Raw genomic sequence first — 60,948 nt, forward strand, 5'->3', positions numbered from 1 at the left:
GGGAAGATAGATGACTTTTCTCTCCCTGCTTTGCTCTGACCAAAAAGGAGCTGCACAAACACAGACTTTCTAACAGGAGCAAATTTACACTTCATGCTTCCTAGAGCCTCTTGTTTCTGCCACCGCACACACTAATGCATGCACACTTGCCACTACCAAAAACCACACAAAGAGAGTAGAAAAAGCTTTCAATTGCAAGATGTTAGAGATGCACGTAGAGACAGAACTTAGGGACTGATTGGCTGCTGACATGACATGCCTGAGAGCATCCCAGTAATCACAGACTTTGGGACAGACCTGAAGGCCCTGCACTAATTCCTGTACCTCATGGCCACATCACTGCTGCTGTGGGACTGCTTTTATTGTCACCCATGGAGGTGTCCTTGAGCTAACTCACTCCAGAAACAACAGCTGTCATGTTTCTACTCTCGTGTGGCTGAGAAAGCAAGAGAGTCTTCTGTGTGGTTGTACCTGGAGGAAGTGCTGGGGACAACTTCAGCAAGCGTCACTAACATATTTTATGATCTCAGATAATGAGGAGTCAACAGGTTTCATCAAGAGGAAAAAGTGCTGTACCCACCCAAGGCATGAGAATGGTGTCTACACAAAATGACTCAGTGTTTTTATACTGATAACCACTGAGTGAGAGATGAAGTCAGTAGTAGTCAGTCACGTAAAGCCATGTCTCTGTGATTATAACTGGAAAAATCACTGTACCAGTGAATGTCAGACATGTCTAAGTGAAAACATAAGCTTCTGGAAACCCTGAATCTGAGCTCAGAGATGATTCCAAGGGAAATCAGATCACCAGGGATCACTAAGGACAACTCTATGACTTTCTGAGATGTAAAGAAGGGAGATCTCAATGCTGTCAGCAGTAAAACTCTATCAAAGAAGAAAATTCTATCCACATGCTTACACACACTCTCTTAGAAATACTGTAGTGAGATGTCAGAGCATTCCCTTTATCAAATGGTAAAGATTTACAGTGTTGACAAAGAACAAGAAATATTTCTAAAAAATGATTAAGGTGATTAACATGATCTAGCAGCAGCAGAGGGCACCAGCCACAACATTTGACTTCTTCAGAGCCCAGAGTAACCCTGAGCAGGGCAGTCCCTTCCATCCTGCAAGGCTCTTGGAGGCTCCAGCAGTTCTCTAGGACTCCCATTCGCATCTCTGCCAGGCTGCTTCCTTTCTCTGGCCGCTCAGCTTTGGGTCCTGCTTCAGTTCCACTCTTCTCTCAGGATACTTACATCAGCTCCTCCCTGTGTGATCCTTGCCCATGCCATGCCATGCCATTACCACCCTCACAGCTTGTGCTCTGAGACCCCTCGGCACCCTCCTCTCCTTGCTACAGGTGCCCCTGCCCCAGGTGGAAGGAACCCTGTCACAGGTACATCTCCCTGCCTGCCCCACACCCTGTGGGACCTCCCCAGGGACATGCCTGCCCCACAGTTCCCACTCCAGGGCTTCCACCACTCCTTCCCATCCTCCGCAATAACCCAGACCTGGAATTTGAGAGGTCATGGCTACTATGACTCTCATTTCATAAATCTCTTGTAAGACACTCTAGAAAATTCTGATCTCATCATTTTACTACGAAGAAAGAGTTTCTTTTTCTTAGCCCTCCTGATGTCCCAGAGCTCAGTGGACCATCTAAACATAATCACAAGGGTACTTCCAAACGCAACCACCTTCCACCTGACACAAGCTGGGTTTCAGGAATGCAAGAGAAAAGCGGTGACAATCCATGGAAGACCCACAGTATTAAAGGCATAAGGTTCATATCAGAATTCACATCATGCTTGTGTCAGATATTTCTCTCTGGTTTTCTTCATTGACTCACATCCAAACCCTCAAAAGCCAAAACCCTCCTACAGCTGCATCACATCTGCTCTCTCTTATCTCCCCTCCAGGTCTGAATGCATCGCCATCCCCTGCCAGCACTCTATGCATGGGAAGTCAGGCCACAGACATTGCTCACTTGGTGACAGAGAGCCCTGGCAAAGGTCTCACAAATCATTTCTGCTGCACTCACCAGTGTGGTGGTCATGGGGAAGTAGTGCATGATTTCTTTTACCGGCAGTATGTTCTCATGCTGTAGTGCATGAAGGGCTGTCTTGGTCATATGGTTCATTTTGAATGACACCAACTCACACAAGCAGTCATCCTGTAAGAGAGCCTGAAAATCAACTGCCAGTAGCAGCAAGATGCCACCATCTTTATGAAGAAAAGGACAGAATTTGAATCTTACCTGTTATGGCAATATGGCAACCTGTTATGGCCAAGGTCTTCCTTCAAAAACCTTAGTAAAACCCAACTGACTTTAAAGGAATGACTGAAGAATTACAGTGTTTGTAATGGAACAAAGTTGCATTTACTGGTCCTATCAATTTAATTAGTTTTGTGAATGACTGAAGAATAAAAGAACAGCTTGATGATTTAACTTTGCATTAGGAAGAAACAAGTGAAATTTTCCACGTTTAAGTACCCCAAAATTTGGGAAACCACAAATACACACCCAAAATATATTCCAAAATGTTGTTGGCCTAACAAGATCTGCTGTGAAAATACCATTTGTTACTTATACAAAACAAGTTACTTATAGGAAACCCAGTTTTACATGCACTTTTTTGTCAGTGAATTTACTCATAGTGAAAATGCTCATCTTGAAAGTCACAGAGACAGATGAACTTCAGCAGGTCAAACTATACCAAAAGAAATAAACAAAACCACAAAGAAGTATCACAGAAAAGCTGCAGATATGTAACTTTTTTCATCATATTTCTTTTCCAGCTGTCCAAGGATTTTGCCTTATTCCCCTGATGCCTCTTAAACTTTCTCCCATTAAAATGTGCATTTATAAATGATGAAGCCATAAACAACTAATGCAGCTTGACTTGACCATCTCTACAGCACAGACAAAGAATTTTTGCTTATTAGACTGCCAGAATAATCTTTAAAGATTCTGTCTGGCTGAGTTCAAAAATTGCCAGTGATGATAAATCTACCACCAGTCCTACTTCTTACCTGAATTTTTCTGTCTCTAGTTACTGGCTCTTGACACAATTTTGGCTGCAAGGTTTAAGTATTTCTATTGACAAAGCAGATAAAGTTTTAGAAGACATAAAGTGATAACAATGAAACCAAAGTGATACCTTTTTCTCAACAGTGTCTTCACACTTCTCTGGAAATACATTGAGTGGATCACTCTTCTTGAAGTTGCCTGAAGAAACAGCAAGACAAAGATACGAGGAAGCCTATTTCTCCTCATATGTATATCAGCTGTATGTTGACATACTGGCATAGATATCTGAAAAGTTGCTCCTAATTTATCCCTACCAAAGAAAGATCTGTATCAGTCCTCAGATTTTTAAATAAAGTGTGTTTAACTCTCCACTGTGGCCGAGTTATACAATCACTTCACCAGAACACGCTCTTGCAAAAAAAAGACTTCCCAGGAAAAAAACTTGTTCAAACCAATCTCCCACCAAAAGGACAAGCTCCCTTCTCCCCTTCACGGTGCTCCCATTTCCAGCACAGCATGTTCTGTCAGCTGAAGATGAAGAAAATGGGAACGCAGACACTTAGCCCATGCTGTGAGGTTACACTGTGTGCCTCTGAAAGCAGCCGAAGCCTTCAAACAATGACCTACTTGCAACACCCTTTATTCTCATCATGTCTGAGGTCTTTCAGGAATTGATCTCTCAAGATTTCAGTGTTTATAAAGTCTTGAATTCTTAGTGTTGTCCCATCACCTGTGCTCAGTCCCACTGAGTCTCCTTTGGTGGTTTCCTACACACTGAAGCACAGATTCCCTTTTCATGATTGGTAACACCTGTTCTGGGAGATTTTTCACATAAACTGTTAGAGCCAAGCAGAACCTTTATCCAGGACTCATCCAGAGTGTGGGTTAGCTGCTAACTTATCTCCAAACTTGCATTTCTGGATCCCCATCTATATAACTCTGAAAAACCTTATGTAAAGACTTTTTGTCATTAGATGCTTGGATCAATTTGTACATCTGAATATGATCCCAGTCTGATCCGTTACTTCAGCAAAGGCCCTGACCTTTGCGTGGGTTACCCAAATGCAGTCCAACCTGCTCTGCCACTGTTCTCTTCAAACCCTCTGGCTTCTAGTACATGCATTTTGCAAAGCCCCCTGCATCCTCCTATTATTACATGTGTTGATTTCCTCTTGAGACACGAGTGCTGTTAAGAAAGATTTCTTGCCAGAAACATTTGCCATGCATGCTTTGAGAAAACTGGTTCATACCTTTGCTGTCAAGGCAGCCCTGTAAAAAAAAAGGGAGAAGAAATATAACTAAATCTTGACCATTCTTAGTTATTCTTTTTGCTTACTTCCATCTATGCAGACAGAAATACCAGTACTTCCACTTTTAAATCACGTAGCCACTCATTAGCCTTTGAGATCTAATGGTGCCAGAAAAATCAGGTTTCAGCAGTGCAGGTCCTGGGAAGGAGAAGGCTTCCAGATAGCCTTTCATTCCCCAAACAAGAAAAGCCTGGTGTGAAATGCTGCTGCTAGAACAGCTTGAACATACTGAAACAACCCAGGCTTAAGTAGGATCCCAATGGTGGAAATCCATTGTTTTTAGGTTAAAATAAAAAAAAAAAAATTTTCTTCATGTCTGAAACCAACGTGATTTTCTGGAGTCCAGTATCAAGTCTGTTAAATGGGCACTTTTACTTCGGGCCAAATGCAGTGTCCAAATGAAAAAAAAGGCAACACTTACATACTTCCCATAAACACATGGGACCAGCAAGTCTGCTTACAACCTTTTGTTTCCACAGGGCCAGAGGAACCAGATCTGTTTGTTTTCAACCTGACCAAACACAGCTTTCCTACCATTTGAAGTTCAGCAGTGACCAGGCAAGCTGGACAAAGCTAGACAGTTCAAAGCTTTACACAAACACTTTGTGAAACCCGATCATCAGCGTATCAGGCTGGCTTTCTCAACATACATATCTAGTTTTCAACAAACATGCCCTCCAGATAGATTACCCTGCAGTTATTAGGATAACGAATAATGCTGATTACTGATTAGTGATTAACACCGATTGCTACTAACCATTAGTAGATACAATGTGAGTGGCAGCAGCTGGTGCCATAGACACCATGCTCTAGAACATGCAAAAAAGATATTTACAAAGTTGGCAGATCTGGAAATGTTACTAGGCAGCTTTGACAATTACCCTTCTAATATCTTCCTCACAGATGGGAGAGAACTGGCTCATTATCTCATGTAGCTTGTCCAGATCTGACCCTAGACAAAGAAAAGAAAATAAAGGCTGGAGTTTGTATTTGATACTACCCATGCCCTGAGGGCAGGAATAGAGCTCCCTTTGCTGTCATGGCTGCAGTACCTTTGAGGCAAATGGTTTGGCTCAGTTTATCGCTGAACTAAGACAAAAAATCTGGCTAAGAGCTGCAGGTTGCAACCAAAGAACACTGTATAATAGATAAAGTATCTGACAGTCATTTAAGTGAGATGAGAGTCATCCATATGCTTCAGCCCCTCCAGAGAGGATGACTCTTATATTGCTGTGCTTCCAGCACAGATGAAAGGACTCAAGAGACTCCGCTGCAAGTCTTCAGGAAGACCAATGTCTCCTAGGGGGATTTCTCCTGAAATGGATCCTGAAGAGGCAGAAAGTGGAGAGGGAGGAACTACACATGACAGCTGTTAGTCTGCACATCATGTTAGTCACTTTATGTATGTGAGGAAGGTGCTCAGACAAGGTACTGAAAAGTGAATAAAAAGCTCTACAGACAAGCACTAAGTTGGGAAAAAAATGACTCTTCAGTGACCGATATAAAAGGATGTTCTCAGTCTAGTTCCCACCGCTGACACAAACTGCAATAATTATGTTGAGTGTAAGGCCTCCTGCCATATACTGGTATATGCAGGCAGCCAGAAGCCTGAATTAACATTAGAGTGAACCCTGATTAAGTTAAATACAGGTTAAATATTTCTAGCATCGGAGGCTAACCTCTATTAATTAAAATGTCTTACAACTCCTAATTCAAGGGGCTACAGTGGTGACCACCAGGCAGCAGAAACCACCATGGGCACGTTCCCATACTCTGAGCAAGCACTGTGAATAATTACAGGAAATGTCTAGGCCCCTCCAAAGACCAACAAGTTCCTTTATGAAAAGGATACTCAAAACGACTCCCAGATGTGGGAACAGATGGGTCCATCAGTGTGCTCTGTAACCAGGGAATTGGCCCAGAGCCTGGGAAAGGACCTCATGCCTCTATCTCTGTAGGGCTGTTCCAGGCTATTTTAAGTGTCAGGTTGGTAACATCATGCTCTCACAATTCATTGTCATAATATGAGGAGTCTCTTATTTAATAGCTTCTGTAACGAAAGAGAATTCAACTCAGGAGCTAAAAGTGTTGTTAGTTCAACTGGAAAACATTAAGACCTAGGTGAGTGATGTTGCTGAGACAGACTTCTATCTCTCTGACTATGCAATGCACTAGGTAAAGAGGATGAATGAAATCAGATTCCATTACCTAAAAGCCAACGTCCCACTGCAGAAGACATTGTAAACCTGAACCTTCCCTTGAAGGAGAGATACCCAGAACACAGTGAGGTACAATCATGGGGCAGGATTGGTGGAGACGTTTATCCAGATCCTGACTGCATCAATGAATAGAGAATTTATCAGTCAGGTATATTATGTTATGGGGAAAATTAACTCCATCTCATCCAGACCCAATACACATATATAGTTTTCAATGCATTAAACTGTGTATTTGGTCACTGTTACTCTAGAAGCTGTAAGTGAGCTGTGAAGGTGTCAGGTACTGGCATACTGCTGTCTGAATTGCTCAGACCTAACTTTTCAGAGAACGAGGAATTTTACACCGCTGACCTGTTGTTTTGCTGGTAAAGGAAGGTTCACAAGCAGGATCCTGGGAATAAAGGAAAGGGTGTCCCTAAGATTAGCTCTCTAGTTGGTGGAGCTCCTCCAGCTGCTCCTCTACAGGAGGGAACGAACACATAATTTTCATGGCTACGTTTGTCTTAAAACTGTAAACTGTGACTCTGCATCCGTACAGCCCCAACACAGTCCCTTGACCGGGTACTACAATACTGCAAATGACCAGTACTACATTAAGTAGCCATTGCTATAGTGATGTTGACAAGAGACTAGCCAGTTATAGTGATTTCCATACCCAGGGTCCTTCTGTAGTTTTCCAGGCCCTCTACCAGTGCCTCCATGGATGTACGCTTTGTCTCGTCATGCTCCAAGTTGGGGGCTATTATGTCCCACAGTTTCAGAGGAATCGAGTCTGGTCTTTGCGCTCTGTGCCCACTACAGATCTAAGAGGGGAAGGCAAAGAAAAGGACTAACCATTGCTGACTGCAGCTGAGCCTGACTGCAAAGCAAAACAGCCCTTGACAATGCTTATCCTACAATCTCAAGGTGACATCATAGGTCATGGAAATGTAACTGAGTCCACTATTGATTTCCAGAATTACACCAACATAATGGATCAGAATTTGACCTATCTAAACACCCCTTTCACTCTTCCAGTTCCCCATCACCACTGTGAAGCACCATGGAGATTTTTGAACTGCTGCTATTCCAGCTTGCATGTAAAATTTTCCTTGATGGCTTCACTCCTGAAAGACCCAACAGTGTCCTTCTGCTTGTAATTAAATCCCTTTATACCATAGCTGGTTCCGCTCTGTTTTTCTTTTCATGAGTTTCCAGTGCAGCAGACACAGATCTTTCAAGCATAAGGGTATCAGACCCTACTCCCGTCCCAAAGTAGTGACAATATTCAGGTACAAGTGGTTTTCATTGAGGTCTGATACAGTAACTCAGTACAGTACGCAGAGCAGAAACTTCAACTTTAGTCTACCCTACACAAGCTGCTATAGCAAGTCCTTATGCTTATTTAACCAGATTTATTTTAATGATATGCAGATTTCCCCCTCTGGTTCCCATAGATGTCTGCAATTTCCTTTCCCTTTCTGGATGATTTGATCACCTCTCTGGAGTCTTCACTCCTCCATTTACCTTGGGGAAAATGGAGCTTCTCCAGACAACACACATGGATGTGTAACCAGTCATATATGGACTGCCTATTTGTGTGTCTGAGGACTGTTCTTCATGCACTTTCCCAGATTCAGATGCTTTATCAAGGACCACAGGTTTGAAAGACCAAATTCAATGTAAACTTCCGTGTCTCAGGGGGAAAAAGGTTATATTTGTCATGGCTCCTGTTCATTTCTCACTGTTAGTGTCATTTCATACCCTTAACACCCTCTGGCATTAAGAACGCATCCCCCAGTGTGTAGAAGAGAGGTTTTTCTGATCCCCTATGAAAGCCACTTACCTCTCCTATGAATCTGGGCACAGACAAGTACCTGAGCTCAAAGTATGTTTGCCCACCATACAGGAGAATGGAGTAAAACGTTGCAGCAACAGCCCATGCATCGGAGAAAGTAGAGAAGATGTGATACTGCAGGGATTCAGGAGCACTGAAGTATATGGACAGTGGCTCCTCACTGTCTCCTATGTTAAGACAGAGATGAATCAAGACAAAAGCTATGACCAGAATTCTCTTACCCTTGCAATGGATATAGATTTATCTTTGTAACCACCAGTAACCATCCATCCTCACAGCACCTGGACATGGCCAATAAGAAAATAGAAGAGGGAAAACTGATCTTAGCAACAACTACTAGACAGCCTACAAGTTTCTCATAAGGAGGGTAAAGAGAGCGGAATATGGAAAATAAGTCATACTGTCTGTGCGAGATTGTTTCTATCACACCTTAATAATTTAGAAAAGTGTTGACCGCTTGCAACTGCATTTGACTGAGCGATGGAGGTCTCAGAGGAGTTCTGACATGTGAAAAAATTTTATAGTGTCTTCACTGCAGGGAAGCTGTGGCACGACTCAGCCTTTACTACACATACAAGAACCCACACAGACACTCACCCTTATAATACATTCCTGGGCTACCAGGCTTGTGTGGCTCCAGTAAGAGGGTGGGAAACTGAATGAGTAAGGGCATTGCCTAGGATTTCAAAGTATGAGCAGCAAGGCTTCAAAGTTCATACACAACTGGGCATTTCTGGGACAGTTTTATTCTTTAACCTTTGACTGGCGTTGTTTACAGGATGAATTTTCCATAATCTCTGATGACTCAGTGATCTTAATCTTAGTCTGCTATGATAACTTCTCAGGCAAAATTGCCACAGGTGTCATATGCAGAAACTGGCTGAATTTTTATGTACTTCCAGAACTGATTTTTTTTTTGTTAAAGCCATTTCCTTATAAGAAGTACATGATTAATCCTGTCTACAACAGGTTTTATATGCATAGCTGCTGTGCACATATAAATCATTCATAAGAGTCAGCCAACCCTAGCCAGGTGCTCAGAATGACACTCAGACTGCAGCAAAAAACTGAGCAGGAGCAGAACAAGCTGAGGTCCTAGAAATGGAATTAGGTTTTTTTTGATAGCAGTCAGGGTAAGAACAGGTGCTCTCTGAGGCTTCTTACATTTCACTCTCGGCCTTTTTACCTATTCATATCATTAATAGTGTTAGCTTGCATTTATCAGGGCTCTCTAGCTTCTTCACAGATATGGGGAAGGACAAACTCCCTGAGGATACTAAACCTCCAAGCAGAGAAGTGACTCACAGAAGAGCTGTTCAGTGAATAGCAGCCCAGTGAAAATTATTGACTTTTCCCAAGCCCATCTTCAACCCACCAGCTCCTCATGTCTGTACCTCTGAGCTGCCCAGATTTGATGGTTTCATAGGAACAATCAGTAGCTGAATAGTATCTCTCATCCTCCGGGGGAGCCAGTCTGGCCTGGAAGAAATCAGATAACTTGACCTGCACTTGAAGTGCTCCAGTTCCTGGTCCACCTGTGACCACAATGAAGCTGGCTGGAGTGATGTTGCAAAGTAAGACCCTTTTCTGGTGACATGACCCAACAGCTCTAGCAATATCTCTTAAAATGTCTATTATAATGGATTGGGTGAGCTTATTTCTTTTTTCCTGCAGGAAAGCCAAGATCGGGTTCCCATCTTCCATCATGTACAGCGGAGGCACTCCACAGGCACTGGACATTTGCAGCTTGGCAATGGAGTCCCTGTCTTGACACAGAGTCACTATTTTGATCAGCTCTTGAAACCTTTCGAAGTCACTGTCAGTGGAATTCGTCTGCAAGATGTCATTCAGGGTCTGTTGTTTGGCTATGTAAATCTTTGCATTGCCTACAGGTGTGATACCTTGCACAACAATGCTACTGGCATTTGTCTTTATCTGTCCCTTGAGGATAAGATCAGGGAAGGTGACCTTCAGATATTTTCGGAGAGCTGCCTCCACGTAGCTGGGATTAGCCGGGATCACTTTGTTTCCCAGGTCAGTAACAGGTGTGTATGTGCCATCGTTGCTAAAGAGTAATGGTGCAATGCAGTGTCTCACCTCACGCAGTGGGTGGTAAAGCAACTTTTGGAAGAAATGATTGAGGATGATTATTGCCAAAGTCATCTTCTTCTTAGTGGCAGTTCTCATGCACCATTCCCACAGGCTTTGGAGGAGATACAGGCACTCTTTTACTTCCCCTGTGACAGAGAAGTGCTCTGTTAATGCCACTACAGAGGAGCCACCATATCATACATTGCAGACTTTTAAAAAGAACATGGCACCGTGGTACAATGATTTGAGCCAGGAAGAGAAGAAAAATACTGTTTATCTGCTGTAGCATTGATTAAACAGAGCCAAGTCACCACAAACTCATTGAAAACGCCACGCTAGGTTGGACATCCGTAGGCAACTGGAGTGCTGGTTTATGTCTCTAGTGAGAGTTTTGTCTCAGCAGCACAGGGCTCAGTTTAATGGGTAGAAAAGCAATCAGCTCAGAAAAATTGGATAGCGAAGATCTCAGCTGCTTTATCTGAGAAACCAAAAGCCCAGTCCTGCCTATTTCTGAAAGGTCATAATTTTGTCATTGTCATTATCACCTTCCTCAATCAAGTCAGTGGTGAATGCTAGACAAAAAGGGATAACAAATGGACATGCAGTCTAAGAAATAAAGCAGCAGAGACCTTTAGGAACAGTGACCAGCAGAGTGGTGGCTGTTTTGCCATTGCCTGAAATCTGATGGCCAAAGCTTTGCCTATGCCTCAGGCCAGTCCTGCGTTTCCTTACCTTGTGTGTGGCTGGCTTGGATATGTTCAGTGATGCGCTCAGTGATTTCCAGTAGAATCTCCCAGTGCTTTTTCCCCAACTTAGTGCACACATGGAAGAAGAACTGCTGGCTGACTGCAAGTAGTTTGTCTTCAAGCACCTGGAAATACAGAGAGTAACTGAGTTGCTCACATTTCTGTGAGCTTCGTTGGTGGTGTTTGCTTGCTTTCATATTAAGAACCTGACTGCACATTGGACTAAAAGGATGCATAAAACAAGTTTCTTGCCTAGGGGTGGCAATTTGCTGCTCACAGAGTAATGTCACACCAGTGAGAGATGGACAAGTCAGGAGCTACAAAAATACTAGGATAGCATGATCAGTTTATTACTCACCTTTTCAGTAAGAACAAGAATAAAGATATGTCTTATCATCCAGGGTATTCTCTGAAGCTGCCTCTGGATGAATTGGAACTGCATGACCCTCTGGTTTACACAAGTCACTGTTTTCTCCAGCATCTTAAGGAAACTTTCCAAGTGCTTCAGGTATGTTTCTATGAAATTTGGCCAGGGTATTTGTTTTTTTACAGCAGTGGAGATGGCCAATCTGATTTTCTGGTAGGCACTAAAGCACAGGTACTCGTAATTTCTCTCCTCTGAAGGGATAGTGCATTTTGCAAAGACCATTCCTCTCAACAGAGCCTTCATCTTTCCATTGTTTGTTGTGGAGACATGAACAAACATTGCTGCCAGAATCCAGCAGTGTAGTTTCTCCTGCTGAATGCAGAGCTCCTGGTTGGAAGCAGAGCTGTTGCATTGGATGAGATTTCTTACTCTCAGCTCTAAGTTGTCCAGGTTTGCCAACCTAGAGAAAGTCAGAAAGTCCCTCTTGATGTTTTTGACCAACACCTGACAGATCTGTTGTCTGATCCACTCATTGCTAACATCCCAGTATCTCTCAAAGTAATCATCCAGCTCTTGAAAAGATATGTAGGACATTTCTTTCAGGATGTCTTCAGTTTCTGGACAGAAAATAAAACAAGCATATGTCAGCTGGAACCCTCCTGGTTTCTGTACTGGATCAGAGCCTACAGAGACCATTAAGCAATTTGTCTGTCCTCAGAGAAGATGTGGTTTGAGATGATGTTAGGAATGTACCAATGAACGTACTTATGACCTAACAGAAATCTGAAAGGAAGAGAGTCACTCCTTACTATTCTGTTAGGCGTCCTGACCAAACTTTTCACATACTGCTCCTCAAAGATCTCCCAGAACACAAAGCCATATACATATTCTGAATATGGTGCAGTGGTCAAAACCTGACTACAGCCTGTGTTTTTAATGAAAGAGCCAGTCTATTGCCCCCCTGAAGAGATAAATAGGAAAAGGTGAAGTCTTGCTATTGACTATGGTAAGAACTGAAGTTGGCTCACAGCATTGCTGAAGCAATGCTGCATAGACATGAGTGGCAATCCATATTTTGGTTGATTCTTGCCCATTAAGACTATATAGCCCTGGGAGACTCAAGCTGAATTGGAACACCTCTCTTATCTTGCTTGTGTTTTATAATTCAGCTAGCTTCACCAGGTAGTCAGATGTACACTTAATTCCATAAACAAGGGACATGGAGTTCATGCTTGCTTTCCCCACCAGCTCTTTCCTTTGCAGAAGCTCCAGTGCACTGCTTATTAATCACCACTACCTGAGAGCATTATACTTATATGAATCATCTTCTAGTAATTACTCTGATGCAGATAAATATGGTCTTCATTCTGCAGCTCAAGAGCACAACTGGAAAGGCAGGACTCTGTTGTGCAGGACATGAAAGTTCCTAAAGGCTATTTCAACGAAGTCCTCCCAGCTGCTGCTGTGTGGGAGTATTACATGAGTGGGAGTGCCCCGGCTGGGAGAGCATTACCAGTGTGGGGGAGCAGTCTGTGTATGGAGTGTATGTGCAGGAGCAGTACCTCTGTGGGGAAGAACTCTGTGCTGCAAGAATGAGTTGCTGAAGGAAGAGGTGCAGAGATGTCTTGAGTACGGTCTGAATGACTCCCTTGATCTATCTGACCTTCTGAAATGTGCTGTAATACAAACATGGAGCACAGAGACATTAGTTGGCTAAATCCACCTCTTTTATCCTGTAGACACTCTGCAGTAAGTGCATGCTCAAAAATTCTGGTATCACTTACAATCTCTGCCTGTGAAGGATGAGAAGGCCAAAGTAGACTCTGGAAAGAGAAGGCAAGAAGTTAAGGAGAGCAATCTCTTCTCCAGGATAAGACAAAATATAAACAACCAAAAGGCACAACCATGTCTAATCTGACATGGAATAATCAAGCAGGTTTGTGACTGATGTTTAGTACCTGGCCCTATGTGTGTATTTACTGCTGGGTGCAGATACACAAGTCAGTGCATATCTGCTTCTCTATCAAAATGCCAACACTTAGGTGTCATTAAAGGTTTAGGATTTTAGAGATGACAACTGTGCCTGTCCATCTATTTTGTGAAGTGTTCGGCAGGGTGAAGGGTGCTGAAGAAAATACTCCTGAGCTCCACTACTGAGTTTATTCTCCAAACCAGGTCAGATACTGAAAATCTATCACAAGAAACGTGTCCTTTATCTGAATACCAAACTAGTGGCCAGAAAGTCATGATTGGTTCTACACAGCAGTGGCTTGAATATCCTACATCCCCCTGGCTATCTGGAGAGTTTCATACTATTGGAAAGAAACGATTTCAGCTTCTTCTCAAGTTATGCAAATCTCACTAGAGCACTAAGATTTCTTGAAATTCTTTAGGCAAAATGTTTTAAACTGACTAAAGATGTTATTTCAGGTTGCATTAGAGGGTGTTTACCTTTAAGCAGTATATATTTTTTTCTCTTCCTCTGGGACCAAAGATCTAGATTTCACAGATAGAAGAGTTTTGAAAAAACTGTCACAGGACTGTTTTGGTAAATTTCTCAGGATATACTACCATCACCAAGTGCAGACAGTGTGACTTTACTCTGCCTACATTTCTAGTGATGCAATATGAGCTATGTCTATCTTAGAACTCATTTACGAGCACAGAACTGTGCCCAAATTAGACAGTTCTGTTTCATCATGGGGTCTGACTGGATAGACATACCCTTAGACATTTTAAAGTAAGGCGATCTGTCAAAATCCTCACTGAAGTGAGGTACCTATATAACAAACTGTTGGCCCAACTTGCATCCTGGACAGACTGATAGAGGAAGCCTGGACTAATGGAGGTAATCTGGCAGAAGCTTGCACCAGTATTGCTGAGCAATCCTTAACATCCCATACTAGCAACTGCCTCTTTCCAAAGCTCTCACTCTCCAGGGCAAAATAAACTTTGAATTAAACTAATTCAACAGCAAAACATGACAAGACCTGTGACCTTACCTGTGTCTATTTCCCTCAACATTATCTGTCTCCTTCTGCTCAATGGAATCAGTTTTCTGTGACGATCTATGGTTTTCTTTATTTTGCGCAAAAGTTGTGGGTCATTGGCTTCTACTGAAAAGCAACATTGCCATAGACTGGGCAAAGTGTAAGTAGCATCAAACAAAAGCAGTACAATTCTCCTCAGCTTATCTGCAGTTAAAAGCATGTCTAAAACTCTTCGGAAGTATTTGTCTTTGTAGACTGGTATAAGTGTAACAGGGATAATTTTCATGGGTGTCTGCATGGCATGTATGATGGTATCTCCACCAATAAAATTCCTGTAACCGTGGTAACAACAGTAATCATCATTCTCCAGGACTTCCACAATCTTCTCATTAATAAAACTGTCAACAGTTCTCTGTTCCTTGTTCCGTGGTGCAGGGGCAGATGGGATGTAGAGGTCATAGCAATACAGTTTATGACAAATGAGGTCACCTGAAACGATACAAGATGAGTATAGCTCACTCCTCTCAGACGGGAATATTGGTTTCACATGGGAACATCCTTCCAGGTAATCCAGTTAACTTCACAGTGCAATGACCGCTCCTTCACTAGGAAGAGCATTAGTTTTGCCTACTGCAGATGCATTTGGGCAATGTATAAACAGGTCTGAGTGAAATTCTATACTTTGAATGAAAGAAAAAGATCATAGAATCATAGAACAGGCCAGACTGGAAGGGTTCTTGAAAGATCATCTGGTCCAACCTTTGTGGGATCAGGAGCCTAGGTGAGATTATCTAGCACCCTGTTCAATTGCATCTTGAAAACCTCCACTGATGGGAACTCTACCATGTCCCTGGGGAGGTTGTTCCAGTGATTGATTATTTTCACTGTAAAAAATTTATTTCTTATATCAAAATAAAACCTCTCCCAGTGCAACTTGTACCCCTTGCTTGCCCCTTGATTTCTCCCTGTGGCTTCTTGTGAAGAGAGCCTCCATTCTCTTTGTAGCTGCCCTTTAAGTATTGGAATAGTCTGATAAGAACCCCTCTAAGCCATCTCTTCTCCAGGGAGAAAAGACATATCTCCTTCAGTCTTTCCTTACAGGCCAGGTTCTCCACCCCTTTGACCATCTTTGTGGCCCTCCTTTGGACCATCTCCAGTCTTTCCATATCTTCTTTTAACTGTGGGGACCAGAGCTGGACACAGTACTCCAGCTGTGGCCTGACTAGCGCCAAGTAGAGTGGGATATGTTCGTTATCCCAGGTGCAAGACTTTGCACTTGTCTTTGTTAAACTTCATACAGTTTTTGCTAGTCTACTCTATGCTCTAGAGACCTATTAGAAGATCACAGTCGCTGAATAAGCTTTTGGGATTCATGTTTTATCTTAGCAAAATGTCGAGTATGGAGCAAGATCTGCTTTTGGTGGAGTAAGTCATTTTCTTTTCTTCCCATTTTATTCTATACACTTATAATAGTTAACCTGAAATTGAGACAATGCTCTGGGAGAGAAAAATGGCTTTCCCTGGTTTATGAAGTGACTAATTCCCTGCTTTATGAAGTGACTAATTCCAAAGTTACATTAACTGAAGTTAAAGTAAAAATATCCACTAACTTCAATAAACATTGATCCAAGAGGCATTGACATAATTACTAGCCAATCTGAGCAGTGATGCTGCCCTACAGAGCAGCCCCAAGCAAAGTTCAGGTTCTGCACACACTCCAATGTTGGAAGAAAATAGATGTGTATTTCAGAGTGAGGTTTTACTCACTTAAGTCACTCTTGCATTTGGTTCTTGTTAAAAATTAGACTTGGTGCATTTGTAAATGTTACCATGAAGGCTTTGATACTTGAATAAGCAATGTTTGCTCTGAAGTTCCCTGCTAATGACTTAGAGAGAATGACAACTTCCAACAGTTTTCCTTTCCCCATCTCCTCTGATCTACCCCTACAGACCTGAGACAACAACAACAGGTCTTAATAAAGGGCTTGAGGGATGTTCATGGTCCAGAGAACAATGTTCTGAGCCTGCAGACCAGCTGCAGGTTGCAGCCTAGACAGACTAGTTTTGGAGGCCCTTACCACATTTCCTTTCTCCACACTGCTGACAGGTTTCTATTTCACTGTTGGTATTCATCCTTCTCAGGTCATTTGTAGAGTCACAGAACAAATGGATGGGGCATTCACATGTGTGTGCTTGATCTCTCCCCTGTACTGTTCTTGGTGCTGTTTTTGATCAGGCACTTCAAGCTGAAGTAGATCACCTTGGGCTGACTTTTCATATTCCATGGACAGACCAGAGCCAGGGATCAGGATCAAACCTGGAGATCAGACAGGTTAAAGAAGAAGGTCAGACAGTAAATATAAGGAGCTGAAGAATTCTTAAAAGCACAGTTTGAAGAATTTCAGACCCTAACAGGCAGGGGTGATCAAGGAAGAGTCCTTTCAGCTTCAGGCTATCAACTTTTCTATGTGTTCTAGCTCCTGCACTGTGGTATCATTGAGGTCTTTCTGGAGGGGACATGAGATTAGCTTTGATGAACATTTATGACAGCTTTCACTTTCACAGAGGAGGTTCAGTTTGCCTTCCCCTAGAAGCACTGGTAGGGTTGTCTCAATTGTTCTCCTGCCTTGCTTTGCAAGTATTTCTTTACAGATATCTGGGTGGTAACTTGCATGTCCTTGAGAACATGGGCATACATCTGTGCAAAACACCCAGGAGATGATGTTCTGTTGTTTTCATTCACATCCACATTTCTTCTAGTAACTGAAAAGCTATAGAACAGGACATAGCAAGGCGGGCCTTTTCCTTTTCATCATCATAGTAGGATGTATCACTGCTACATTTGCAGGTATGCTTGCTACTTTGCATAAGTTTCCTTTTCCAACTCTTAGCCATGCTGCAGCTGGAAGGAGTTTTCCCAGTAACTCTCCTCTTACTAGGGTCAATGGTTATTAATATGAAGCTCAAAATTAAACAGTAAAACTATCCAACTACTTTCTGCTGGCCCCCAGCTTCTGGTGCACAGGACTTTCTCACAGCCTTCTTCTATTCCCTCCCCACCAGGCAGTTCTCTTCAACCTCTCCAGACAGCTCCCTCAAACTGTGGCCAAGGCCACCACAAACTTTGTCTAGAACAGCTGATTTGCCTTGCTTTGTTGTACCACACTTCACCTCTTCAGTATCTACATTTCTCTCTGTGCCAGACCACACCACACACCTTCTGGATAGAGAAGAGGACTAATTACAGGAGTAACTGAACTCATTTAAAAGGCTAGTATTTGTCTAGGATGTTCAGCATCTCAGAAGAACAGACCAATCACTGTAGAGCCTAATTCCTGCTTTGTAGGTGATCAGATGTTGTTAGAGTTTCAGTAGACTTGTGTTAGCATGGGTCCTCTTGGGGTCTACAGGAATTTTCCACAAGTCCTTATATATAGAATTTACCAAATTTCAGCTCCCGCTAGTTCTTAGTGGGTACTGAATGCTTAATGCCCTTTGGCAGATGAAACAACCCTGTTCTGTCAGCAGATGAATAAAAAGTTCTGCTCAGGAGCCAACACTACACAAATCATTTCTATTAGCATTTCCGAGTCCCCGCCACAGAACTTGTGAAAAGCCAGGGGACATAGCCACAGGTAGCTTCCAAGAATGACACATTTCATAGAGAAGTTTTTGAATGTGAGCAATGTATTGAATCTTTGTACTCCAACAAATCACTGAGCAACTACATGCATCCAGATACCACTGAGTTTTGGAAAATATCTTGTCAGACACAAGCTCTCATACTAACCACCACATATACCCCTGGCCTAAGCAGTCAGGCAACTGCTCTGACTTGGCAATGTAACAAGGTCAGGAAAAGATCTTAATCTGCCACTGGCAAATCAAGGACGTCATAGATGACACATTAGTTTCTACAAGTGTGTTTGTTTAAGGATATGTGAAAGACAACCATGATATGTGAGAGCAGATACACACATCACTTCTGAGAATAAAGACTTCAAATATAAACCATGGTGGTTTCCTGTGTGTTATCTCACTGAGCCCAGCCTGGGATGAGATTAGTAAGGGTGAAGACCCTGGGAGCATCAAGAAGACCCCAGGAGTTCCAGTGCATCTCTTACGACATTGAATCCCACTTAACATTTTCTTCTAGACAACTTAATTATTCACCTGGAAACACAAGCAACTTGAGGGAGCACTAATTCCATTTTTTTTCATGGTTTTCTGTTTCTGAATGTTGTTTCCAGTAAAGTAAGCAAAAAGGAAAGAAGAAATCTGCAGACACAGGGTCTGCCATTTATGGAAAGGAAAAGACACTTCAGGAGCAACACCTGCAAAATAGATCTAGCAGAAGATATATCTAAGGAGATGAATACACTGTTAGCAGTAACTAACAACCCATTTGCAGCTAGGAGGTTTAAAAAGAAAGAAAAGCATAGCCTCTACCAACAAGTGCCTATCTAATTACGATGGAATCTCTGGCTGAACCTGCCAACAGAGTCTTGCCTGGTAACATTCTTCTCAAGCACTTTTGTCTTGCAGTTACCAAATTAACATAACAGCAGCTTGGATTTGGAGATCTGAGCCAAACAGTGCAGTTCATCCTGTAGGGAGCATGTCAGGAAGGAGGAGGAAAAAATCAGCAAAGTCAGAGACAATTAATCTTTTCTATAAAATCACTGGGGATTTCAGTGGTTAGGATAGAGATACATGTTTTACTCCCTCCACAGAAATAAAAGTGACATTACTTACCATGTGGCGCTCACAAGTCTGCTCCTTCCCTTTCTTATGTCTTGAATATGGATTTTATAGACAGAACAAAACATTCTTCCTGGTTTCTCCCATTGCCAGTTCCTTTTCTTTCCTTCTTCCCTGTACAAAGCTGTATGCCTGGGAAAGCAGTGGAAAATGCTGGTATCTGCTAGCAAATCCACCAGAGGCTTAGATCCTGGGATGTGTGGTAAAGTACTCAGGGCATACCTCTCTTTTGAGGCATGCCCTTGCTCTTATTTCAAGATTTTTCACCCAGTCTTGGCATCAGTCCAGCTAATTAGTGGAAGAGGTGGAGATGTGAACTTTGCACTCATTACGAAGAAGCTCAGTGCCTTGTTTCTTCCCACAATAGGCAGGCCCACTTGCCATCTGGTGGTGCTCCCTTGGTTTCGGCAGAGGTCTTCCAAGAAGGAAGTCTATGAACAATTGAGTTTACTGCCTTCCCACATAATTTTTTTTTTTTTAATGAGGTCATAACTCAGGTAAGTAAGTAAAGATAGAGCCTAATCACCAAGTTCTGGCTTTTAAACACTGCCAAACTAAAGTTAAAAGGCTGCTGGATGTATAGTTTTAGTTGTGCTCACCAGAGAAGCTGAATTTGAAGCTGGATAGAGACCTACCAAAGTCCAGATGTTAAAACTAGAATATTAGGTTCCAACTCAACTCTTACAAGGAAATATTTGAACAACAGCCCACTTAATATTTCTTGCACTTCACTGAAGGTATTCAAGCATTGTCCACCACTTGCATGTGAACAAAGAGGAAATTTGTTCAGTAACACAGATAATTGCTGTATGGATTGTGAAGCAAAATCAACTTTCTAGCACAGGATGTTCACAGAGGTGAACAGTAGAGGACAGTTCCAAAGGAGGTACTAAAAACCCATGAGCCGAGACTGCTGTCCTACTAATCTGACGTCCTCCTCTTACCTGGGTAGTGACTATCTCATCCTCTGAAGCTTGGAGATAAGTAGATGGCTAGAGATGGACCTGAGCTAGAAAATCTGACTCTCTCTGGATTTAGAGGCAGAATTACCCAAAGCCCATGAGAGTTCAAATCTAGGGTCTTCATCCATGTTTCTGCTTTGTTTGATATTCAGTTAAATTCAGTTAACCTTTTCCAGCATTTTGCTTTGACATTACCTAGCTGCACTACTCTCTGCAAGCCAAAAACCATACCTCCCTTAAATGAAAAAAATGAGGGTTTGGCCCACTGAACCAATGGCTGTTGCTAGTTACAATGGTAGAGACATTGAGTCATCTGTTGAAGCTGAAAGGACTTAATCCAACTTGATTTTTCCTGCTCTCACTGGCTGTGGTGTAAGCACAGGCTTTATGAAGCCTACTGCAATCATCCTCAGACCCATGCAGTGTTTAGGAACTCTAATCCCACACACTTCTCTCTGTCACCTAAAATGCTGAAGTCTCACTGTTTTGGCCTTGCCTGACTCAAATAGCTCTGTTTTGATATGAAATAGAAAACTGAAGCTCTCAAAGGTCTGCTTTCCAGAGAGTAATGTCAGATAACCTGAAAAGCATCTGGTCTCCTCCTGGGAAATCTCAAGAGCAGGAGAAGCGTTGGATAAGATGATATTCCCTCCAGACCAAGAGCTGGCATGTGAACACCCTGTTCAGAACCACCCTCCTGACTCAAGTAGAAGTGAACCTGGCACACAAAACCACAAGTATTGAGTATATCAAGGCAACAGCCCAGTTAGGACATTCCTGCTCAGTATCAGTAAGAGCTGTCCTCTAACAGTGCTGCTAGGAGAGTCCATGTGCCAGGAGGTGGCCATCAGGAACAGTGAGAAAGCCTCAGACAAGCAGATCTCTTGAACAGCAACTTGCACACAGAGGGAGCTTCTTCATACCCTTCCACCTAAGTGTGTATTTAAACCAATGAGTGGTCTAATGCAAAGACAGAGGTACTGAGTACAAGCCAGCACAGCATATCTGAGTGGCAGACTTCGCATGTTCAAAGTCTGCTTTAGTACAGCAAAGGATGAATGAGGACTCATTAAAAAGGAAAATAAATTTAAAAATCAGTGATATGGTGTTGGCCCTAGCAATCAGAATTGTGACTGAACAAGATTACCAGCTCTGTTGGAGAAGTGGACTAGTAGGAGAAATCAGGGCTCATCTTGCCAGTACCGGTATTGTCCAAAGCTGGAAAGAGATTTATTTTAATATAATATTGCTGTCCTTTACTGTTTTGGAAAAGAATCTGGCCACATTTACTAGCTGTAAACAGACATGAGGTAAGGGAAGCATGCCATTTCCAAGAATGAACAGGAGAGGATCAAAATAGGCAAAAATTTAAGACAGCTCTGAGTGGGTATAAATCCATATAGCCATAAATTATTTCAAATTAGATATATCATTTTAGAGCACCTCTAGAATCTTGCCCATTTTTGTTTCCAGTATCAACAGAATACCAACAAATAGATCTTCTATCTTCCCTTTACTGTATCCTGAGGCAAAGGCTTTCATGAAAAGACTGGTAGTTGCTGAAGATAAGGTGGCAATTGCCAATAATCCACAACACCTAAAACTGACAGATAGTACAGGGACACTCTGATATATTATAGATATTAGATTATCTTCTGACCTCAATGGTAACTTCAGGTCAGCAGTCGGAACATCCCTCATGGTCTCCAAAATATGCTCCATGTACCTTTGCCTTTGCTGTGCCTGTTCTGTGGCTAAAGAAAGCTCATTAAAATAAACTATATGCAAAATAATCTCTACTCACATCTGCTTAAAAAAACCCCCAACAAAACCTGATGAACAAACACTGAAACTACTCTGTTGCTTCTGATTTTAAAAGTGATAGCACAGGTCTGTGAAAACCAGAAAAAAATTACTACTTCATCTACCTTTCACCCCTGCCCTTCCAAAGCAATTTATTGTGAATCCATTCAGTTAAAAAGATTGTTGTGTTAGAACCCACCTCACAAAAATGAAAACTGTACATCTCCAGTCTCTGGGGAGATCTGTCAGAAGCAGTAACACCTTCTCCAGCATCTCCATCTCACTGTATAGTGTGATTAACCTTCCCAATGTTTGCCAGATAAAGGTATATTCAGACTGGCATTTAACTCTTCAGCTGGTAAAGCTCTTCTCTCCTGTCACTGCTGAAGACAATCAGCATCTTATCCATTATTTTGTCCATTTATCTGGACAACTGCAACATCAGCTTTTGCCTTGCAAGGAAGCTCTAGCAGTAAGGGAAGGAAATTCAGGCCTTGTGGTCAGATCACAAAACTGACACCCTTGTTTTTCTGAGTTTTGACTCTAACTTTCTGAGTGGTTATGGACAAATCTCTATAGGTTATATTTTTCCTCTATCTTTATAGCTGACATATATCCTGTGATGTCTACTAGCACAATAGACTTTTGAGATGACAGTAATTTCTCACAGTTGTGAAAAGACCTGGCTAAACTTTTATTAAGCCTTTTAGACTGTTCTCCAGCCAAAACCCAAATGCAGGTGACAACTTACCCACCTGAAGTTCCTCCTGTGTCTGTGATGGTTTACCACATTACTCTGCACTTCCTGTCATGTCACCTGCCTGTGTCCTGACGATAAATTTATATCCCTGTATGCATGTACCTGTGTGTATGTGAACTAAGACAAGCCAGTGAGCAGCCAGTCCCTCCCTTCTCCTGTATGCTGGCTGCACAAGTGATGGCAGCACCTGTGTGAGTGCATGTGTCTCCACCCCTGGCAGGATCCTGGAGACAAGACTTCCTTGATGTGTCCATCCTGCTTGTGTCAGCTGCAATGTTCAAACTTGGTTCCTACCACCTATCTGTTTAGCAGAGATCACAGACTTGGGGAGGCAACAGCAGCTGAGTTTGAATGTCAAAGCTGGTGCAATGGAGAGGTTCCTCATAAACCACAGAAACACACCAGTATCCTCCAGTAACTGGAACTAGTAAAGCTGGAACACTGAAATCTGCATACAGTCTGGATCTCTTGAGCTGCTGGTGGCAAACAAACAACTTGTTGCTTTGATTTTACATGTCAGAGACCTAAATCTATGGACAAACTGCAGACATATAGTTGCAAGCAGAAGGAAAAGCAGCCTATGAAATAATGGCTGAAATAGTCATTGAATCATGGTCATTGTCAACTGCCCATATACTGTCCACACAGTGGCAATAGATAAGAGGTTTAAAGTCTTACAGCAAAAGGAAATTAATCTATTCAGTTTACCAAAAGAAAGGGGAAGGATGTAGTAGGGAACTGGTCAGAGAAGGATCTTCAGTCACCCAAAGCTACTGCAAGCAGCTGTCTGTTGCAAGAAGCAAAAACTGAATGCACACAGAACTAGAAACACAGCACATGTCTTTAACAGCAAGATGGATTCACCAGTGAGACAAGTGACTCAAGCACCAGGGTGAACCGTGTATTTCAGTAAATCATGAGTGGGTGTTTTCACAGAAGATATTCCTAGATCATGCACCCCTGTATTGAACTTGAAGAAGCAAATGCTTCAGGGAAATCCAACTGTGTTATGCTGAGATCAGTCTAAGCAGTCATAGCCATGTCTTCTGGCCATAAAAACCCATGACTCAGTTAAACCCATGACTCAGTTAACCTCTAAACTTACCAGCATGTCTGGTTGTGCAATATTTATTCCTGTTTATAGTACAAATAAAGCAAACTAAGCACTTTGTGCTACTATCTCAGTGTGTGCAATTACTTCCTAGATACGAGGTAGCTACTACTGTGGCAGAAAAGGCCAGTTGCTGCTTAAAACTTGCTAGTTAGAAACAGGTCTTCTGAGGTCTATTCTGTGTTCTGCCCTACATGCAACAGAGCAAATAATTCTGAGTGGCCAAGCCTGAACCTGTTGTCTGCTCTCTAGAAGGCTAAAATTAGCATGCTGCAGGTAAACAACTTTGTCACAATCTTTCTATATAGGAGGCACTTCACATCAGAGCTGATCTGCTGGATATCATTGCTCTTGTTCCATTTCTCCACCTGTAAAATAGGGACTGACTGCAAAAAAAGCAGGTAGCTTACTTCATATTGGAGGACTATTAAGTCCAGAGGCAGTGAGAATCATAATATTGCAAGGAATGTCTGTGGTTTGGGAAAGAGAATGTCCCAAAAGGAGTTTACAGGGGTAACCTCACCCTGCAAAAATAGGAAAGCATGGGAGGTTAATCCTCACTGTCATCGATGAACCCAAAGACTCAGACTTCAGCAGGGAAATGCCTGCCCTGTCCCCTCGTCGATGGTCTCTCTCCACCTCAAGGCCTCCTTTTCTCTTTAAGGGGAGATTTTTTTGAATCTGCCTGAGGAGACATCATTAGGCTCTCTCCTCTATTTGTGACAGTCCTTTAGGACAACACTTCCCAGTTAATTTCTCACTAGCACTAATGGTGTTTTACAGCTGGAGTGTCCTCCCCTGTGATCAAACACCAAGACGAAGGGCTAAGATGCCACAGACTCTCGAGTTACTGACAGGACTTTCTCAAGGGGACATTTACCAGTTCAGTCTTCTAGCTGATTGAGAATTACCACAATTGGAAAAGACGGCAAGAAAGCTCGAGTTGAAGAGACAGGCTAAATTCCCTTGGACTGGCCAACAGCAACAGCCATCCAGCCAAGACACATGCTATTGGCTGTCAAACCCTGTTAGACATGGGACGATGCACATCAAACAGTAATATCTATGACAAAGCTGAGTGCATGACCCACTTCAGAGAGAGCTGATCCTTTCATTTCCACTCGGAGTGATCCTGCAAGTTGACACTGTACCTTAGTACCATGACTTAGGAGATACCTCTGTGCAAGTCATGGCTAAAGATGTAAGGGAGGAACCCATGGCCCACGCACAGGAAGATGACTTGCTGGTGGATGGTGACTGGTTGAAAAGGGAGCAGGGAGTAGGACAGCAACATGTGTACCCAGACCCCCTGGAAGAGTAAGCACTTTACTATTTGCATGTATTTGCTTCCTTTCTGGTGCCAGCATTACTTTTAACCTCCTTACCTCTCTCCACATCCTCTCCTGCAGTTGAATCAGACTGCTAATATCGACCTTCAAAGCTGCACAGTCAATTCTCCAAACTTACCATCAACGCTACTTGCATCCCAGGTCCACAGGCTAGAGCAGAGGGAACAGATGCAAGAGAACAGCCATTGGCCTCTCTTCCCATATTTTGTTATCTAGACAGATACTTGAATATGCACATCATTATCATATGAAAGCTGAGGCAAAAGGACATTCGCTGTACACAAGGGGAAGGACAAGAGCTCTTGGATATATTGCGTCAGTTTGTTGCATTTTTTGCCTTTTGCATGTAAGTTGTGCCTTTTTTTCTTTTTTTGGTGGCTCTCATGTTATGGTTTCCGATCCCCTGGTCCTGTTCCAGTGTTGCTACCCAACTGCATGCCTCAGCTCCTACAGTTATCACTTCTCATGGGTTGCAGTAAAAGGAAGATGCACAAGTCTTAAATGTACTTCCTCAATAACAGGAAGTGGTCTTACCTTCTACATTTTTGCTGAAAATCTTTAGCTGGGGGTAGAAAAAGGGAATAAGTCTGCTGTAAAGAGTCTAAAATCAGCTTCCATGCCTGTGTTTCATTTGAAACAGAAAGAACGTATATTTTGGTAGTACCCTTTTCCAAATCATGCATGAATGATAGCAGGAACTTCATTTCTCTACACAGCATTGTGCTTATTCTTACAAGGTTTTCAAGACATAAAGCATTAGATATTGAGTTAAGAAATAAAAGCTCGATGTTCAGTTTTGTTTCATTAGCACAAGAAGCTTTCTTATTTATTGAGAAAACACACTGCAGGCTGGTGAAGCTATTACAGGGAAAAATAAAGCAAAATTGTTATTAACAAAACTACTACTCTTCAATTTCCCAAACTTAATTTTTGCTCTCATTATCTCAGTGACCTTCTCAACTTTAACCAAAGCCCAAGTACTTGAACCTAATCACCTCTAAACAAAACAGACAAAATTCAGATGTTTCTAACTAAGGTGGAACATGCCAATTATGCTTAATTGGCCAATGGAAAAATTCCACTTAGAACCAATTAACCCTTCTCCACAACTTTTATCTTTATACAAAGTAGCCTGTTCATCCCCCACAAAGCAGAAGAAACTGCTCACAGCCTGAGCAATGACACAGGAATCAAGCATAAGCACTGCTAGGGTCTGTACTTGTTGCCATTGTGCTAAACAAAACATTTGTCCATACATATGAATGACATCAAACTCTGCTGGCAGAGACTAAAACAAACCTTCCTAGTTTTATGTCGAAAATATATAGGTTTATGTAGGTACAAAATTTTAATCTCCTATGAATCAGGCTATCTCATTTCACATGAACTCGGTAAGAAAGTGATAAAACCCCATCAGCTATGATAAGAAAATGTCCTGCTTCTACTTTCATCCGGATTAGGACATTCACAGGTGTAGCGAAAATACTCAACCTTTGTTTTAATCAGATTAAAAACAATGCATAAACTTTAAAGATGACGTTTTTATAAGTCACCAGTGTCACCTATTAAAAATAGGAAGGATTTTAAAGATGTGACTTGCTTATTGCTCACGATACTATTTTCATTGAATAAGTGAATCTGTGATTATATTGTTTTGACCAGGAGTGAGAAAGCTAACAGAAACATGGATATTGATTCTAAGATCAATTAAAAAATCTTGGAAAAATAAACCTGCAACAAATTTGACCTAGAGGGTTGTCAACTAGACTTTGTCTGCAAGATCAGTCATAATCAAATTTGTTTTGAAAGTCCAAACAGACTATGGGTCAGCTCTGATGGAGAGGGTGGGTTTTTTACTTTATCCATTTCTGGAAGTTCATTGAAAAGAAGCATATGTAACAGGAAAGCATCATTAGCTTTACACGCCTCCAAACTCTCCTGGGTATCTGCTCAAACAGCAACACTGTTGGGAATGCGATCTGGGGAAAGGTAGTAGTAAGGAAGCTTTTTGTTCTTGTTGCGCTCAGTGATGGTGTTGACAATCTCATCCAAATTCTTGCGGAATTTTGCCATAGCCTCTTTCACCGGCTTCTCCACGAAGTGTTCGTCTGGGTACATGCCCAGAAACAGCTAATTGAAAAACACCAAGAAATCATGCTTTGAGAAAGCAAAGGCTATTCTGTTTCAGTATTATGCCACCCAGCAAAACACCCAGAGCCTCACAAATGCTACTGTTAAAATAGTACTATTAGTAGTTAAGCTAGCCTACATTGGCACTTCCAATGAAAGATGCTGTGCCATCCCCCCTTCACCTCTGGCTGCTTCTTTCCATCCCTACATCCTTCTGTAGTGCTGGTTCAGGTGCCTATGTGGCACCTCCTCCACCTTCGGGGAGCTGATCCACCGAAAAATAAGCACTTTTATTCAGGCTAGTGGTCAGCCAGATCAGCTTTCCAAGCCAGATCTCTGACTGGCCACTCAAACATTTGTGCTCATAAAGAAAAGGACAGCACAGGAGGGGAATGAACAGCCAGGGATGAAAAAGGAAGACAACTACTTTCAGTGACAGTGAAAGTTTCTGTTGACTTAAAACTGTCCTTCAAAGTTCAACCTGACAGTTGCTTTAGTAAGCTTGGACTTTAAGGGCACCCTGGATACCTCATTGCCAATATGCATAATGGCATATTACCAGCTTTAGGTAACTATTTCCCATGATACTACCCTTACTACTAGCTTCTCAGGTGAAATCTGCTTTCTTCTTGAAGAGCAAACTCATCTGAAGTACCCTCTGTCCATCATCTTCCATTTAAGGATTTCAAAACACATCCTCCTGACACAGCCATTGGGTGAGACAACCAAGTGCCTACAATCTCATTTTACATAAGGTAAATGGCTATAGACCTTGCTTGCAGAACCTCCTGTAGGCTTGTATTGTTTACACTCCACATCAGCCAGGCACAAGTCACAGCTGTAGTGCACGTGGCACTGGGGCAGACTTTCCAAAAGGACAGGACACTGGGACACAGTGGGGCTGTACCTTCACCAGCACTGCTGGGGCAAGGAGTGGAGAAAACCCTTGTGCCTCTGCAGCCCTCTTTCCCCCACACCAGCATCCTTACTCAGCAACACCATTCTTGAGTTTAGAAACTTTCATTTTGACTGAAACACAGCCTCAGAGTAAAAATACGACTCTCACTGAGAGCTGGCTTGCACCTGGCAGAACAAGGGCAAAGCCACACCACTGATATATCTCCACAGAAAGGCAAATGTGGCTGAGACAAGCACAGGGCAGCACTACAATCTCATGAGTCCATGTGGTCTTGCCATGGCCCTTGCTGTCTTGCTTACATCTCCACCACCTAGAGAAGGGAGGCTGACTTACTTCATTGTCCTGGAATTGGCTCAAGGCCCAGACAGCTCCAAGATGCCAACAAGAACGTCCCCTGTCTGGCAGACTCTCCACAATTTGCTCGATGGTGACTGTCCCCTTTTCTGTCGGAGGAGGGCAGCGCATTGTTGGTGGGGCATTGGGAATCCAGGAACACCAGTCATACTGCACAACAAAGCAAGAGAGCACAGTGAAAAGCCACAGTGGCTGATATTTAGGAACACTGCGAAGAAAATCAGGAGTCTTAACACCAGGGAGTTTGGTTCTGTAATATGAGCCTCTCAGAAAGAGAAGATACTAACTAAAGGATAGACAGATGCTCTAGAGAAGGACTGAAGTAGACAAGGAAGTCCCTATCGTCTTTCTCAGGATCTCACAAGGGAGAGTTGGGTTGTCTAAATGGGAGTAGTTATTCTGCTAACCACAGGCCTGTGCCACACAGCCCAGATTCACCAGCCAGGCTAAGGACGTACCTATTTTATTTAACAAAGATCTCTTCTGATAATCCGAGGCAACCTCTGGTAAAAAACCTATAATTGATAAAATCTCCTCTTCTCCAGTTTCTCTTTTCTGCAAAATTTGCTCTAAGAACATGCCCACAGTACTGTGGTCAGGCACTAAGAAAGGCAAAGGATGCTGGTGCACTGTGGAATATGGCATGTGGATGTGGCCATGGTGAATGCCAGACTGGGAACTCAGAATCACTTCTGGCCTGCTTCAGTGTTGTAGCATGGTGATGTCTCATTTTGCCTCAGATATGACCCTGAGTTTTGCTGCCATATGAGACGTTGCACTTACCATAACTCTTTCTTTTCCAAGCATTTTTTCATTATCTTCATACATATCCCCTGTCCTGCCTAACAGAAAGGTCTACTTCAGCTGTGTGCCATGCTTACACTGTGCTCAGTCTGCTCTCTCCAGTGCATAGCCATCTCCTCCTACCATCAGCTTTCTCCCTCTGTCATTTTTTTCCCATGGCTGAAGACCCTTTTGCTGATGAGCTGAATATCCTCTACATGCTAAATTCCCCCTCTCATTCTCTGAAGGCTTTCTGCTAAACCCTAATAGCCTGGGCAATATTAAGAGATGGTTTCTTAGTGGTACTTGAACAGACAGGATTTCCTGAGGGGGAGGTTGAGAGATGTCTCAATCACTTGTAATGACAGGTTAGAAGTGAACAGAAGTTCCTGGTCATACATATGGCACAGTAATAGTGTGGGTTCATTCGACACCTGGCTCTAGATCTGCTCCAAGGCTCCTGAGCTGCAGGGGTGGACAGGAGGGTCAACATGGAGAGTGATGTGGGATGTGTTTGGGAATAATCATCATAGCAAAGATAGTCTCCCTGTTTATCTGTGAGATCATCCATGATCTCAAAGATCAGCCAGAACTTGTGCCAAAAAAATAAAAGCTCATAGAATCAGAATATCTCAAGTTGGAAGAGACCCCTAAGGATCATCTAGTTTAACTCCCTGCTCCTTGCAGGATTACCTAAAACTAAACCATATGACTAAGAGCATTGTCCAGATGCTCCTTGATCTCTGACAGGCTTGGCATCCTGACCACTTCCCTGGGAATCCTGTTCCAGTGACTGAACACCCACTCAGTGAAGCAGCTCTGTGTAATACAGACTGACAAAGAGATTTGCTTCTAGCTGTGAAGTCTGCTTTCCAAAATGCCTGATGTTGGAAGAAACAGCATTTGAAAGGCAGGCAGTTACTATAGTTTCAGGGTAGATATGTCAGTAAAAGCAGGCAGGGATAACACAGGCTATCGGTATGTGACACATTAAACATCATAAATGAAGGTCAAAGTTGCCAGTTGGCTTGCAAACTCAAGAAATGACCAGCAATGCCTTTTTCATGCATTGGGAACATTAAGCATATCGGTGCTTTTGAAAACTTGACCATACATGACCAAAGCCTAGGTCCTCAGAGACGTACTGCTTCAAATTTTTATGTATGTCAGTGGGAGTTACATATCTAGGTATCACTGAAGATATGGACTCCTGTCCCACTGACTTCCATGAGACTACCTTGTAGAGGCTTGTCTGTGCTGCTGCAGGAAGCAGACGTGCAAGGCAGCATTCAACTTGTTAACTCAGGACCCTCAGTAAATGCTCCACTAGGCCAGCTAGATTGCTGTACTGCTGGGACCGAGCTGTCGGAAATAGCCTGCTGCACCAACTCAAAGTCAGAAGGTGTCTGCAGCTACACGAACTGCAGTCAGAGTCCTGAGCTGTGCTGCACGTTCCCTAAGCCACATCTGAAAATGGGATGTATGCTGCTTCAGCACAGGCACACTGCCAAATTAGCGCAGCTTACAACAGCAACCCATGGTAGTCACCCATGCACACACTCACAGCAAATGCAAAGTAAAGCCACTTAGCATAACTCATTACATTTCATTGCAGAATGTGCCACAGACTACCAGCACGTATCATATCCAGGCAGTTCATGTGATGTCTGGAAAGCATGGTAGCTAGACTGTGCACCTGAACACTTCAGCATTTCTGAGAGGGGTCTTAGCAACCCATTTAAATGCTTAAGAAAACCTGTTCCCCACAATAAAATCATTAAAACTAAAATATACAAGTTAGAACCCCTGAATTTGAGCTTTGGTACATACTTAGGACTCAAAACGCCTTTCTTAGCTTCCAAAATACTTCTGTTTCCACAGGCTTCGTGGGGATTTTCAGATGGCTCTGCAGTTATTTTGACCAGAAAGAGTAATGTAATGTCTGTACATCTACTAAAAAACATTTCTCAGACCTTGCCCTGGTAGATGCACCTCCCAGCCCAGAAAGAACAGACTTCCCAGAAATTCCTACCTGACCAAAATTCACAGCTGCATGCTGGGCTGATGTGGTGAATATTATCACTGTGAGATATTCTGCTAGCTTCTCTCGTGTTCTGATTGTCTTAGGAAACCCTAAACAAGGGAGAAGAAAAGCTTAAGTAACCCAGCTATGAAGTAACCCAGTTACTTGGTAGTAATCAGTTACTCAAAAGGCATGAGTTAGAGGACTGTGCAGCAGTTGCTGAAAAGCAGGGCATTCTCTTTCTGAATCTTGCTGTGTGCTCTAACAGGAGCTACTCAACCTCTCTTTGTCTTGGCTGTCCAGCCATAAAAACAGAGTGATCCTGCCTTACCTCATAGAGGTTTGTGAGGCATCACCACTGTTTGCAAAGTATGTGGCGTTTCTTAAGGGAAAGGCAAAGTATAATTACACCTTTAAAAAATACTGTATCCCTGTCCTCTCACCCTACCTACCCTGCAGCAATAAACCCAGAGAGTCCACAGGGCAGGGGCCTAGGATGCTCCCTTTTTCTTCAGTTTGCAGTGCAAGCAGGGAAGGTTCATGCCAAGGAGCAAATGACCATGTGCTTGTATTTATAATAGTCCGAGGCTCAGCAATCAAGTGCACTGTGAGAAAGAGTGCAGGGAGAGCTTATTTGCTGAAATGGGAAGTGAGGAAATGAGAACTTCTGAAAGAGAAGGAACAAAATGAGGAAAAGAAATAGTTGCATCAAGCTGTCTCTGAAGGGAACATCATCAAATTGAGCTATACAAAGAAAGAAGGGGATAGTCAGGGACTAGGGACATATTTTGCTACCAAAGCACCCCCAAGCCTGTACCTCTCCTATCCCCACTACATGACAGTCCTGTGCTTACTCCCTGTCCCAGCCCAATGTGACCACAGGTCCCAGAATACCTAGAAACTTGTCAGCATCCTGGTGCGAGCTGCCTCTGCTCAGGCTGTCTGTGCCAGCTGCTTCACATCTCCAACAACAACCTGATGCAGATATGAACTCAACCTGAGAGGGGAAAGAGGCACGTAGTAGTTTTGGCCAGCCACCAAGCCCAAAGAGGAGAGGATGTACCATCTCCTCTTGTGTACTGCTATCCTATGCACACTGCGCTTATCTTTAAAGGGACTTGGCATGCTCCCAGTCAGAGCAGCCCTTCTGGAGCAGGAACAGAGTCTGGAGGGGGAGACCTGGGTGCAACAGTCTCCCCCATTTATCCTCCTTCCATTCTTTACAGACCCAGTCAAGTACCCCTCCTCTCTGACCCAGCCCTTGCAGTGGCAGCAGTGCAGACAGGGATGCTGCAGGCCTTGGAGGTTTCCCACCTGTAGCGGCAGTCCTGCCACCAGTGGTAGCATCCCACCCCAGCTGTAGCCCTGGAAACGCTCAGTACTTGTCCCATATCAAGATGCTTAGGTCAAGCATGAAGTTCCTATGAGCAGTCCATATCTAAGCTTTTCCTAAGAGACAACTAGACAAACAAAAATGATAGCAATTAGGTGTCTCCCAATCCTTTGCTTGTCCAGGCAGGTAGAGCCCAGGAGGCTGTTATACATCAGCACATATTGGTAATGAGTGGAAACATCACAGTTTTGCCTCTAAGTCTCACACACAAACGTGTGCATGCAGTGCCAAAGCCATCTGCTCCAGACCACTGGCCAACAAGGTATTTCCAGATGTAAATCAGTCAGGACAGTATGAAGAATACCCACCCACCTGTATAAATTCCTGAAAATCTTTTGGACAAAATGTGAGTGGAAGAAAAAAACACATTTAGGGAAAGCCAGGAGCATGTTAACTCAGGTGGGAGAATAGAGCCATGTTATGGGTGAGAGTTCCCACAGCCAAGTAGCGCTTTGCAAGGAATGAGAGGCAGTGAGAGGAGATAGAGCAAAGGAAAATATTTCTTGGAAAGAATTAGGAGTATCTTCTCTTGAAGAAAGAAAAACAGCTCAATGATGACACAGATACTGAACAAACGCAAAGTCCAGCAAGTCATTCCTGGGGAGGTTCTTACTTGTTCTTATTTGGTGCAAGGTTTGGATGAGAGGATTCAAGGGGGTCTTGCTGCTCCTTGTGGTTTCTATTAGCCTGCCTGGTGGTTCCAACAGCATATACAGATAGCCCCTCCCCTAATGCTTAAAGCATAAGCAGACAAGATCAAAGGACCAATCCCCAGTGTACAGAGAGATTACACGAGTTGCCCAAGCTCATGGTGACAAGCTGTGGCAAAGGAAGGAGCTGTCTCCTGAGGGAGGGCTTGATCCAGGGTCTCACCCATAAAACTGAGCATCTTTTGGCCAAGAAGGGAGAGGGTATCCAACAGTTCAAGGCATGCTGTGTGGGCAGCATTGCTGTCAACAGGGACTCAACACATTGCAGACCTAGCTGGGCCATCACACCTTACCTGAGGCCTTCACGCCTCTCATCCCATAGACGTAAATGTCTTTGACAAAGGCCTGGAGCTCCACATCCTCACACACCACCTCGTCGCTCTCATAGTAGATGTGAATCACATCCTCTGCAAAACTGCAGACACAGGAACAAATGAACAAGACAAAATGAAAAGGAGAAAGCAAGCCTGCCATTCCCTGAAGACCTTCTACTGATCTTGTAGAGGAGGCAGATGCTGTAGGGCGGAAAGAGAGAAGGGAAGAGTAGGTGTCAACACCCTCCTACCTCCTTCCCACAAGCAGTGGGAATGCACAGAGGTAACTTTGATTCATTTCTGACTGCATCACTTGCTCCCCCAACAAAAAGATGCCAGACTGCACCACATCCCCTGAACAGTCCTGTGTGCTTTATTCTCTTATTTGAGGTTTTATTCTTGCCCAGACCTCTGTCATCACATCTGCATCCTTTTCTTCACTTAATACAGACTTCCTCTGGCATAGCCACATGGTTCTTACACTGGGAACAGGGTTTCCCAAACTGTGATACCAGCGCCATCCCCTGTACGTGCAATACTCCAAAGCTGCTCCTGAATACCATTCACATAGTTAATCCCCTCCTACCGCACATCCTTTTCACAAAACCCAAGTGTCACACTCCAAAGTGGGGGTGGCCCAGGAAGCTTCTCTTGGTGAGAAGAGGTCTAGAGTTTTTTCCTACATCCACTGCATACAGTAGACACCTCCTCCCTGTTCAGTTCCTCTTTTCAAAATCCCTCTTTCTGTAAAAGCCTCCCAGGCTAATCCACATCAGGAAGAAGGGCTCTTAAAACACTAAGGTAAAAGAAATAGTTCTGAAAGTAGTAAAAATGCATAAGCCTGATTTCCTGAAGATTTGCATTTCATGACTGAATATGACTGGTTAACAGCTATGCTGAGATATTCTGTTAGATCTGCAGGTACCTGTAATCTCTTGTTAAGTATTTTGATAACAAACCATAGGGTGAAACATTTGACTGTGGAAAATGGCTGATGGGATTAAGAATTGTTATCCAATACAGATTTCTCCCCTAATAAACTATAAATTTATCGCGATTTGGAGACCTTTACAAGTCTGTCAATCTGGTTTCTATTAGCCAACCAAGTCAAGAGTTGTTACTGAGGCAAACAAACAACTGCATAAACACCAAGAGTTTAAGTAATTCTGGCTTCCAGAGGAAGCCAAAGAAAAAGAAAAATCCTACAACATGCAGAGATAAAGCTGCCCTGCATAAGCTCTGCCTCCACTACCTGGCACATATGCAAACACATACAGAAGGTAATCCTTCTCTTACACAATAGCAGTATTTTCGATCACCATCCATGCAAATATAAATTAGTATATGAAGCATGAACGAGGCCTTTTGGGTTGGAATATTTTTGGGTTGGGATATCTATCTGTGGTTAGATCAGAAATAAGAAGCTGAGTATTAGAGAAGGGGTTTAAAAATTAGCCATGTCAGCCTCATTGTTTCTATAGGGACAACCTTTTCAGCTTTCTTATGTCTAGGCCATCTACTACAGGTGAAGCAGTGCTGGGGATAGAAGTTATTTCATCAAAAGAGTGGAAAACCACATCCCTGCAGAGTGTAGGAGACTAGACACATGCATGACCGTGGGTTCATGGGTCAGGATATCACACAGTCAAAAGGGTACTGCCCACACCATTTATAAACCAAATTATTCACTTAAGAAGAATCTTTCAGCCAAGTTTGAGGCAGTGGAACACCTTCCTCCAACTAGGTTAACACCCACAAACGGTCAAACTAAATTGACTAAGTACTATCTGGTATTTGAAAAGGCATGTCTCAATCAGCAAAGAAAACACAGGAAAGAGAAGAAGGACAAAAAGTGGACTACATCAAGAAAACAACCACAGAAAAGTTATAACTTCCTTTACTCTCAAATGGGCACTAACAATTGCAGGAAATATTACAAGATAACCCCTTGCCAAAACACAGAGAAAACACAGGACACAAAGATGTACCCAACACTTCAAACATTATACTTGTATTATAAACCCCCTACTTTATGTACACAAAAGATCTGATTTTTAATAAACATGCTTTTCAAAAGCCATGTGACCAGAAACAGCTGCATATTTAGCAAGCAACTTATGCCATGCAAAAATATGTTGTTTGTTAAATGAAATGCCACTGTAGAATAAAAAACATAATGAATCATTCCATTCTGAGTTTTTTCCATTCCATTCAGTATTTCATATCTGAAAAGAAGTCACATTTGTGAGGTCGAGCAGTCTTGCAGTACCTCTCCTGACTCAGAATTGCTGCCCTTCCTGACAAAACTTGGACCTTGCAATTTTAAGTCATTTTAAGAAAGGTTTTGCTTGAATCAGTTAATGCCTAATTTACTGTGTTTCAAAACACAACTCTCATGCAAGCCAAGCTTACATTTCCACTCTACAAGGACCCTGACAAGATCACGTGGCTGGCTCAGAGAGCTGAGTACTCTCTTAGTAAAAAAAAAAGAAAGTTAATTAAATTCCCATTGCAGGACTAAATTTCAATTCACTAAACTCCACAAAATCCTATAGGAGAGTACATACTTGTAAAGGGGTCTCTGAAATACAGAATGCAGGTCTAAAAAAAGCAGGAATTACCAGTCTTTCAAGGGTGTGTGCTTGACTATATATTTTTCCTCAGATGAGATATGTGGAATGGATCGCCATGTGACTAAACAGCCCAGGTGATGTTCACAAGGCTGTGACGAAGAGCAAAGTGAGCAGAGAGAAAACGAAGCTGTGTCTCTGTGACAGTGACTTTATTATCTACAGTCTAGAACTATGGTCTCTTACCTCTTTATAGCCTCCCATACTTTAATGCCGTCATCCCGGTAATAGTAGTAGGGGATATCTTCTTTGCTGTCCATTCCTTTAGCTTTGATCTCCTCAGGGAAGCAGAGTGAGCTATAAGTCAGATCCTTCATTGCTTTCTGCACCATTTGTACATGTCCTCCTCCACCTGTAGCATTTGCCTGCAGGAAGAATGGCAAGACAGGAACAGTAGGAGATTATGTTCACTTTGTGTTGAGACTGGCTTTCCAAATCTGCAGGAGATGATATTCAAAATGCTGGTGAATCTGTTTTTCAAGGACAAAACCACATCTCCACACAAACAAGTACAAAACTGCAGAGGTCTACTGCAACTGTGAATTTTGACTTCAGAGATTTCACACCTCTCCCATGAATCACTGTTAATATCCACATTTTCTCTATAGGTACAGCACCAGCTTTTAATGGAATACAGTAATAAAGTACAGCAACATTGAAGTATCGAACCCAAAGCACTTTTTGCCAGCCCTATGCTCCAGAACCAGCGTGTGTGTGAAGGCAGGCAGCCAGGAGTGTGTTAGAACAGGGCTATTGCTAAACTACCCACTGCTGCTACAGAGTGGTTTAGGAGAAAGTGTTTAGGGATGCAAGCTACTATTAGCCACCCTGGAATTTAAGCCAGGAGATCAATCTCACTGGGTGGCTACTGATGAGGATTAGCCAGGTTTTCAGTATATGTTACATTTGGAAAACACAGTGTGTCCACAACAAACAGCACTGCAAAACTCTTTAGATAATCACTGCACAAAACTCCCAAGTGTTGCTTTTCTAGCACATAATGCTAGTATTGTAGCAGTAGTCATCTTACACTTACTGTCTTCTGGTTGATTGTTCATCTATATTGGAACCAACAAAATCTGGAACTCCAGGATTCCTGCTGGCAGGTCTTAGCTACACACTCATCCCACATGCACGGGATATGGACATTATGCTTCTGTTCAAAGGGATGGGAGTGCCTGCCAGGTCTCCACAGTCAGCAGTAAAGTACAGAATACAGGAAAGGTGCCTGGATTTAACCTCTCGCTTCTCCTTGGTTGAAAAATTCTGGAGCATGGAAGCTATTTTTGGTCTGGTGCCAGGGGTGTAAGGGGGACAGAGTTGTCCTGAAACACTTGTCTCCCTCTTTGGAAAGACTTCTGAAACCTCTCCAAACTTCCCATTTGATGATAGTGTGTTGTCACAGAGACTGCTGCTGTCAACCTGTTGCTGTTCCTAGCTGCAACATGCCATTTCTGGGGGAGCCAAGGGAGGAAGAGCTGGGAACATGTTAAATACCAGTGCAGTCAGATATTTGACCTAAGAGCGGCACTGCAGTCCATGATATACAGCTGTTTCACCGACTCAGATGAAGCTGAGTTTTAATCCTAGCAGATCTGCTGTTTATGGCAATTCAAGAAGACAGGCTGGAATCTACACCCACTATTTGTGGGCTTAGAAATCTATCTTATCTACATGTCCTTCTCTGATGCAAATTTCCTTTTGCAATCACAAATTCTTCTGCTCATCACCCTGGCCCAAGTACTTAAAAGATATTGGGGACTTAACTGTGTGCATACATGTGCAGGGATGCATGTGCATATTATGTTACCTCACACTCCTAGACTCATACCCCAAAGTCACACCATCTATGTGTGAGAGATACTGACTCACTACTGACATTGGCCAGTTCTGAATTGGCTACTTAGAGGTAAAAGATAACATTTTTAGCACAACAAGGCACCACTTCTGTGTGCCAGTTCCTCAGGTGATATTAGTTATGTTTGCTCTTTAGTAGAAAGGTCAAGAAACAAGGCAATATGTGATGGTTGAAGGATAAAAACACATACAGAACCATGAAGAATAATGAAGATTTGCAAAGATTTGACTTACCTTGTCAAAAAGGCCACATTCACAGATAAGCTGTTCTCGGGCTTTGGTATTGATGGCTATTGTGAACCGCATGTGTGGCACCAAGAGCTGCGAAATGGGACAAACAATGAAAGAAGGCAAATTCTCTGACTGAATTCAGTGGCACCCAGGTGTAACGTTTGAAGTCCTGGAAGTCCTGGTGGCTTAGCTGTACGTTGCCTTTCAGGGCAGCCAGCCGAACTATCTCAGCTGAGCTATCACCAGGACTTCCTTTTGGTTTCTCAAACTAATGTGACAATCTTCCTGACACACATACCTCCCTTCATGTAAGAACCAACCTTGAAGAGGGGGTGTACAGCAGGCAGCTGCCGGAACATAGCTATGCTGAACACCTCTGAGACTAAGTGTGTCCGTAAGAGATGGGTCACTGTCTGGTGGATGTGGAAATCAGAAGAGCGAACCCAAATTTTAGCTAGCAGCCAGTCATATGAGGCATCTGAAGGAAGGAATATGGGATTGTCTGGCCCAGGCTTTTGACCAAGCTAGAAGATATAAAAACAATATGAAACTCCAAGTCATTCATGTTTAAGATGAGACAAGCAATGTGTCCCTTTAAAGACCCTGATAGTAAGCCCACCTGGATTGCAATGGGTACAATTTTATTCTCCAGATTCTTATACAACAGACAAATGGGTGCAGCCAAGTACTGTATTGTGCACGGGTCTGTTTTATTGGCATCCACACCATCCAGCAGCTCATAGTCCACAATGAAAATGTTTCCTTGCTGGGGGAAAAAAAAAAAACCAAAAAAACATGATGTGTTTTAACGGAGTGCAAGCAGCAAGGCTCAGAACAGAGGTCAGGAAGTCTTGGCCAGAGGCTGGCTTATGCCCCGTGGTTATGAGCGAGCGGCCACTGGCCCACCCTTGCTGATGGTGGCTCAGGGATGATGACATTGAGATAGCAGGCACCTTTACACAAACTACCTGACTTGTGTCTGCTGAGTCTGATAGTGAGTGGCATTCATGCAGTGACAGTAAGATGCAAACAAGTTTCATACTGACAGCTGGAGAGACCCCTGTGCTCATCGTACAAACAAAAGCAAGGCACCACCCTTGCCAACCCTTCTGCAGCATGTTAGTTTAACTCTGTGGGTGACAACAGGGTAAGACCCTACCAGGAAAGGGAGAGGCACTTTTCCCCTTCGAGGCAGTTGGTCAATCCCTAACTTTTCAGAGGAAACCACTGAAAAAGGGCCCTTCACCTCCTGGTGACATCTCTTTAAACTGGACCTGGAGAAAGGCACAGCCTGCAGTTCCAGGATAGCAGGAGAAAACAGTCGACAGAAGTGTTGCCAGTCTGCAGAGACAACCAGTTTATCCATGACCAACCATACAGCCTGAAGAAAGATGTGGCTGAAGGCCGTTATAACAGGGTTTGGAGGTTAGAGGATATGAGAAGGAACAGATGGAGGCCACCCTGACTTGGAGACATACCTTCACTTCCTCCTCCAGGGTCAGGTTCCTCTCCAGACTGCATTCTACCATATCCATAGTCACAGGCAACTTCTTGGGTATCTCTGTGCATCTCCGAATCAGTACAGGATTGCATCCATTCAGGAACTGGTAGCCAAACATAAAATCTTCCTTCCAGTGCTGCATCACATATTCTAAAGGAAAAAAAAGCCTGCAGCATTAGTATCTCCACTGCATCAATATCCTACTGCAGTGTAGGATTCCTCCTTTCCTCCCCACCTTTTGCTATACTGCATGGCAACTTTGACTAAAAAAAGTAGCAAGAAAAGGATTCAAAAGGTGTCACAGACTTTTAAGAAAAATCACTTAAGTTAAATGGACAATATAATATTTGCTTTTCTCTTTGAGAAGAATTAAATTGATAATAATTTGTTTCTCCATGTACAGAAGCAATGGGGAGTAAAATATTCCTTTTCAGGTCTTCCATGATATTTTTAAATCTCACTCTTCAAATTCTCAGGGTATGCAGTACAGACAGATGAGTCCAAAAAAGATGGCACAGGCAGGAGAAGGAAAATACAGAGCAACGTGGGTAGGGAAAGAACAGCAGTGATTGGAGCAGTTCTCTTAGTAGCTGGAGCTGGGGGAGGGATACCTTGGGGAAGGGTTTTGACTTTGACTCAGTAGAAGTGCTCATGCATTGTTTTGCTTGTTTAACATTTTTTTTCCTCTGTTTATTTTTCAATTGCTAATATAAACTCAGATTAACATCACTTCTTAACAAAATGCTAGTCTTGGGTACTCCATCTCTTTACTATTACATATGTAGTACTACTGGATGTTTTCCACAATTGCAGTGTTGTGTTTCATAATGTCATGTCGCCTCTTCAGCCTACAAGTTCAGAGTCAGAAAAAACATGATTACTGTGAAAAATCTCACTGGTGTCTTCAGGAGAAAAATGAAGCAAGTAAAGTTTTCCACTACTGCCTATTTTCAGACAAGGCAGAACTTTTTTGGAAAGCAATTAATTTTTCTACAAAGGGTGAAAGGATGAAAAAGATAGGCCTGAAGGAATGCAGTGATAATTAAAATAAAAAGTATTAAAACTCACAGTGCTTTCTAACAGAGCGAAAAAAAGTTAAGTTTACTTAAAGTTGACATTTCCATCATCTCTGTCAATTGCATAATGAGTCTGGAGCTGTATCTGAAGTCTATACCAAGCAAAAAAATGACTCATCAGCTTGGACAGAAACTGCATGACTGAAAAATGCCTTGAACTATTAGCCCTGTTTCTGTCAATACGCAGATTCAGAGTTGCATTAACATAACTGAGACCAATGCTTAACATTTAAAACTCACAGAATTGGGTCTTTCCTCATGAGTATTGAAATGTTATTAATGAAATTAATGGTAGATCATATCTAATTCTCGTGTTAAAAGTACTTTAGGAAGCAATCTTATTAAATGTAACAAATTGCTGTAATTAGTTTTTAATAGCTCTGGCCACCTTGTGTGCTTTACTTTATACCCAAGACCACAGAAATTACTCTTCTTTCTGTTAACTGGTCCTTAAGCAGCCTGAAGAGGAGCAAAACTTCAGAGCAGGAGGGAAAAGTATTTTCCTTTGCAGAGTCTGAACAGGCTATTCATATACATTTGAGGAGCCACATGCTAACAAATTTATTGTATGTGTAGCTATTATATCCAATAATACAGTAAAATAATGTAACCATGGGTGGTAGTAGAAGGCTGGGTATGGCTCACAAATCAAAGGCTTCCCAGACCTGCTTTACAGAAATGACACCATGAATTTCAAAACCCATGTCTGTCTGCAATTCTTTTTACTGGGTTTCAAGTAACTGCTAAGATTTCCACACTGAAGAGGGTTAAAGAGGTATTTTGACTTTGATATGTTAATACTACATCAATGGATTTTTTACAGTATGAAAGATACTGCAGAAACTGAATGGCCCTGAATACAAGAGTGAAACTCACACTTTTAGAGAGGGATTTTTGTCTTCTAGTAAGATGTGAGTATGAAATGGCAAGCACAGCAGGACATTTAATGAAGTATGCACAACTAATTCTGACACATTTTTGAAAAGAGATGGCATTTTGGATAAATGCCACAAGCCTTTTCAGGCCTACTTCACGCTAATTTCCAGTAAGAACCATGGTTCCTCAGGTTGTGGTCTGATGGCCCATCCTGGCTGCAGCAGGACCAGCTGAAGAAGTTACAGCTCCCAGGTCATTCCCAGATCTTTGCAATCCATCCCCAGATCTGTTGGCCTAACAGCACAAGCTTTTGTGCCTGAAATTAGTTCTGTCAAAATGATCCCTGTTGGGAAAAATTTACCACTGAAAAGCATTTGAGCTGTCCCATGTCATTGACACAAATGGCCCACAAGAACTGATTGAGGGGAGCTACACGTGAGGTTATGACAGCAGAACTGAGGCAGTGACACCCTCCCCGTGTTGGGACAGAGTAGGGAAGGTGGGACTGTTAGCAGCAGTGCAACCAGGACTGAGCACATGGCTGGGATGTTAGGCAACAGCCTTTGATGTAGTCTGTGTAAGAGGCAAGAGGGGTCACCCTTGTACTTGCCTTTAGCGGAGAACATTTCCAAAAGTGCCTCTTTGAAGATTTTCTATGTATTTAGATGGCTGAAGTGGGACATACACAATCAAACTTTCAAAGCCAGTTAATATGCTCTGAAAAGCACTCCCACTAAGCTATCTCTAAGTTTAGATGCAAAATACTTATGAAAATTTGTCCTATGGGACTTGCACATATCTGAAAATACATTTCTAAAAGCCAAAAGGGGCTTTGATGCCCAACTGCCCTGGCCTCCAGTATAGCTCAGGACACTAAGATCACCAAGCAATTCCCAGTAATTTTAGTTTGTAAGAGATCATAGCTTCACTTTTTGGTCTTGCAGGCTGCTGGTGTGATCAGCAGCCCAAGATTACAGTTTATTTGTGAAAAACCATGGGAAAGCAGAAGTGCGGGTCAGCCACTTCAATCCTAATCGGATATGTACAAGACAACTGATTAGTCATTCTACAATGCAAACATGAGCAAATACTAATAAACCCACCGGAGATTGTGTTGCTGATTCTGACAAAAATCCTCTCAAAATCTGCGAAATCACTCCAGGAGGACTGGAACATGTGCATGAAACGGTTGACATAAAGATTCTCCATCCTAAATGAAACAAAATATCTCTGAAAAAAATAATCTCCAGCTTCCTCAATACTCTTCCCCATTCTTTTCCACTCTTTTATATACCTACACACAACAAATTTTTCAGTGGTTGAATGTGAGTTTGGACATCGTACAGAATTAAATTTGCTGGCTGTACCTTTACACACAAGCCTGAAAGGCATCTCAAGGGGCCAATCCCTGCTATTGCATTTAGTGAACTCCATTCTAGAGTTGTTCTTGTTAGTCTACAATGGCAGTGCTTTAAGACCTATGTCATATAAAAACTATAGTCAGAAAAACTAGTACTTCACACATCATCAGTAGTTAGCATCAGCTGAGAGCACTAAGATCATTATTAGCACCAGTTCAGAAATGGGTATGGCAACACAAAGAGATGGAGTGATCTGCACAAAGTCAGAACAAACGCAACCCAGGATCCGCCCAGCCAGTATTCCTAAACAGAGAACAGCTCCTGTAAGCAGATATGTGACCAAGGCCAGACTGGATCCCTACAGCGTGAAGTCTGAGTCTTTGACAACTTGAGTTGCTAGTTAAACTTGATGCTCATCTCTAACCTCAGGAACCAAGTCACTTGGTTGCAAACATCACATAAACATGGGGGGCTGGGAGCCAGAAACATCTGACCTAAAGTGCTAATTCAGCAAAGTACTCTCTACAACACAGTCAAGCACATTCACCTTGTAGGAGACTACAAGTCCTAAATTGTTACATAAATGCTAAACTGTTGTTACTAACTAGAAATAATTTCTTTTGACTAAAACACAAATAATGAATTTGAAAAACAAAGTTACTTTCCACTAACACTTCAAATGCACGAAGAAAAGCACACAGATCACACAAAGGCAAGCATGGCAGATAATGGAGTAAAGAAAAGTCACAGTGTTGCAGGAAATCCTCCCAAACAGAATCTGAGGGAGGAAGAATCCCAGGAGGGTGGATTTATAATCAGCAAACTTAGACTGAGGCACCTTAAAAAGAACTGGATTAGAAGTGGTGAAGAGGACCAAAAGCCTGGAAAACCAGCAAGAGGTAATCTGGAGGAGGGTTCTGGACCAGCATGACCATAACCCAAACAAAGGTGCTGCTTCTGCACTGAGCCCAGATGGAGTTCATGTAGAATGGATTGTTTCTACTGCTGCAGAGAGCAGTCAAGGTTAAGAGGTGCCTGGAGGCATGTTAGGAAGTAAAACTCAGACAACTGTCTAGCCTGGAGCAGGAGATGACCTCTCTAGAGGTCTCTTCACACCTAACAGGGACACAGAATGATCATACAAGGATCAAAAGGAGGGTAACTACGGGGTAGGACTTTCTAGATAGACATCAGGTGTCTGAATCACAGATGAACTTCAAGAGAAAGCATAACCATGACTAGAAGTTTAAATGATTTTAAACAGTGTATCTCAATAGCTTGAGAGAAGTTACTTGAGACTTTGAGTCTCATTTGAGAGTTTCCACTACAGGTCCTTAGAGCCTCTGCCCTTCTTCAGAACTGCTCTGAGATTAGGAAACACTGGACACATGAACCAGTATGTACTGCTCCTCTCCTGCCCAGGGTGCCCTTCCTACCTGGGGCTATTAGCTTGATCAAACCAAGCAGCAGGCACAGCACCTGCGATCTAGTCACAAACCTGCTGTGGTTTGACCTGCCGAATGCCAGGCATACATTCATTCTCGGATGTTTCAAAGATTACTTTTTAAAGGAAGCAGTCTTTCACATTTCCTATCTTGGAACAAACCTCCAAAGGACTTAGGAAATAAAAACCTTCTTTTCCCCAAGAAATCAAGTACTTCTCAGATGTCTCTGGCACATACTAGAAATCACAGCAAGGGAAAAATGGCAGAGCTGCTTGTAGAACTTCATCTGCCCAAATGCAACAGTGGTCCAAAATAGTTACACAAGCCTGCATTTCTGGCACAGAATCCAGGGCGAGAGTTTCCATTTGCTAGATAGTGTAGGTCACATCACTTTACAGGATTATTCCCAACTACACATGATTAATTCTGTAAATTTACAGAATTATCCACACCTAACAGCATCTAAAGATCCAACCTTGCAACAGAAGGAATCTCTGAGACATATCTCCCTCTTTCTAAATTCAGTTTTGCATGTCCCAAGCAAAAGGACTTTCCCCTCCCATCTTCCACTACTTCCTAAGTTTCATATAACTCTCACAGATCTCACATTTTTCCTTAAATGTGATCCCTGCCCACTGCTACACCTTGCAACTCTACACCTGCCCTTGGATTTCCAAACACACCTCCCTGTCTTCCTTACTACTTCACTCAAACTGAAGGAAGACCCCATGCCTTCCCCCATGTATCTACACTCCATTCATGCAGACAGCAGTCCCAGGCTCCCAAAGCACAAGGTAGCTAGATAACAGCTATCAAACTCATTCTCCAAAGCTTTTCACAGTTCACCCAACCAAAAGCGTGGGTCTAGATTTTCAGTCAAATGTGCCAGGCAAAAAGCACTGCTGTTCCTTGGAAAAGTCTTTTTTTCTGTCATACCAGTTCTCCAGAACAGCTGGCTATCTGTAATAAAGTTTCAGGTTCCTACTTCATGGGGAGGTGCCCTTATAGCCAATGACAAAAATAGATGTCCCCGCACTCTGCTGAATTGTTTGCAAGTTTCACTTGGCTGTGACTCAGGATCCCTAGCAATATGCTACAGACTGGCAGGATGGGATTGCTAGAGGGGGAGTGTAGCCTCCAAACTGGTTATGTCTATTAATGGCAAATCGGTCACCTCTGGCTTTCAGATGCTGTTGCTCCTGCATCGCTCAGATCTCCTAAATGAGCTGGTAAACAGCTGTTTTGCACTGACTAACACCATGCTACAAGCAATAGCTCCTGGAAAACACAGGATTTGTAAAAGTTTGGAATACCATGCCATTGCTAGGGTAACAAGAGAAGATCTCAATGACCTTGCATGGGGTTTGTATATTTTCACACCTCTCCTCTTCCCTAAAAGGAGTTATTCCTTGCCTTTTCTAAGCTAGACTATTTCCTGAAGCTGGGCCAAGAGAAGAGCTGCACAGTGTTTGCTTTCTTCCCTTGCTTGGAATCTCTTCTTGGTTTTTCCACAGGTTTATTCACAACACAAAAACTATTATGAGTTTTTACCTTTTTCAGGATGGCCTCACTCCTGGCTCTGTTTCATGGTGAACAGACTGTACTGTTGTCCCACCTGACTGAATCTCAGAGCACTTCACAGATATGCATGGGGTCTCCTCCCAGTACTTTCTGGGAGGTAAAGAAAATGAAATTATCAAATTTGATAAATTCAAATTGATAATTTAACTTCTCAGTTTGCACACAGAGGGAAGATAAACTAAGAATTAGAGACTAGCTGTGGTAATCTGACATTGTATTAAATTCTTGAGATCAAGAATGATCTCTTCTGGCCTTATAAAAAAAAGATTTGCCTTTTAAACAACATTATGTAAACTTTCACTGTTTTCTTGGCTTATTTTTCTTGCTTTTTTAAAAAAATATTTATTTTCCCAAAGAACTATTTCTGATGGCCATTACTGAGTTCATTATGTGCTGACTAAAAGGCCTTTCCAGGCCTGGGTTTTAATACACGTTGGTGGAAGAAAAACATCAGAGTCTAGGGTTTTCCAAGGGTCTAAGGTCAAGGCCCCAGATTCTTTAAAACTTCTTAAAGCTTTAAGAATCCACTGAATACTAAAGAACTGCTTGAGGAGTAAGGTATTTCATGAGTTAAGAAGGGACCTCAACTTCTGGCTCATGTTAAAGATAAGAGATTTGGTTCTTCAGAAGTCTAAACATATAAAGTTGAGGCAATACATGTGCCATTGGGTAAGCGTGTGGGGCAGGAAGCATCTGTCTATCTTTTGTACCATTAATCTAACTCCTTGTGGACCCCACAGCCACTTCTCTGGTATAACAGCTAATATTGCTTTAAAAAAGCTACAAGAGCACCCACTCTACAGCCTGTTCCATCATTCTCCTAACATCCTAGTTTGCAAAAGATGATAGAAAGTTAGAGACCCCTGGTCTTGAAAGCTATTCAGCTGCCTTATTCCAATAACCTCTGAAAGATCCAGGTCCACCCAGCCATATATGCTCAGAAACACACCCATCACCCTGTTCATACCTGCTGGAGGTTTATTCTGCTAAAAAAAAAAAAATGTTGACGTTACAAAGCATCATTCCATTGTGAGAAACAGATCCTAGTGTGGGAGAGAGAGGAGGGAAAAATATACAGCAGAGCTAATACAGCCAGAAAAACCATGTGTTCTTTGAAGCTTCCAATTTTCCAAATTAGAAAACAAGCAGGTAGATTCTCTTGGAACAAGCCGTGGGATTTGACTCTGTGTTGGTAGTGAAATTCAGCTGCATAAATGTAACACCAAGAACGCTCTGATATGTAAGGTTTTAGTCACTGTCGGTTCCCCAGATGGACTCAGATAAGCACTCAGTATTCACTCTTATTAGAAGCTGAAAGTTTCTCAGTATGGCTATTAAACTCCCTAGCTCTTACCAACCTGTGCTTGATGACATAATCTCTGTCTGATCACCCAAATAACGGGAGGAACACTTTTCCGAAATATCAATAGACCAGCATATTAACAGAATCACAGATGTAGAAATTGTGGACGATCTTGGACCAGTCTTGTCTCATGTCAGACTATCCCACCATCTGTTAGTATGTGACTTTTTTGCCCCAAGCAGATTACACTCAGATGTGTTTAACTGAAGAGCTGCTCAGAAAAGCTTTTCTTCAGCAGGATCCCAAGGGCACATTGATACCATCTTCTTTTGGTATGTGACTGGAAGGCTTAATTATTGCAATCAGGGGACAGAAGCATCTCTAGGGGGCGACTCTGAGAACTAAGTCAAAAACCTAAGGTATCAGGTGACAATAGTCCTTCTTCCTATGCTTTTCACCAGTGCCTCCTCCATCCATCTCCAGTCAAAACAATATCTAATGAGAATGCAGAGGCTCAGTCAGTTACCAGCATTAAAAGCTTAAAACATTGATATTTAAAAAAAAAAAAAAATCCCTTCAATTCTTTCCTACTTTGTTTGACTGCAGATCCAGCTGGAAGAAAAGAATCCAATTTTAAGATTTCAATGAAACCTAAAAGATGATCAGATCCCTACCCTGCCCCAAAAGAGATTTTGCAAAACTCCTGATGTTCCACAAGCACTTACGCTTTAGAGTAGTTCAGAATGAAGTCAACTCCTTTCTCATTGTCAAACTGGATGTCACGAGGAAGATCACTGTGAGAATGGGCATCAATGCTCAGGGGAAAGCCTGGATGCCACTCCTTCCAGCTGAGAAACAAGACAGGTTGGATTAACCATATAACCTTACCAGCATGAGAGCTGTATCATTCCCTTACCTACACTGCTTCTGTGACTCAACTATATAAAGTGCAGCAGATCCATTTGGGCCAAAAATAGTGACTTATACCGTACCAATACATATCAGTTCCCTACAGAATCCTGAAGTACAACAGAAGGCATCTACTTGGCCACCTACCTTCACAAAATTTGAAGTAACTTAATAACTGTGATATTTCCAAATACTTGTCACATTTGGTTGAAACTGGCCACAGCTTCAAATGTATTGGGAGAGGAAGGGACAGAGAGACAGAGAGCTGCCCAATGCACACTCATTTTTGGGGCTACATTTTTGCAGAACTGAGATACAGCAGCTAAAAGTACTCAGACACGTATTTAGGTTCCTTCAAAAAGCAACTCTCAGAGATGCAGATAGTCTTGATTCAGCTCATCAGAAAAGCCTTACCTGCTAATGGTCATGGCACACATTGTCTGCCATGTATGTTCTTGTGCTGTGCCCCATTTTTACTTCAAAACAAAAGAAGGCGATTTGTAAAGAATATTGTTTCAGTGGTATTTCCCAACTGCCTGCCACACACAGACTGCATTGCGTGTTATCAGTTATGTTTCTGAATTGTAAATAGCTATTTTCCTGGAATTACAAATGGTTTTGCCTTCCTCTTTGCATATGTAAATAAAATTTTGTGCCACACCTCTTTTTGAACTATAATTTCCTCTGCTCTATCTCCCATAATCTTTAAGCAAGATCCTTTCTTAGTCAAATGATATCAACAACACATACACCAAGCCGCAATCCATTACTTCTAAATGGACCATCTGTCCTTCTGATCCTTACTCTCATGATAAGGAGATGCAAGTGCAAGAAACTTTTGTTATTTTAACAGAGAGTACGTCTCCAAGAAAAGGAAATGTCTAATGCCTTCTGGAGTTCCCTATTGATAAAAGATAGCATTTTCCCATTGTGACCTTGATTAGAAAAAATGTCTGTGACAGTGTAAAAGTGGGTATCACAACTGTGTTCTGATAGCACATTCCAGTCCACTCAAGCAGGGCTAGATCTTCCACTGCACCCCAGTGCAGAAGACAACTAAAATTAGCTTGCTGAAGCAGCCAAAAAGCTCCAGTAAGAGCTGACATGTTCAGATCATGTTTCAAAACTGGAGTATTGCTTGAGAAGGCAAATGAAATCTGCCTTCAGATCCTCCTTGAAAGAACAACTGTGTGTCAGAGGGCCCACTCAGAGACTGTACCACTGAATTCCCACTTACGCCTTCCAGATAGGCTTATCTGGGATTCAACTATCTCATAATGCCACCTGCACCAGGATGATCATCACTTACAGTGAATTCCATCTAAGTAAAAAACATATATGGCCAACATGGTAACTTATGCTTTCTCTTATCCAGGAGTCCAGTAATTAAAGCAATATGATAACCTGAACATACTCTGCCAAACTCTGACCTGATGAGAACAGGCCCTAGACCTTCTGGGGAGCTATGGAAAACTCACCGGTACATTTTCTGACGGGTCTCAAGCTCTTTGCGTCTGTGCTGTTTGAGAATCTGGGTCTTGTCATCCCGGGGGAGCTTTGCTGTGGAACAGGGGAAAGAGACAGGGTTATGAGGTTCCTCTACCTACCACTGCCCAGGAGAAGGACAGAAGAGTTCCCAAACTTTCAAAGTCTGATCTATACCTTTACAATGTTTCTGTGGGAAATACTTACACGATCCATTTTAGTACCTTGAGTAGAAACACAGGTCCCTAGAGAAACTGTGGAAGAAGATAAGCTCCTAACTGTGTACCTCCAAGGGACAATTAGCTCAAGCTAGGAACATCTGTCTCAACTGTATATAAAAACTGGGTTCCTAGTGTAGACACTTGCTGTACATATCTAGTGTTAAATGGTCTGGACAGGGTCATGGGAATTAATTTTACATTTCAGTATCTAAGGGAATTTTCATCAATAAGCGAAATCACAACATTGTTCCATCTAATCTTCTCTGCTAAAAGACATCTCCAGGAAACCTCCTATCTTCTCTCCTTGAGTGGTGCTCTCCCCTGTCAGCTTGAAGCAGTAATTGTATCTTCTTGTCATGAGAACAGAAAGAAAAACCAGTGAGGCTTATTTTCCAGAGAGCTTGCTCTTATGACCGTGTATTCACTATATCATTAAATAACACAGAGACTTCCTTAGTGATCAGAGAAAGGGCAAAGTACGTGACTCACTTTACATACACAAATGGTAAGGCAGATAAAGCCAGCAGGAGTGTCATGGAAATAGTTGTTTGTGGTTTGGAGTTAGAAATATCAGAGGTAATACAACTGATAATATACATGGCTAAAGGTTTCCAGCTGGTTTTGTTCAAGTTACCAATAGGACTTCACTCGCTTTTGATCTTTACCTCACCATACTCTGAAAGCCATGCAAAGCTGCTTTCCATGGAAGTGTAACAGTTGTTATAAATCAAATTATGAAAAATGGAAAGTCCCTCTGGAGACCAAAAATAAATAGACACATAGTTGTGATTATAGGACAAAAGGCTTCAAATGCAAAATTCCTCAGCCAAGAGTAGCCAAAAACTTAATGGGAAGATAAACATTTATTTCCTACCACCTCATACATTGTTTCAGCTGTTTTCAGGCAGTGATGCTGTAGACCACTAGAGCAGCCAACTTACCCTAGGAAGCACAGAGAGGAACAAGCAAACATCAGTGAAAAACATCTGCCCCAACCCTGATCACAGCACGGAGGTAGTCAGAGACAGTTAAAACACAAGTTTCAGGTCCAACAGGCCACTCTGAACAGAGCACAGAAGTGCTGTAACACTTTTGTCAGTTAGTCACCACTACTGGCAGCAGTCATATCCATCTCACCCTGCCTTCTGGACTTGATAGCATGCAAAGAGAAGGGGTGAAAAGTGAAGCTGCTGTTTCAAGTCAGTCGTTGTACCTGCTGAGCAGCCTACGCTGTGATTTTATTTCACTTTCAAGAAAACAAGACAATCTACAGGCAATTAATCATGGGCCACTTAGGGGCTTAGTATGAAACAAAGATGGGACAGTAATTCTAATTAAATCAAAAGGGCTTCCAGCAATGGAGATGTGGAGCAGGCAAAAATATGGCATTAGGGTCAGCCTTCAAATTCAAGACCAGTGTAAAAAGCCAGCCTAAGGACTCTTCCTTGTATGTGTTTCCCAAAACACTCAACTCAACTTCCAGTGCCCAGTCCAACAAACTGCTCAGAAAGCAGTCCTAGTCAGCAGGGAAAGCCCATTCCCTAGGATGCAGAAGGGGATTAGCAGTGGGTCTCCACGTGAGAAAGAAGACTGGAAGGTACACAGGGAAAGGGGAAGGAGAGGTGGAAGAATTCTAGATATTCTGCAGGAAATTAGGTTTCTTATGGCTCTCACCTCTTCCATCTCGAAGAACAATCTCTTTTTCATCTGTAATCCAACGGTAACATGGGAACTCCAAATAGTCACCCATTGGCGTTTTTACAGTGATATACTTAAGGTACCAGTCATCCTGGTACCAATATTTTCGTTTCTCAATTTTTATCAGCTGAATTTCTCCAAGGTCTTCCTCCACAGTCACATCATAGGAATCAACCTACAGAGCAAAATACAGTCAATGATCCACTGCACATGCAGGAAGCACAACCAGCACTACACAAGCATACCTGGCCTTTCCTGATACGGCATGGGTACAACAGAACTTTCCAGCTTCTGGTGGATGAGAAAAGGAAGACCTATTATTGGACTGCAATGCAACAGAAAGATTAATAAAAGAACAAACAAGAACATGCAAAATGCTCCAGAAATGGAGAAACACTTTTGTATGCAAACTAAAAATTATATTACTCCTTGAAACGTTTGCAAGTCTAAGGAAAATGTGCAGAGCATGAAACCATTTACTGCTCTCCTAGCAATAGCTGAAAGAGGTATTGCTAGGGCACATCTATTAATGCAACTGGAGTGGAAAGATGATCATGAGTTTAACACATTGGACTAGAAATCTAAAGATCTCTGTGTATTAGTCATGTGCTTCAGACTAAGGACAGTACCCAGATCACCTAAATCCCCTTTGTCTTGTGCTTCCTGTGTCTGGTCTTCTTCAGCTCTCCATTTTTAAAATGACAATGGTACATTTTATGTTTGTACAGCTCAGATTTGGATAATAATACATTTTATGTTTGTACAGCTGAGATGTAAAAAGGAATTTAAGTAGCTAACTGAAAGCAAGGTTCACAAGAACCCCATCTAGCTCTGGAGGCTCTTCATTCTTTCACAGAAAACAAGCCAGCATGTGGAAATTTGGTTTAGCTCCTTCCTCAGTTTGGAGTTAACTCAAAGGCCTGACTCCTGCAACATAGAGGGACCTCATCCCAGACTTGCACTGTAGCTAGTCTGTTTAGTCCTTTCCCACGCTAAGGGTCTGGTCACAGGGTCTTTGCAGTGAGCTGGTACTGAAGGCTAGGACCACCCATACCTGCTCCTTCAGGAGTGCCCTCATCAGTGGCCTACAGGGACAGGCCCCTGAAAACTTGAGTTATTGGCCATGCAATGAACCAGGTGAGAAGCAGACCAGCCCTGGTGCTGCCCTACACCAAGCTTTGCTGAGGTGTGAGGGCTGCAGTTCTAAACCTGGTCAGGCTGAGGAAACAACTGAATACCACGCTTTCCCCTTCTTGATGACTGCTCCAGCACGGCTACAAAAGAAGTAGAAGTGAAAATTTTCTTCTCCTTCCATTTGAATTACAATAGCTTCAGCTACCAAGCTCAGCATTTCTTCCATGTGGTTGGCCTGTTCTCAGCCCAAGTATATGATTTGGCCTCTCAGGGCTTCACCATCAGATGGCTTGAAATGGATGTGGAGCCACCCGGCCCATCACGATGAGTATATCTGTGAGAACATGTAATAGCAAACCTTAGTTGATAAGTGCTCTAGCTAGCAAGGTGTGATGAGTGGCCACACTGAAGGCCACAGAGAACTAGTCACCTGGACACAACAAGATGACTTTGGCTGCCAAGGTCAGGCACCAGTTCACTGTGTAAATCACCTCTCCCACAACACCGCTTTCAGTGCCACAGCTACATGGTCAGGCCTGGGAGAAAGACAGTTGTGGACATGGTGCTCCCCTCAGCGCTTCTTGCCCATGCTAAGCACCCCCCTCTCAGCACAATGGCTATTATGAATGCTGACTTAAGTGCCTTTAAATTGCCTAACAGATTTAGGACAGTGAACGCTTATCCAAGACATGACTACACTTCAGTCCCATCATGGGACTAACTTCCCAGGGATGCATGCTGTCCCTTACTGTATGTGGGGACAGCACCCAGCAAATGACAGTTCTGGTGGCACTTGCACCATTAGGTTACACCAGCACAGGAAGAAATGAGTAATCGTTTCAAATATGACCAGTAACACATCACGTGGTGCTAGGCAATTCAGAGGAATCACTTTCCAAGAGCATAAACAGCTCAGGGCAAATGGAAGTAGCCAAGTGCTCATCATAACAAAGCTGAATTGGCTATGGCAACCATGGGAGCAGCAGCCAAAGCCTACTCTGCTCAGATGATCCTGCTAAGCTTCATGTGGTTACAAGTAGAGACTTCATTCTCTTGTGGTTTTTCTAAACACAGTCAACAGTCTTAGAAATCAACCAGCTGCTGATACCAAAAGGATGAGGTACTGCATTGACACGCTGCAGTGCCTGTAGAAACTCACCTGCCTGTGTGAGCTTTGTGTATTGGCTCTTAACCTAGACACCACACTGTACTTGTTCTTTTCAGAAGCACTTTCTTAGCCTTCCCCAGGCATTTGATATATACCCAGTGTTGCTGTCTTACTTGCTAGGGAAAGGCTAATTCACATAAGGACCAAAACTGAAAAGTGAAGAAAGATTAAATTCCAGACAGGAGAGGAAAAAAAAAAAAAAAGTAATTTTTACATGCCTTCATATGGTACTTATTATTTCAACTGTTACAAAAGAAAGATTCATAGCAACTTGCACCCACCTGATTGGAAGAACACACATAAGAAGGAAACCTTGGCATCCCTTCCTCTCCCATTTTAACCCAATTTTCCCACATTATTGATGCAAAGTACCCTTTTCTATGAGCTATCCATGAATTACCAGCTGTGATGATCATTTTGGGATGAAGACATCTATCTGTCCACCAAAATTTAGGATGACAGAACTCAGTTCTCTCATAACCCATTACATAAAAATACCAGCTTTCATAAAGTTTGTCACATCTAATTGACTCACAGAAGCCAGATGAAAATAAAAAACCCTTTAGGCTTTAAAGTCCACCCTGCAGAAAATGAAACATTGTCCTTGCCTGTCTTTCCCCAAAGATGTTCTTCAACTTTGAAACTGTCACGCCATGATTGCTACACTGCAATTCATATGAGGCTGTTTCATACTAACAAGGATATTGGAATTTCTTCCAATATGCAGCCTAATTTAATTTTAGGCTCAAATATTTAAAATGGGTATGGACAGTGCTTGTTCTGATTTGCTGAGACTTAACAGACTAATCTTACCCTGAGCTATATTCTTGCCGTGCCTATTAAAGCAAGACATTGAACTGCTTCTTTTAAAAAGGAAGCCCATCATGTCTTAAATAAAAATTTGCAATGCTTATGTCAATAGCACACCCATACACACCAGGTGGTAACAAACTGCTTTACAAATAGCATGGCAGTCCTTGGCAAGTTTGGGATGACAGCATCTGTCTGCTAGGATGTGAGCCGAGAGATGAAAATTACAGAGCTGAGATTTCAACTAATATATTAAATGATGCTTGTCACTTTTCCTTGCATCTCCATAGCAGAAAGTTCTTTCTGCAGAGCAAATAAATATACTAATTTTAAATATTTCTTGAACGTTTACGTTGCTGACTCTTCAACCTCTCCACCCCCACACACTATCTCAGAACAGCTAAAAAGATAATGTGTAAAGGTAAATTTATTTCCTTCATGATTCATAATTTTCAACCAGCTGCGGAGACTGAAAAATGTTGAATGGCTTTTCTCAGAAATCACATTAATAGTGCCTTAAGCTACAACTATGACAGTCAGTGACTGTAGGACATACCCCTGTGCTCCTGGCTAAGTGAATGGAGATTCCTCCCTCCCACAATGCTGGTTTCAAACACCACCCTGATCTTTGCCTACCACCCCACGTCCAACATTCTCAGTTTCACTCTCGTCAGTCGGCACAAAGAATTCTGGATGATGGCTAGAAAATGTAGATAACATGCTCAGGTTGTTTCACATTCTTCAAATCTTCTTTCCAGAAGTAGCAGCACTTGAACCATTTCTATTTCATATTAATTCCCCTGCAACTCCTGGCTTTCTCAATAAAAACAGTGTCAATAAACTCTTTATCAGGCTCAGGTTTCGCACTGAGTCAGTACTTCTGCAATTTCATATGTCTTTCCAGGACCAGAAAGCACTTTGCAGAAGAGTCCCTTGCCACAGGCTATCACACATGTATCTCAAACTCAGCCACTTCCTGCTTGTGCACCTCTTCGTGCAATTACAACACAAAATGAATTCTCTCTTTCAATTTTACCATGATCTTGTATTTGGCAGTCAGGAGCGGGAAGTAGCCACCTTGCAGAGACACAGTCCAAATGAATCCACAAATCTATGTGAATTATTACCCATTTGTGTTCATCACTATAAAGGGAATTTAAACATGTAAAAATTAATGCAATAACCTACAGAAGAAAATTATAAGCTGCATCTGGATCAGATTCACTTTGTATTCAGCTATTTGGGACTTCTACGCTCCATCTTCTCACTCATTTCCAGTTCCAAGGCTAGTTGTGTACAGAGGAAGAATAAAGTGACCACAGAACACAGTCTGGATAGGGGAAATGTACCGCATTATTTTTAGCTCAAGTCCTCACGAAAACCCGTTGCTGTCAAGTGGTGAGTATGGCACAGAAAGTCTGAAATTAGTTTTATTTTCTTATCAACTCCTTGTTGCCCAAGACACCTGACTACCCTTTTTAAAATTCATCTCCTTTAAAGGTTCAGCTAACAATTTCATTTTTAAAAAGTCCTCATTTACACATATATATTTCTATAGTTCTTATAATGTCACACCTATATATATATACACACATCAAAGATTTACATTAAAGAGCAATGCGAATCAGATCCAAAGAGTTCATACAAATGTCACATTGACAGTCAATCTTTGGAAGAAACTCATTCCTCTGGTAATAACCTCTCTGCTAATATTACAAGAGTCCTAAAATTACTGCACAAATCACTGAAATGTGATGCAAAGAGGACATTGAATTTTTAATCTTTGTGTGACCATCACAGTTCCCATTTTAATGGCACTTCTGAAAGTGAGGGTTTCTTCCTTCTGTCTCACCCAGCTTTCTCTGCTCCCAAGATAGCAGCACCATGGTCTCACCTGAGATGACATTTTTGCTAATGCAGAAAATGTGTGTCAGGTTACAAAGATGGTACAAGGTCTGAGTAAGAATTGATAGTTGGTTGCTCAAGCTTGCTATGGCATTTGTTGTACAAGGTCTCCTGGTATACACATGGCATCCCTGAGACTGCATGGTGAGCCAGAAATGCTAGGAGTTTGAGTTCAGAGTGAGAGAACAGAATTAATGAAGACTATTGGACTGTCCAAACTCCCATAGCATCCTGTTCAAGCAATTTCATCTCACACGAAACCTAAGCTCTTTCTATTTGAGGAGAGGATTCCTACTGACTAGCCTAATACTGCAAAAAGGACAACACAGACAACCCATCTTTCTATAAGCACAAAGCTCTAAGTAGAAAGAACTGTATTTCCCTTCTGGAAATACTTGTGAATGCTTTTCTTTCAACAAAAGCAAAAAGCAGATGAAGGGGTAACAGGAAGAAAACAGAGAACTGAGTCACATCACAACACTTGCTTGGAAATCACTCAGCACCAACAGGAACTTACTCAAAAGATACTGAGAAAAAAGAAAAGCAGCTATGGTTTTCAACATCACCTGTGTCCAGTACTTGGAGTAAGTCAGACAAAAACTGAGCTACCATTGTGCAAATTGCTTCAGGTTTTTCCATGTCCCTTTCACAGAATCACAGAACCATTCAGGTTGGAAAACACCCTTGGGATCATCAAGTCCAACCATCAGCCCTACTCTACAAAGTTCTCCCCTACACCATATCCCCCAACTTCTCATCTAAACGACACTTAAACACATCCAGGGATGGTGACCCCACCACCTCCCTGGGCAGCCTATTCCATTGTCCACTCTTTCCAGGAAAAATTTTTTCCTCATGTCCAGTCTAAACCTCCCCTGTTGCAGTTTAAAGCCATTCCCTCTTGTTCTGTCACTAATTACCTGTGAGAAGAGACCAGCACCAACCTCTCTACAATGTCCTTTCAGGAAGTTGTAGAGAGTGATGAGGTCTCCCCTTAGCCTTCTCTTCCTCAAACTAAACAGTCCCAGCTCCTTCAATCGCTCCTCATAGGGTTTATTCTCCAGGTCCTTCACCAGCTTCGTTGCCCTCCTCTGCACTCGCTCCAGCACCTCGATATCTCTCTCGTATTGAGGTGCCCAAAACTGGACACAATACTCAAGGTGTGGCCTCACCAGCGCAGAGCACAGGGGGACTATCACCTCCCTACTTCTGCTGGTCACGCTATTTCTAATACAAGCCAGGATGCCGTTGGCTTTCTTGGCCACCTGGGCACACTGCTGGCTCATGTTCAGCTGCTTGTCAATTAGAACCCCCAGATTTCTTCCAGACAGCTCTCCAGCCACACCTCCCCAAGCCTGTAGCGATGCATGGGGTTGTCGTGGCCCAAATTTCCCTCAATCAACATTTGTCATCTAAATCTCCTACTCAGAACTGGCCCAAGACCTCATATCTAGTAATGCGCATAATTTGCAATAATTCAAATGAAGACATTACCAAGATAATGGAACTATTGAGCCTGGCCCAACATTTAGAAAAGAAACTGCAAAGTAGACAAAGCCTTACAAGATAATACTGTAAATTCTGGGCATCCACTGAAAAAGTGCTTTTTTTTGCAAGTATCTTCACAATTGAATTCCTTTGCAGAAAAAGAAAATTATAGAGATGCTATTAAAAGAAACACTAAGGGCAGAACTGTGAAACCAGTTGCTACATTTTACCAACGAACCAACCTGTAAGTTGCGTAAGCGTGCCGGGCTCATCCCTCCTGAGAGAGCACCCTAACCCTAAGTTTGCAGGACAGTCTGAGGTCTTCTTCAACCTCTCTTGCTAATGTTGTTAAGCTTCACTTAAAATACGTGCTTGTTCACAGGGTAAGAGAGAAAGAATGACTGGATGTCCATTTGGGAGATTCAGACAACAAGGTTCTAAACTAATGAATGTTTAATCATGAAGAAAGTAACTTCAACAGCAGCAGCTGGTAAGTCCCCACACCTGAATTTGTTACAGCATCCCCTCAGAACATCAGCTATAAATATCCGGGGACAGTACCCACACATACCATCAACACTTATTCAGAATGCTGACTTCTGTTAACCATACCTGCAATGTCTAACACAGAAGAGATCAGATACTTAACTTGGGCTGTGAACCCCATGGTTAAAAAAACACACCTAAAGGCAAAGCAGCACCATGACAGTGAAGTCTCACTCACTTATGCAGCTGTAGATCTCGTTTCCAAAGTGACTTATTAAACACTTCATTAAAACTTTCAAAGTTGCTTAAATCTCCTCAGACCTTTTGGAAATTGTGAGTTAGGTTTCCAAATAACATACACATTTTGGGAGGGGAAAAAAATGACCTGAGTCTATTATTTCCACAGTGGACAATAAGCAAATAAATGAATACCATCCTCAAACAGTGCTCAGAATATAAGCGATTACAGATGGATAGCCTGGATACTGTGATAAGACCACAGAGAGGACAGGGCACAACACACAGCAGAAATCAAGGTTTGAAAGAGCATAGCTGACAGCCCAGTCCCAACTTCATTCTCACACTTGCATGTTCATGCCATTTTCCAACTTCCATTGAAGATGCCCCACACATTTCCCTTGACGGGTGTTGTAATTCCCACTGGAAGCTCTTACCTCTTTGTTTAATTCCGTGGAGATATCAGGGCTCTGACTACTAGTAAATACTGACCCTAAACATCACCTATCAAGAGGAAGCACGTACGGTTTTTTTAGTATTTGTAAGGAAAGTACGAGGAAATCTGAAAGCCCGTTGTAAGCCAGAACCAAAGGGACCCACCCTTCCCCACGACCACAGCCAGGGCTAGCCCCCAGGGCAGCGATGGGAATGACGGGCGGCCGGGGATGGCAGCTGGCACCTCGGTCCCGGTGTCCCGCTCCGGAGCACCGGCACACGGGGGCGAGAGTTTAACAAAGCACAGCCCTGCCGCAGCCCGCCGGGGCGTCGGGCCGGGGAGCGGGCGAGGGGCCGCTGACGGCTCCACCGGCCCCGGCCTTGCGAGTCCGGGCCGAGGCACCGCGAAGGGAGAGACGCGACGGCGCGTCCGCGGTGAAGCCCCTCGGACACCGCCGGGGGTGGGGGTGGAGGCGGGGTGCCGGACAGCGGCGGGAGCCCCCCGCCCGGCCGGACTCACCGCGCCGCGCTCGAAGTCGTTGTAGAAGGGTTTGTCCAGCAGGTGCCTCTCGCTGCAGCCCGCCGTGCCCTCCAGGCTCAGGTACACGTAGTCGTCGGTGCCCGCGAACCACTGGCTGCCCGTGGCCACCGTGACCGTGTAGGACGGCATGGTTCCACCGACCCGACCCGCTGCTCAGCCGCGCTCCTGCCCTAGCCCGGACCCTGCCCAGCGCCGCCTCCTCCTCCTCCTCCACTGCCACCGCACGGCGCGGCTCAGCCCCGCCCGCCCCTTCCCCAGCGCCTGGCACACCCACCCCGGTACCCTGCAAAGCCCTGCCCGACACCCCCAGGCAGCCTGTGCTGCGCAGCTACCCGGCGCCCTAAAGCGCGCCCCTCTCCCGGCACAGCTACCCCGCGCTGCCCCGCACCCCTATACCCCAGCACAGCTGCCCCACGCCCTGCACACAGCCCTCGCGGCGCTCCTGCCCTCCCACCGCACCAGCTCCCCGCCAGCACGCTTCACACATCCTCCACACAGCACGTTGATACCCTTCCACAGCTGCACAATCCAACACAGCAACGCGGAGCTCTCGCCACGCAGCACGCTGCCCCGCAGAGCAATCGGGCTCCCGCCAGGCACAGCTCAC

At 42.9% G+C, this 60,948-nt stretch overlaps 1 protein-coding gene across 1 annotated transcript; it reads right to left on the reverse strand.

Moving 5' to 3' along the window:
* Positions 1–26,137: 26,137 nt before the first annotated feature.
* Positions 26,138–60,520, reverse strand: ALOX5 (arachidonate 5-lipoxygenase). The gene is made up of 14 exons (XM_074874814.1): positions 60,321–60,520; positions 52,114–52,312; positions 50,212–50,293; positions 48,550–48,672; positions 43,238–43,344; positions 40,160–40,332; positions 39,301–39,447; positions 39,002–39,205; positions 38,685–38,771; positions 36,780–36,958; positions 33,943–34,064; positions 31,556–31,656; positions 28,720–28,890; positions 26,138–27,467 (listed from the first exon to the last, which is right to left on the reverse strand). The coding sequence occupies exons 1-14, from the start codon at positions 60,468–60,470 to the stop codon at positions 27,288–27,290; spliced, it is 2,025 nt and encodes a 674-aa protein (XP_074730915.1). The 5' UTR covers positions 60,471–60,520; the 3' UTR covers positions 26,138–27,287.
* Positions 60,521–60,948: the final 428 nt, after the last annotated feature.

The sequence above is a fragment of the Strix uralensis genome, chromosome 7, assembly GCF_047716275.1.
Source record: "Strix uralensis isolate ZFMK-TIS-50842 chromosome 7, bStrUra1, whole genome shotgun sequence".
Taxonomy (NCBI): domain Eukaryota; kingdom Metazoa; phylum Chordata; class Aves; order Strigiformes; family Strigidae; genus Strix; species Strix uralensis.

Coding starts and splice junctions, on each gene's coding strand:
- ALOX5 (XM_074874814.1), bottom strand. CDS start 60,470: ATGCCGTCCTACACGGTCACGGTGGCCACGGGCAGCCAGTGGTTCGCG. Junction 43,345..48,549: donor ATTCTGAACTACTCTAAAGC/GTAAGTGCTTGT, acceptor TGTTTCATTTAG/GATGGAGAATCTTTATGTCA. Junction 39,206..39,300: donor TTGTACCCATTGCAATCCAG/GTGGGCTTACTA, acceptor TATATCTTCTAG/CTTGGTCAAAAGCCTGGGCC.